Source organism: Dioscorea cayenensis, chromosome 14 (assembly GCF_009730915.1).
Source record: "Dioscorea cayenensis subsp. rotundata cultivar TDr96_F1 chromosome 14, TDr96_F1_v2_PseudoChromosome.rev07_lg8_w22 25.fasta, whole genome shotgun sequence".
Taxonomy (NCBI): Eukaryota; Viridiplantae; Streptophyta; class Magnoliopsida; order Dioscoreales; family Dioscoreaceae; genus Dioscorea; species Dioscorea cayenensis.
Window position 1 is genome coordinate 11,522,431 of NC_052484.1, and position 72,089 is coordinate 11,594,519.

Here is a 72,089-nt window from a genome sequence, read left to right on the forward strand (position 1 = left end):
TTAATTGTGGCAAATATATTAAGAAGAATTAATTTTTTAAGTAGGTACTGAATTTTATCTTTATCTCAGTTTGAGCACTAACTTTCAATTTACATCAAAATGACCACTGAGCTTTGATTTTATTTCACTAATGAGTAATTGGGGATTTCTGGTAAAATTTTGGTGACGTGGACATCGGAATGCTGCTGTGGATGCCCCGGGTCCACATGTGTGCCATGGCAATGACTTATATACTCGGCCTAGAACTTTGCCACGTAAAATGGCGCATCATCTTCTCCTCTTATTTTTTTTTTATTAATTATAGGTCACTTACATTTCCCAAAATTCAAATAAAAAAAAGACTTGTGTTTTTTCAAAAATACAAAAAGTTGAAAGGTTCCATATGGACTTCGTATTTGCTTGTATAACTAGTTTCTTTGAATTATATATACATTTTTTTATTTTAATGGGAAAATAATGGCTAATCTTATGCAGTTACATAAATCATGGAATTTCATTTAATAAATATCAATAAAAAAGTGTTGAAGCAAAAATTCTACTCCCTTTGGTCCTTTCTACTTGTCCATTTTACTTAATTCACATGGATTAAAAAAATCTCTTGAAGTTAGTTGGAAATCTAAATTTTATAAAAAAAATTTCAAGATTACCCTTATTTAAAATATGCTTTAAGAAAATGTGTAGTTAATATAATTTATTGGAAGTTATAGAGATACATTAAGTGTTTATTTGATTGGATTTGAAAGCCAAAGGATTTGAAAATCCTTTGTTTGTTTCAAAGGATTTGATATTCCTTATGCATTTTCAAATCCTAAACTCATGGGATTATGGAATTCGGCCAAAATTACCGAATTCCAAATCCTATCTAGTAAATCCCTCACATGACTTGCACTTGAGAGATTCACAAGATTTCTAACGCCTCTTCCAATCACACTCCTCTTCCATTCCTTTGTTTATTTTTTTTTTTTTGAGATTGTTGAGTGGGAATCATGTCATTGGTGGACGGATCGGCCTTTACGGGTTATTAATTACTCAGATGTTAGGGTTTGGAGATTGTATTTTTTTTTGCCTTTTTTGTTTGATTTTCCAGAATGAAAGATGAGTGGTTTTATTTGCAGAAGCTTGCAAATTGGTTGTTTTTTGTATGAAATGCTGCAGCTCCTCATTTAATCACACTACAACGGTGATTAATCTCACATTCTTCTAATTGTTCTTCTCCTTCTCCATCTTCTTCTTCTTCTCCACTTTTTTTTGGGTGGTTTTTAATTTTCTGAATTTTCTTTTGGTTTTGTGTGATCTTTAGTTTTAGGTTTTGAATGATTTTATGATCAATTGGTTTTTTGGGAAGTTGATGAAGAGGGCATTGTTGGCTGAGCAACAATGGTGAATATTCTAATCTTCTTTTTACTATTCTTCTTCTCTTCCAACATCTTCTTCTCCACTTTTTTTGGGGTGGTGTTTAATTTTTCTGATTTTTTTTGGGTTTTGGGTGATCTTTAATTTTATATTTTGAGTGATTTTAACATCAATTGGCTTTTGGGAAGTTGACAAAGAGTGCGTCGCTGGCCAAGTAGCAACAGTGAGAGCTCTCACCTTCTTCTTGCTCTTCTTCTCCTCCATCTTCTTTTGCTCATATTTTTTTGGGTGGTTTTTATTTTTCCTTATTTTTTGTTTGTTTTGGATGTCTTAATTTCATGTTTTGGATGATCTCTAATGTGAGCTTATGTATTCATTAAGCAAAACCTTGCTTCGTGCATTATGCATCCTCTGGTTTCATTTATCATTTGCTACTATTTGTCATTAGATTGTGAAAAATATTTTGAGGGTTAGTTTTTTTGTCATGTAATTTTTTTTTAACTTGGAATTTAATTGATTTCTTTAGATAATTTAACTTGGATGTTGGATAAATTGGCTTGATATATTGAATATGATTTTATTTGAGTTCTGATAATGGATTCAATTTTGCTTAATTAATAAAAAGGGTAAATCCCATTTACACATCTAAATTTTGTTTGTGTTCACATTTACACATCTATAATGGGAAGGACCATTGCTAGTGTTTATATTGTTTTCAGAGTCTGTTATTGTTGTTAGTTCAATTAATTAAGCTTTCACCTTCCTTAGCCCCATTGTTTCTTCTTTGACGATAGTGTGCTTGTAGTTTTTTACTTGGACCATGAAGGTTCTTAGCTATCCATTATTCCATTTCCCACATGCCTGCTTTATTAGCTTGTATTATTTATTAGAACATTATTGATTAGTAAATAATTATGTTTTACTAAGTAACTGGTTAAGCAAGTACCAATATAATTTGATAGTTTTCTACTAATTATTCTTAATGTTTTATCTTTCTGTTATAGCTTATAGTTAATTATTTTATTATTATTAATTATGTATTAGATGGATCATTTCGAGAAAGAAGATGATGAACTATACCTCATGCAACTAACAGTTTTGGTTACCGCCTACACCTCGTTATCATGGATTCAGAACAAAAGACATAGAATTCTTAGAGAACCATCATGTGAATGATTAGAAATACAGAGAAAATATTTGTCTAGGTTGATAGATAGGAATGATGATATTAGTATTAACATGGTGCAGATGAACAAGTCTACATTTTTTAACCTATGCTCAACATTACATGGAAAGGGACTTGTATGGGATACATTACACATGAGCGTTGAGGAGCAATTACTAATGTTCCTACACACCATAGGGTACAACCAACGCAACCATGTCATTGCACATAATTTTCTGAGGTCCGGTGAGATTGTTGTAGATACTTCAATCACATGTTATTCACAATTGGTGAAATGCAACATGAATACGTACGACCACCAAGTTCTCAAACCCCGCCTTATATTACAACAAGGAGCATATTGTATCCTTACTTCAAGGTATTGTTATGTTAGACTTCAAACAATTGTATTCCAGTAGGATTAATTCTAACGTACAGTATTCAATAATAGGATTGTGTTGGCGCCTTAGATGTGACACATATTCAAACTTTTGTCCCAGCATCTGAAGTTGCAGCCTTTCAAGGAGGAAAACCTTACCCAACACAAAATGTCCTTGTTGTTGTGCATTTTGACCTTTTTTTTTATTTTCATCCTTGCTAGTTGGGAAGGATCTTAGCATGACTCTTTAGTTCTTCGTCATGCACTCGAACGATCCAATGGGTTAAACTTTTCTGAAGGTATCTTAAAGTTTTTTTTTTAACAAAAATGTAGATAATTAATTAAATATAACAATTTAACTCATTAAAATGATTTTTAACTCTTGTAATTAAGAAAATATTATTTGGTTGATTTTGGTTATGCCATACGACCCGATTTTATACCCCCTTTCAGGGGTGTAAGATATCACTTAAAGGAGTTCGGCTCCTGAACACCTGCAAATGCTAAGGAACTGTTAACTTTAACCTATGACATTCATCTATGTGTACCTTCATCAAGAGTGCATTTGGTTCTTTAAAGAACAACTTCAAGATCCTCGTGTCTAGGCCTTTTTCCCATTTAAGATACAGGTGGATCTTGTGTTGGCATGTTGTACCTTACATAACTACATCCTCAGTGGCAGTCATGATGAATTTATTCCTTTGGAGGAAGATTGGATACCACAATGTGTTTCACAAACCACTGCTCGAGACCAAAGAGAAGAAGCACAAGAGTGGGTTGCTTGTCGTGATCAACTTGCAACTGAGATGTGGGCGAACAAGCAGTTATATTGACATGTTCTTACGTTAAATTTTGTATTGTTGTTGAATGGGCACTTTTTTATGTATATTTTTATATTCAATTATCAAATTATGTATGATTGAATATCTTGACTATATGGTCAACTAGAATCCTTGCGGTATTTGTTTTCTTCAATTTGTATGTTTATCATATTATGCATGATTTAAATTATCATAAGTATTGTGTTATATTAATTTAGAATGGAGAGATATAATTCATCTCCAGGCAGTCAGAAATCATCAGTTATGAAGATTACTTCCAAAACAACATGAAATAAGAGATGAACATCATCAGATAGTCGTTACTTTATAAGATTTATGGCAAGCCAAGTTGAACAAAGGTTTAATGTGGATAAAGGCTTTAAACCACAAACAATTCAAGCTGCTATTTGATCTTCAAAAAATACCTTTGGAGTGACAATGATAGAGGCCAATGTAAGTAATCATCTTAGAACAATAAGGAGGAGATGGGTGAGAATAAAAAAATTAAAAGATATGAGTGGTATGAGCTAGGATGATAGCCTCAAAATTATTGTCATTCGTGAGGCTGAATATATAGAGTACATCAAGGTATTTGTTACTTACACATTATTATTTTTGATTTGTACATTATAATTCCAACTAAATCATTTGAATATTTATTTGTTGAAATATAGATCCACAAGGATGACAAACCATATTTGAACAAGCCTATTGAGGATTACGACCTCCTTGAGACTATTTGTGGTAATGATCAGTTATTGGACATCGTGTTGTCACCTCTGGAACTCGTATTGGCAAACAAATGGATTACAACTTCGAGCCAGATGTATTTACTTCAACCCAGAATTATGATAATGTGCCTTTCATGGAAGCAGATGGACCTGGTAATGCCTCGCCATTTACTCATCCCTGTAATTCTAAACTGGTGTCAACAACAAGCCCTACACAAAGAAGGAAAGAGAAAGGCAAATGCAAAGTGACCATTAGTGATGATGCAATACTCTGTTTGGCCACAAGTATTGAAAAAACTTTTGATAAAGTTCAATCTAGTTGTTCAGTGAGCTTTGCAAAAGATGTTGAAAATGAATGCATGAAGCTAACACAACATGGGAATTCCATAGATCAAATTCTTATGGCATACGAGCACTTGATGAGTGATGAAGCATGAGCTCGCATGTTCTTTGGAATGTGTCAAGAACTTCACATGGCTCAGAGAATAAATTCTTTAATTCAGACGATATGCGGTTCTAGTATGCAAATATGGTATAAATTTTCTATATTGACGTATTTATCCCTTTTATTTATTAAAATTTTTCATTTTCCATGGCTTTGCAAATGTTGCTTTTCATTTTTTATGGTCTTTGATTTTATCTTTTTTTTTTTCTTTTTGTATACAGAGATGTGGTGGATGGCCAACTGTTTGTGGGATTATATTTGGAGTTTTATGTGTCTTTTCTTTGGAGTTGTATTTGGAATTTTATCTTTGTTTGGAGTTCTATGTGGAATTTTATGTTTTTATTTGGAGTTTTTGTGTATTTTATGGTTTGGATTGAGTTTGGTGTCTTTCACATGGATGATATTATCTTTGGAACTGGTTATTACTTATGTATAACAAATTCTCATGCTTTAAATTATAGCTCTTTTGTTTTGAATGGTCTAATTGTTTTGAAGAATGTGTAATGGTTTAAGCATTTGAATATACATGTGGAAAGTAGTCATTATATAGTTTAATCATAACATATTTTACATTGGCAGAGCAATTTCATCACATGAAGTTATTTTTGTGTATATGTTATTTTCTCTTTTTCATTAAAGCAAATATAACAAAAAAGTATCAAGTGGTGTCATCCCTATTTTGCTTATACTTAAGTGTATATTAATTTTATAAAACTAGTGAGTATTTTTTAAAATATTAAATAAAATATAATTATAGTGTAATTAATATCAGTAATATGATATATAATTGATATATTATATTATATTAATTATTTTAATATATTATATTTTATTTTAATAAATTAAGTATAGAATAATTATATTAATTACTCATAATATTTGAAATTTGAATTTATATTTATATAAAATAAAATGTATATTTTATAATATATATTAATTATTTATAATACCAGGGTGGGGGTAACCTCACCATGGGTGAGCATAACATGTAATTCATGCAAAAATACATCAAACCAAACACATTTTTTCTAAATCCACATTTACAAATCCCTCCAACAAAATACAAAATCCTATGACTAGCATTACAAATACATCCAACCAAATATTGGATTTGACTCACATGAATTTTCAAATACAAAGATTTGTAAAACAAATCCAATGCATTTTCATTCCCTAAATATAAAGGGTAATTTTTTTTTTAAAAAATAATATTTAATATTTTACAAAATTCTAAATAAATAATTAAAAAATATCACATAGAATCTTTAAAATGGGATAAGTAAAAAAAAAAAAGAGAGAGGAGGGATTATATTAAAAATGTATAACACCAGAATTATTTCCTTTATTTTTCTCTCTTCCCTTTTGGTCTTTCTACTCAGAAACGCGCCCCACTGATCCCTCTATTCTTAAAAATGGTTCTCCTTAGTTTCTTATACTCTCAAATGAGCCAATTAGTGGTTGTATTTTCAAGAGTAGAGGGAGTAGATGGGAAGAGATTAAGAGTAGAGGGACTAAGTTGGACCATTTTCAAGAGTAGAGGGATTAGTGAGACGCATTTATGAGTAGAGGGACCAAAAAGAAATAGAGAGAAAAGTAGAAGGATCATTTCATGTATTATACCTATAAAAAAATGATAATTATTTAATTATATATATATTTCTTTAATTAATTAAATTTGCTTATATATTAAAAAAAAGGACAATTATTAGGGAAACCCCGGGAAGTGTAAACCCTTCAACGGAGGGCTTTACTCGTTGCTGGACGCGGGGGAGCATTGCTTCTCTTCCAACAGAGATTAGGGTTTCTGAGCTGCTGAAATGGCCAGCGGGGAAGAAGAGGCAACAACGTTCCTGAGCCGCGCTGCATCCTCTTTGCCTCCTCCGCATGCTATCCGTGATTTGCTATTCCATGGGGTTCGATCATCACCTCCTTCCCTTTTCCTCAGTTTGTAATGTTTTTTTGTGTTTTTCTCGGTATCTGATAAACTGAAGAAGAAGAAATTTGTGTGAGTTAGGGTTTGTTTGGACTGAAAGTCTCTGACTTTGCTGCTGTCTTAACTGATGAATTGGCCCGGAAATTGGATGAAATAATTTGATCAAGGAGTTTTTAAACATTTGATGGAAGTTGCATTACAGTTTTGTTTTTATTTCTTTTGTTGTATTTTGATTAAGAAGAAAATGCTAGAACATTCTTATATTGTGTTTCCTTCAATTGCTTGCAAATCTCTCTCTCTCCCGTGAGCACAAACTTAATTTTGTTGAAAATAGGAAATCAAAATCAAGTAATGTATGTGTTATGATAAAAAGTTGGACTTTTTCGTTTGCGCTCTTGGATGCAATGGTAACTATTGTTCAACTCAGTTGTCAATGAGCCTTTTTCATCAAAATGCAGTCTAGTGGAATACAGGACTTAGGACAAGACAATAACGCTTTCATATCACGCCTTTGATCTTGTATTGCATCTTTGTGTGACTTGGTACTGATTTATTGTAATAACTAATATGAGATGAATTAACAGGGAAGTTTACTCTTTTGATGTGCCTCATAAGTGTTGTTTCCTCTGACAAGTTCTATAATTTGGTAATTATTTGCCATTAGTGTGACTTGTTTTTAGAGCATAACTACCATTGTTCTGTTGTTCTTGACATTTGAATTTTATCCTCAGCCTATTTTTTTCTTTGTTGGATGAAAATTCTTTTCATACATGGAAAGTTATCTATGATTTTTTTGATGATGATGTGGTAGATTCAAACTGATGACCGTCTTTCAATTGCAGGTATGCGTTCGATGCATTTTCCGCTTGTTTGGGGTCAGTGAATATGATGACTCATGCCCACTTCTGAAAGCTTCAACATTGCTCTCACTTCTTAAAGAGCGAAGGAACATCCCCAATGCTATATCTGAGAATGGTTCAATTGCAAATGGTCTTACCCAGTGCCCATATGATCCACATGCTTCAGGGAATGAACAACCATATTGTAGTGTTTGTTTAGGCATCTTGCAGTTTACTAATGGCCATGATCAAGATTTGAGAACATGTGAGGGTAACTCAGTCAGTGTCCTTACAAGTGCAATCACTGAAATACTCAAGAAAGAGGCTCACCAAATTGATGGGTTTTCAATTGAAATATCCCTACCACCTGTTGTGTCTGCTAATGACCGTGCTGTCTGGTATCATCTTTATCCTTTGGTCATCTATCTATTTATACAGGATTATTAAATTTTTTCTGTACACCAAATATGTCTGATTTATCTAGCAATTCGATGCTTATATGATCTACAGTAGACCAAATGAATGAATTGCATGCATCTTCTATAGGTAGGGAATTGAGGCAAACTGTGCTTTGCTCTTGTTTAATTATTAGGCTCAAGTCCTAACATAAACAGATAATAAGGAAATTCAAAGCTAAATGGAGTATAAATTAGAAATGCACGTCTTGTCTCTGATGATTTTATTTATTTATTTATTTTTAATGGCCACATCCTTGGTAACTTAGCAGCTGAAATTAATGGCAGTGAAGGAGATGGTGGTGTATTTTATGTGCTATAAGATTTCATGAAAGGCTGGCTAGTGTGTCAGCCTCTAATTACCTGGTCTTATTCAAATAGTTAAATGTTACAGCAGCTTTACTCCTAGATAGGGACTATTTTCTTGTTTCTAACTCTAGGCATTGAATTATGAATGGACATCCTTACTGGTCTCTCAAGGTCCTGTATTGAAGATAGTATTAAATGACTTAGTGCATACTGAGTTTTTTACATTAACCAAACTTTTCTGGATATCGATTTCTTTTTCATATGTGTATTGCAAGCTTTCATTGAGAATATCAAGAGCTTGCTTTAGCCTCTATGAGTAAGATTCTTTAAAAATTTCTAGGTTATACATGAAAAGGAGGTATGCTTCTGAAGAGTGGTTCATAGGTAAGTTACTCTCTCAGCAAATTTCTGTGAAGGATGCGTTGAGATCATTGGTGACTACTTCCCTTGAAAGCTGCTTGGTACGCTCATCTTTGTATATATGCTATCTAATTATCTTGTTCTAATATTCAGGAACCATCATTTGTTTTGTTTAAACCCATTTGTTGTAAATTAAACTAATTTGCATTTTTGCAGGGTGTTAAATCCAGTAGCAGCTCTTTTTGTATTCGCTTGACTTACATCCATGAAGAAGCTTCAAGTAAACTTCAATGCTCCATGCAAAAATTTCATGGGTTCAAGATAAGAAAAACAGGTTTAGATTTTATGCTAAAAAATTATATCTATTCAAATTTTGTCATGTTTCATTTTTCAGCAAATTGAAAAGTTAACATATATGTATCGTTGTTGTTAGTGAGAGTAGCTTGTTAAATTCTTTTACTAGAATGGTAGGGCTTATAAAATGATGAAGCAACTCAGTTTTGAGGCCCTATATGTGGAAAAACTTAACCAACCAATTATATTTTCTTTCTTTGTTTGAAGATTTCAAATTGAGTGCTATGCCTTTCGTGAAGAGGTGGAGTAATTGACATGTTCTTGTATTTAATCCCCAAGGCTATGCAAAAATGATGAATGCTTATTTTTGTCCTCTATCCCATGTTGTTTGAAATTTTATTTGAGAAGCCACACAGGAAATGATTCCATGCTCCTATCAATTATTTTTATCATGATACTGGATTAAACCTGTGCAAGACTTGTAAGTTCAGCAAACACTTTACTAGTTTTGTTTTTGGCCAAACCAACAAAACAATGGTATTTCATTTCGGCCCAAAACCTGTGTTGTTTGTCCGGTTTTGCCACTCTTTATATGAAAAAGAGGAAAATAGAAAGAAAATTTACACTCTGTATTCTCTCACTCAACCAGATGGTTGCATTCCCACCTTTTCTTTTGTTCAAGGTAGAAAGCGCCTTAAAGTAGTAGTTAGTTAATGTATTATTGTGCTATGTATGCAGTAGAAGATAGAGAATTTGGATTTCTTGGCGAAAAGGCGAAGAAATAGTTTCATCATCCCATTACAATATGATCTAGAACGAGAGAAAGAACTAATACCCTGTTTTGATATTTCAATTGAAATACCCATAAATGCTATTTTACGTGGAAATAATACCACTCAGGGAATTGGAATAATATACAACCGATATTTTTAGCTATTATCAATGAGGGCAATATAATATATTTTCTATATGCTTATTAGCAGTAGATATCCTGAGTTTTTCCTCCATGAACTTGTGAATCCTCTCCATTAGTCTGTCTTTTATGGCTTACAAAACCTTAACTTCGTCATCGAGTTAAATTTTAATCAACCTTGTAATTTGGCTTGTGGGAGAATTAAATGGAACATTTAACATTGATAGCTTCAATAGAAAGTGCAGATCACTTTCCCATGTTTCCTGCTGCAGTAAATACAGATCAGTTTCGTATGTTACCTGCTGAGTAAGCACTAGTCTTCTTCGGATATCTTTCTCTGCTTAAGATTATAAAACAATAAATATCAAGTAAACATGTCAAGGTAAACATATCAAGGATGAGTAGCTCAAATTTGTGATGTTCTTAATAGAGCATGCTGGTTATCTAAAGATTAATACAGTTGGATTTCTTGTTTTCCTGTGAAATACTCTGGGGTTGTTGATGTATTTTTCAGCTTTTTAAGTGTGTCAAACAGCAATAGACTGCTATTTGTATCAGAGACATACTGCAAGGAACACATGGTTGATGACTTGTGTGGGAAAAATGAAACGATTTCTGGTGAATTCCATAGATGTGACTCTGATGCAGTTGTTCACTGCACACTCAATGCCATGCAAGATGATGCTTTCTCTGAGCTATTCATGCTTCCACCAGAGAAGGTAAATCTTGCAGAGTGGAGGTTTTTTTCCCCGATATTTGGGTGTATAATTTCTCAAGATTCATGTTTTGCAGACCAACAATGGCTGCAAGTTGACAATTAGCTGCTACAGACTGACCGTGTATATTGGTGGCAGGTACTTGAAGGTATTATTTAAACTTCATCTTTAATTGGTTTATTTTAATGTTCAATCATTCTTGTGTAGAATGCTTTTCGTTGCTTGAATTTCTGCTTTATGTTGTAATATATCTCATCGTGTTGGACAGTTGGAGTAGTATATTAGTGTTTTTTTTAGGTAAACAGCCAAATGCCTATTTTGTTACTCGTACTACAGCTGATTAATTGATGACATCTCACAACTATGACTCAACGGGTGCACATCTGCCATTGACTTTGTAGTGAACTAAATCAACATGGTATTATTTAGTTTGCTTCATATGTGATGGAGGTTCTTTAGAGGTGTATACTTGTTGGTGCCATGACTCACATGTGCATTAGATGTGTTAAATTGTTAATTTTAAAGTGGCTGATATGAAATGAACAGCTCTTGCTTTTTGGTATATGGTTAGCGGTAGTTTTTAGTTACAAAATTATACAGGGCATACTAAGAGCTTCTTTATGGTATTTTTATATCATTTAAGATGTGCCAGAATTTAATGGTCCACCAAGTCCTTATTTAATATTGCACTCAATCGGAAAAGGGAGAAGATGGAGACAAGAATTAATATAAGATTGAAGAAGATGATGCTGTAATAACATGTTATCCAATTGTTTTGGGAAAATTAAATGGTTATTCCACAAGCAAAGAATCTAATTTCATCCTATGAAGTGCTTACTTAAAAGTCCATCATGAGCACCAATCCTGGTGCCAATGTGCACTCTCTAGTAATATATGAAATTATGAACATCCAATACAAAAAGGATTAGAATTTAAGTGCTTAAAATGCTTAATCAACTTATTAAAGTTTATACTCATTGAGCTTTATTTCATCTGGAGGCAAAAAGTCCATTATGTATCCAGTCATTTTAACTATCAAGATATCCTCAGATTTGCTCTATTATTTGACTATGCTTACTACTGATACATGTAAGCTGTAGTGAGCATGTTTGTCTTTAATTGATCTATTCATGGTAATCTGCTTCTTTCAAAGATTGTAAAACCTACTCTTAAATGCAATTTAAGACATCCTTTATTATTATTTCCCCACCTTAGACAGTTAGCATTCTCCTGAAAACATTGGACGTCCTGTAGTTGTTTTGTGTACATTGTGATGCCATCTAGTTTGTAATTGGTACTGGCGTGGAACTTGTTTTTACGCTGCACCATAATAAGCAAATCTCATTCTATTGCTCACTTAACTTAAGAGTAGTTCCTATTTTTTTTATTGCATTTTGTTTCCAAGCCTACTAGTGAAAATGCAGAGCATGATAATTTATTCAATCTTTGTATTTATTTTTTCTAACATCATCGGTACGATTTACGGCCCCTGCATTTGAACTTAATGCCACATGATGGACCTGGGTGCTTGTGTACATATTACAATGTAAGGCTTTTTATTACCAAAAACGGAAGAAAAATACAAATTACTTAGCAAATCTAAAAGAAACAGAAATAAGAAGATTGGGATTAAAGAGTGTTGAAAGGGTAAAGTACTAATACCTATCAATATGTCATGTATTTTATGGTTGAGTGTCCTTTAAATATTTATATTAAGGAACCTTAGAAGCTATGGGTTAGAAAATAAAAAGAAAAACCTTATGCAATAAAGGGATCTATTAAAGCCAATATCCCAAACAAGAAATATTATGTAGAAAGCAAAAATAAAATAAAATAAAATAAAATAAAATAAAATCCACAGCACCGAAATGGTTATCTTGGGCTCCAAAAAGAAGGAAGTCCATGTTGGAATGGATAAATGAAGAAGGAATGATCATGATATTCTCACATTGTTTACAAGTCTCTATATATATACATACACTAGAGTAAACAGTAATGTGCTTTATATGTTTAACATCCCCCCTTCAAACTCAAGGTGGATCAGGAGGATTTGAGATAGAGTTTCAGAAGATGGAACCGATGTTCTTAAGTCTTGGCCTTGATGAAGAAATCGGTGACTGGAAGCTTAGACGGCACATATTGAAGAACAATGGTCAATTATTGACAATGTGAACATGTGAAGCACCAATATGCTTAGTCAATTCATGCTTCACGGGTTATTAACAATCTGTATAGCACCTGTGTTGTCACATAGAAGAGTAGGAGTATCACATGAGACACCAAATTTAGTTTGCAACCAACGAAGCCATACAATTTCAGATGTGGTAGTAGCAAGAGCCCGAAGTTTCGCCTCAGTGCTAGATCGTGACACCGCAGTCTGTTTTTTGGACTTTCTTGCAAGAAGAAAAGTGCCAAGAAATATATAATACCTAGTGATGGATTGGTGGTCAACAGGGTCACTTGCCCAGGTGGAATCCGAGTAAGTGTGAAGCAGAAGTGGACTGCAAGGGGCATAGAATAGATGTCGAGATGCTGTCTTCCTCAGATAACATAGCACACGAAGTAAATGGCTGTAGTGAATTAAAGTAAGAGTATTAACGAACTGGCTTAACACATGAAAAACATGAGGCCTGGTGATGGTTAGATAGACAAGAATGCCTACAATATGACGATAGCATGAAGGATCCTCTAGTGGTGTGTCATCCGTGGGACGAAGCTGAGCATGAAGCTCCATAGGTGTAGTGATAGTCCGTGAATCAGTAAGGCCAGAGTGTACAATGAGATCCTGAATATATTAATGCTGAGAAAGTAAACATTATCTGTAGAAGTCACCTCGATTCCCAGAAACTAAGAGGTCCTAAATCAGACATCATAAATTGTTGGCTGAGATGTTGCTTCACAAAAGCAATATACTCCATATCATCACCAGTAATCAACATATCATCAACATAGAGCAGAAGCAAGGTGCGACTACGTTGAGAGATATGGATGAATAATGCAGGATCATGATTGTTGGGCGAAAAACCAGCTGCATGCACCACAGAACTAAACCGCTCAAACCAAGCACGTGGAGCTGACTTGAGACCATAGAGAGCACATCGAAGGTGATAAACATAACCTTCAAATGTCTCAATGCTAGGGGGTGGATGCATATATACCTCTTGTAAATCTCTGTGAAGAAAAGCATTCTTCACATCCATATGAGAGATAGTTCAAGAGAGAACTGCAGCCACAACAATCAGAGTATGAATTGTATTAGATGAGCACAGGAGCTAAAGTCTCATTATAATTATGACCATGTGTCTGCTGAAAACTTGAGCCACAAGATGAGCCTTATAGCATTTCACTGAACCATCATACTTTGTTTTGACCTTATACACCCACTTGCATGTAATAGGAATGACCTGAGCAGGTAGAGGAACAAGATCCCAAGTGCCTGTCTTTTCTAAAGCTGAAAGCTCCTTTGACATAGCTAATTGCCACTCAGGGATATTGGCTGCCTCCTAATAAGTATTGGGCTCATATACAGCACCAGTTAGGGGTGAGCAAAAAAATCCGGATCCGATGATCCGATCCGATATCCGGTTTTTTTACCCAAATTTTTTGGGTACCCGATCCGAAAAAGAGGGTCGGGTACCCGGTCCGAATTTTTAAGGTGAAAACCGGATCGGATACGGGTCGGGAGAAATTAAAAACCGGGTATCCGAATCCGATCCGGTTTTTAATGTATTCATTTATATATATATATATATAATTAGATATAATAAATTTAAATTTTATATGGCTTAAAAAGTAAAAAAGAAAAAAAATCCAAATCCCTCATTTAAACCCTTTAGTTTAAATTTTCCAAATCCCTCATTTAAACCCTCTAAGATGTTTTTTTTTCTTTTTTACTTTTTAGTCCTTGTAAAATTTAAATAATATATTTAAATTTTACAAGGACGTAAGTAGAAAAAAAAAATTAAAATCCCTTGTTTAAATACTTAAAGAGTTACTTATATAGTTACATTATTATATATATATATATACATATTAATAAATTTAAACTCTAATAGGGTTAAAAGTAAAAGGAAAAAAATTTCAAATCTTTATGTCTAAGATCGGTGAAACTCTTTATTATTTTTTTAAATTTTTTTGTGGGGAGAATAATGTAAGGTTTTAATTCTTTTTATAAGTTACAAGTTTCTCATATTTGTTTTTTTTATGAATGTTGATGATATATAAAAAAAAAAATCCATGGAGCAGATGAAACTTAATTTGGATCCGGATATCCGATATCCGATCCGGTTTAAACTGGATACCCGATTTTTAGTATCCGGTTTAAACCGGGTCCGATACGGGTCAAGCTTTTGCTGATCCGAAAAACCGGGTAGCCGATCCGGTTTTAAAAATCGGGTCGGGTACCCGGTTTTGCTCACCCTTAGCACCAGTAATAGAAAAACCATTTCTATTAGGTGCATAAATAGTAGTACGATTACGAAGGTCATATCGAGACGTCCAGGCAGGTTATAAACCATCAGACGCTGCATTAGTGGTACTTGCCGAAGCATCGAAAGGAGCACAAATGGAGAATTGGGGATCATAAGGAACTTTAGGCCGACAATGATAGTACAAAGCATAAGTGTCAATAACTGAGGGTGGAGGTATAATGGAAAGTGGAATTGGTATAACGGAAGGTGGAGCTGGAGGTGGAGTAGGAGGTGAAAAAGGAATAATGAAAGACTCTAGGAATCAATTCCAAAGGAGGAAGTTGAAGAAACAAAATAGACTCTGTGGAAGAAGGAGAGGAAGAGGGAGGTTAAGTAGCATAAGAGTAGAAATAAGGACGATTCTTGTCAAAAGTGACATCATGAGATATGTGAATGCGACATGCTGAAAGGTCATAGCAATGATAGCCCTTATGCTTAAGACTATACCCAAGAAAGACACTTAATCGACTGAGTTGTTAACTTGGTACTTTCATGAGGTACAAGTAAGTCATAATAGACACAACCAAAGACTTGAAGTTGTTCATAATGAGGAGGAGAACTGGACAAGATTTCTCTAGGACATTTACCTTGAAGAGGAGGATGGTTGTATGTTGATATCAACTACCGTTGAAACTGCCTCAACCCAAAAATAAGTTGGTACAAAAGACGAAAAATAGTGGACATATAATCATGTGATGATGCTTATGTTAGTAATCCCATTCTGTTGATGAGCACTAGGACAAGAAAATTAAGGAAGAGTACCCTCAGATGAGAGAAATTGACGAAAAATAGTGGACATATACTCTCATCCGGAATCCAAACGAAAAACACGAATGACGGTAAAAAATTGAGTGTGAAACATGCTAGCAAACGACTGCTAGATAAATAACAACTAAGATCAATGTTTCATGAAATATACATACCATAAGGAGCAGGTCTGCAGGATGAGAGTTGAGAATTATCGAAGATCATGTGAAATGAAGCCCTCGAGTCTAAGATCCATGAGGAAGTAGTAGTACCTAATGCAAACATGAGGTAGCGGATCCAGATGGACGGATCACAAGATCAAAACAAGAAGCACCAGTAACAACTTTATGATGAGATCTAGTGGAGCGCTTGACCCGGAACTCAGCAAGCTGCTCAGGATGTAACTTGAAGAAATTATGAGCACGATGACCTGTCTTCTTCTAGTGGGTACAGACAATAATGTTTACAGAGGAAGGAGCCCTGATCACTCCAGTTTGATGAGGAGCTTCCAAAAAAGTGTGAGATCACTGAAGTGGTAGCAAGAGCACGAAGACGTGTCTCCTCGGCAATCAAAACTGCAAATGCTTTAGCAAAGGTAGGAAAGGGGAATACATTCAAGAAGCTGAATGCGTACTGGCTCCAACTCAGATTGGAGGCGCATCACAAACTGAAACATGAGGTTCTGCTGCTCATGTTTCTCCTTTGCCGCACAGTTCTTGCAGCCGGTGCATCCCTTCGGCACCATACAATCTAACTGACCGAATACACGAGTGAAGACTGTGTAGAATTCTTCCACTGATAGATCTAATTGCTGAAGATTATGTAGGTTTTGTAGCAGGGAGAACTGGAGTGCCTCACTGGTGTGTAGATAGCGCCGTTGAAGATAGTTCCAAATTTCTATGGCAGATAAATGATCAACAAAGCTCATCCTGATTGAAACATCAGTACTCATGCACAAGATGCCCATGACATGATCATTGGCAACCTGCCAAGCCTTGACTATTGCTGTAGCAGTCGTGGCCTCATCAGGTGGATCGCTAATGAAAAGAGGCGAGACGAATTGATCTTAAAAGCATGCATACTATTATGACCATTAAGTCTAATATCCGTGTGAGAAAGAACACCATTGCCAAGAATTGTCACCATTGAAGTAGTCGTGGCCTCATTAAGTATTGTTATCTATCACTGTGTGTAGTCACTGTAGATAACACTATGCACATCATTGTAGACATCATTGTTGACATCACTGTTTGTCTGCCACTTGTCTACACCGTTGACATCACTGTTTGTCTGCCACTTGTTTGCCACATCATTGTAGATGATGGTTTGAGATGACTGAAAAAGATGAGACCGGAAGGTTGATGAGATGATGGGTGGAGAAGATGGGAAGATATGAGATTGTGAGATGACCGGAAAAAATGAGACCGGAAGTTTGATGCGATGATGGTTGGAGAAGATGAGAAGATATGAGATGATGGCCGGAGAAGATAAGACCGGAAGTTTGATGAGATGATGGCTGGAGAAGATGAGTAGATCTAGATCTTTCTTGGAAGTTGAGAAGACGGAAGAGGCCGGAGATTGATAAGATGATGACCGAATGAGATGATCGGAAGATGACTGGAAGATGACTGGAGTTAGGATTTCTTAACCCTCTTTTATACCATGTTAGAATGAATAAATGAAGAAAGAATGATCATGATATTCTCACATTGTTTATAAGTTTATATATATATACACTAGAGTAAATAGTAATGGGCTTTATATGTTTAATAGCCAAATCTAGCCATTTATGGTGCTGCACACAAGGAAAAAAATTAAAAATTAAAATTTTATTAAAAAAAATTATGTTTTCTAATTTGTTTGAATTTTTTTTTTGGTTAATTTGTAATAAGTTACCTTTATGCATGAGACATACATTAAGAGTGGAAAATTGTAACTTAAATGAAACTCTCTTCTCGCATTAAAATGTGTCAAAGCTGTGGATTATGGAGTCCTAGAATAGGAAGTGAATGCATGCATAGGAAATTAAATGATGGTCTATCTTTGGAGTAACTCAAGGTGTGGAGGTATGTGTTGGAGAATGGAGGGGCCTAATTGACTCTTTGGTCGTCCTAATGGATGATTATATGATCATGATCGGCATGGATTTTATGGATAGTGGGAAGACTGACGATCCGCTTCTCTAACACAATGTGTATCTTAAGGAAAGAAATCCTTAATGAGTGTTATAATTTGAAATGGAGCGAACGTTTTGGTGGCCTTAAATGTGTGAAAACATCGCATTATTTGTGAATACTTATGGTGTGTGCCAGTAAGATAATATTGAAACCCCTATCTATTCTAGAGAAGCCTTGAGAGAATATTTGCATAGACTTCATTATATGGCTACCAAAGTCCAAATGGTGCAGAAACATCATGGTTATTGTCACTGTCTCACAATCGACACCACGATCACACTATGCGGCTCTCGATATGCTACTGAGCGACAAGCCAGCCTACCGAAGTTTAGGGTTGAAAAACAACCCTAATACAAATAACATAAATATGCTATCAAGTAAACTTAGCCATACAAGCATTCAAGCATCATAAGAGACATTATAAGAAATCAAGTCTTAGAGAGAACAACGAAACTTTCTATAGAACGAGAAGATTACAACCATGGCCAAGACTTACAACCAAGATATCATCCATCCTTCCTAAACAAAGGGAATAAGAGACCTTTTATACTAAATCCCCTACAAAGGATAGGAATACCAAGACCCAATCCAATAGCTAAGATGGAGTCAGCTGTCTTGTTAAAACAAACACTACTATAGTGCTAAACACTGTTCTAGCTACTACCAGGATCAAGCTATAGTGCCGCCTAACGTCACTGTTCACCTGGCCAGCCAAGTCTCGGTATTACCTAGCCACTACGCACATCCAGCCTCGGTAGCGTCACACGCAAGCCTGGTCACGCCGATGCCTATCGGTATCAGTCTAGCTATCAGCAAAGTCTCTCGGTAACGGCCTATTGTCCCTCTCGGTAACAATATCAGCTCATCAAGCCCGATAAATCTGCTAAGTGTCAGACACCAGCCTTTGTTACAATGCGCCTACCCATGCCATCTCGGTGATGTGCATGCACCCACGGTCACGCGCACACGCTACTCGGTCTCGGTAACATGGTCTAGCAAACTGTCTCGCCTATTCTCAGTCACAATTCTAGGCTACGCGCCCATGCGCGCTGCTTGGTTTGCGTGGTTGTGCACTCGCGTGCATATGCCTCTCTCGGCACCACATGATCACGCCATACCGGCTTTCCCCATCATGCTCCCGCGGCCAAGGCAAGATGTCATCCTGCATGATATAAGCATCATATCGGATATTGACCATATGTAAGGGACCGAACCCTTGCAAACCAGCCCCACTTATTGAACCCAACGTCTTCGTTGGACCCAACTTTGTCAAAAGTCCTGAACTAACTCCTCGAACTGCCAAAGAGTAGTATCGCATTCCCAACTTGCCTCCGAGGTCAGCAAGTCTTTTTGCTCCACAAGAAAGAAAACATGATGATTTTTCTTACTTTGGCCTTCAACCTTGTTGCCTAAGATCCGGTCAGACTTATGAGTGAACTCTGTTTGCACTGTCAGTGGAGTTATACTCGCTTTAGCCCTTGCTGAATCAGTGGGTTCTTCATAGCATGGCTTCAAAAAACTGATATGAAAAGTTAGATGAAGCTTCAGTTGATCGTGGAGATCCAAATGATATACAACATTGGCAACCTTTTGGACAATAAGAAATTAGCCATTATACCGTGCAACCAAGCCCTTACGCACATCTTTCTAATGCAACTTTTTCCACACTTGTAGAGTGAGCTTTAACCAAACCCTGTCTCCAACCTGAAATTCCAAAGGACGTCTCCCTTGGTCTGCATATTTCTTCATGTGGCGAGTTGCCTTGGTGAGGCTATCCCGAGCACTCTCCATCATTTCTTGCCGATGAAGAACAAAGTTATAAGCAGTAGGGCACTTCCCTTCGGTCCTCCTAGCCACTTCCGAAAGGGTAATAGGTTGGTACCCATAAGCAAGCTCAAAAGGGCTTTTCTTCGTCGTAGAAGATCGATGAAGATTGTAGCTGAACTGGGCTACATCAAGTAGGCCCAGCTAGTTTTTCTGTGAGGTAGAGACAGTGTCGATGAAACTCCTCCAACAAAGCATTGATACGTTCTGTCTGTCCATTAATTTGAGGATGATTGGCAGTCGAGAATTTCAACTCTGTACCCAACAATCCAAACAAGGCTGTCCGAAATCGCTCGGTGAAGTGAGCATCCCTGTAGCTCACAATGTCCTCGGTATACCAAAGTGTTTAACCACATGTCTTAGAAACAATTCAGCTGTCTTTTTAGCTGTAAATGTTGCTGGAGTGGGTACAAACACAACATACTTAGTGAATCGATCAACGATCACCATAACAGAAGACATATCATTCATTTTCAAAGAACTAGGAATAAAATCCATAGGCATCGAAGCCCATGGCTGTTTTGGAATCCATAGCTGTTGAAGAAGACCAGCGTCTCGTCTTTTTTCAGACTTGTCTTGTTGGCACACAAAGCATGTTTTCACATATCTTCTATGTCATTGCCCATATCCGGCCAATAAAAATGACGCGAGAGCGGGGCCATCATGCGCTCGCGTGTGGGATGTCTCGCCCATGGAACATCATGATGCTCCTTAAGGAGATCTTGTCGAAGCTGACCACCCTTCGGCGCAAAGAGTCGAGCGCCCTTGGCACAGAGAAGTCCGTCTTCAAGCCAGTATTTGCGCATAACTCCATCTTGAACATCAACCATTAACTTAGTGTATTGACTGTCTTCACTTACCACTTCTTGAATCTGAGTTTGTAGAACATTCTCCACCTGAGAAAGAGCAGCAAGATAATCCACAACCTGCCGGTGTCTCAACGCATCGGCAATTTGATTGTCTCATCCTTGCTTATACTGTCAAAGAAAATCATTTTCCTACATAAACTCTTGCCGTCTAGCTTGTCACGCGGATAGCTTCTTTTGAGTATCAAAGAAAGTATTGAGTACATTATCAGTTTTGACAATGAACTTGGTTCCCAAAACATAAACTCTCTATACCTGCAATCAATGGACAACGACGAGCATCTCCCCTCGTGTGCCTAATACAGTTGCTCCGCATCTTTGAGCTTCCAACTCTCGAAAGCCACTGGATGCCTATTCTGAACTAGAACTTCACCAACAGCTTTATCGGATGCATCAGTGTGAACTTCAAATGGTTCATCAAAGTTAGGAAGAGCTAAGACGGGTTCAGTCGCGATCGTAATCTTAATCTTGTCAAAAGTCTATTGTTGTCGTTTAGCCCAATTACATGGTTGGTCTTTCCTCAATAAACCAGTAAGCGGCACCACTTTTCTCGAATACTCCTTGATAAAACGACAATAATAGTTGGCTAACCCGAGAAAAGAACACAACTCGGTGACCTTGGTTGGCATCGGCCAATCCAAGATTGCCGCTACCTTAGCCTGATCTACTCGGACTTCACTTCGAGAAATAATACGTCCTAGGAACTTGATTTCCTCTTGAGTAAATTGACATTTCTCTAACTTGAGATATAATTGGTGTTGTCGAAGTTTTGATAGCATAAGCTTCAAATGAATGATGTGATCCTCCAAGGATTTACTGAAAACCACTACATCATCCAAATAGACAACTTACAACAATCAATTCCCAACCTAGGCTTCTTGTTTGGAGAGTAGTGGATGTATCGATCCAGCTTGGCAAGTGGCAAAGGAAAACTTATTTGCATGTTGTCACCATCGATGACTTTGAGTTGATTCTCAAGATGGAATTTTTGAAGACCATTAATGCCGCCATTGTCCCTCACCTAGGTGGCTTGCTTATTATAGATAGTAAGTCCCCTTGTTTCGTGACAGGTGCCTCGATTGAGAAGAAGGGAAAGGATGTGATGCTTTTCGCTCATTAGTTGGCTCATGGTTTGAAGAATGGTGAACCAACCTTTGTTGCTTCCTTGTTGGAAATTTCAGACGATTTGGTGTATGATATTCCGCGGGATGTATAAGATGTCTTGGAAGAATTTTCAGACGTTATGCTGGCGTAATTGTCTCGTGAGCTTACTCTACGGGCAATTGATCACCAAATCGAATAGTATCGGGCTGCAAACCCCTGGCCCGAGCTTCTTATCGGATGGCTCCGTTGGAGTTAGCTGAGTTACGGCATCAACTCACCGATCTTTTGGATAACAGCTTCATTCAGCCTTCTAAGGTTCCGTTTGGTGCCCCGGTATTATTCCAATGAAAGCATGATGGCTCTCTTCGGCTGTGTGTGGACTATCGGGGGTTGGACAAGGTCACGGTAAAAACCAAGTACCTAATGCCCCTAATTCAGGACTTGTTCGATTGGTTGGCGAAAGCTGTTTATTTTTCCAAGTTAGACCTCCGTTCGGGCTATTACCAAGTGATGATTGCTGAAGGAGATGAGGCCAAAACAATGTGTCACTCGTTATAGTTCTTTTGAATTTCTTGTAATGCCTTTTGGCTTGACTAATGCCCCTGCGACGTTTTGTCACTCAATGAATCAAGTGCTTTCTTAGTATCTTGATTCTTTTGTGGTTGTTGTCAAGCGATGCACGTGATCACACTGTACGGCGCTTGACAACAACCACAAAAGAATCAAGATACTCAGAAAACACTTGATTTATTCAGTGACAAAACGTCGCAGTGGCATTAGTCAAGCCAAAAGGCATTAGAAGGAATTCAAAAGAACCATAACGAATGACACACGTCATTTTGGCCTCATCTCCTTCAACAATCCTCACTTGCCAATAACCCGAACGAAGGTCTAACTTGGAAAAATAAGCAGCTTTCGCCAGCCAATCGAACAAGTCCTGAATTAGGGGCATTGGCTACTTGTTTTTGACCGTGACCTTGTTCAACCTCCGATAATCCACACACAAAGAGAGCCATCATGCTTTCTTTGGAACAATACCGGGGCACCAAACGGAACCTTAGAAGGCTGAATGAAGCCGTTATCCAAAAGATCGGTGAGTTGATGTTGCAACTCAGCTAACTCCAACGGAGCCATCCGATAAGAAGCTCGGGTCGGGGGTTTGAAGCCCGGTACTATTTGATTTGGTGATCAATTGCTTATAGAGGAGTAAGCTAACGAGATAATTCCGCCGGCATAACTTCTGAAAATTCTTCCAAGACATCCCATACATCCCGCGGAATATCATACACCAAATCATCTGAAATTTCCAACAAGGAAGCAACAAAGGTTGGTTCACCATTCTTCAAACCATGAGCCAACTAATGAGCGGAGAGCATCACATCCTTGCCCTTCTTCTCAATCGAGGCACTTGCCACGAAACAAGGGACTTACCATCCATGATAACCATGCCACCTAGGTGAGGGACAATGGCGGCATTGATGGTCTTCAAAAATTCCATCTCGAGAATCAACTCAAAGTCATCGATGGTGACATGCAAATAAGTTTTCTTTTGCCACTTGCCAAGCTGGATCGATACATCCACTACTCTCCAAGCAACCAGCTTAGGTTGGGAATTGATTGCCTTCAGTCAGCTAAAATGCTTGCCGGTACTCAAGCCCAACTGAGTCTCCGTCCCTTCATTAATGAAGCTATGCGTCGTTCCCATATCCACCATTCCTTGCATGGGCCTGCTATTCAAGGTTAAGTCTACGTAAAAAAGAGAAGTGGAGGAATTACCCTTAATGGACCTCAAAGCACCCAACAATTGTAATAGATTTACTCTTGTCGGGACTTCTGAGTCTCTTCCCGCTTCGGTTATCAGCGCGGCTAACTTCTCACGCTTTGGACAAACTTTGGCTTTGTGTGGTCCGTCACAAATAAAACACCCCGTCGTCTTGGTGTTACTCGGACCACCTGTTGCTTTCCCATTATTCTTGGTTTTGTCATATTTGGCCTGCCCAACATAGGGTTTCCGCTGGAATCACTTTTTGGCCTTCTCCACTAATTTCTTTTCCTTGGACTTAGACTTCCCTTCTCACCATCATTCTCGGGATAAGATCTTAAGTCCACCAACGCTTCAACTGCAATAATCGCTGACGCAAGGTCTTTTGCTCCTTGCCGCCGAATCTTGATTTGAGCCAAGTCTTGCAAGCCCGTGAAAAAGTTAAACAACTTGTCCTTCTCTGACATGTCAGAGGGTTATAAATACCCTTAGAAACTATTTTTGTGAGGGAGAAATTTTTTTTGTAGAGTTTACAATAAGTTTTTCAAGGTTTTTTGATCTTGCTAAATCCTGTTTCTTGTTAAGATAGCAGTATGTCATGGACTTGCTTCTTTTGTCTAGTATTTGATCAATGTTCTTCTCGATTAAGTTAGCCTTTCTCCATTAAGCTAGACAAACTGTTAGCTTGAATAAGAAATAAGCAACTTTGAAAGATGAGGAAGACTTGAACTTTTATTGTACTCTACCAATTTTCTACTTATAAAAGTGGATTCTAAGGATATTTATAACCCTCCACCCAACAAGTGGACAATCAAGGTCAACTTGATCTAATGGCTTAAATTTGCTTGTAACCAATTCCCCAATTAACTCCAATTTCTTTTAACCATCATCTTAGCAAATGTTAGTATTATCCTTGAGAGTGAGTGGGCGTGACATTCTTCCCACCTATTTCAGTGATGTCCTTGTCGCGTTCTCCTTATAAGTTTTAATCGTGTCTTTGTACGTCTATAAAGTAAGTGATGTGGGGCATATTGAGGAGCTAGTCTGTGCCTTTTTGGAAAAATGGGACAGGCCCTAACTGGGGTATTTTGGTAATTTTTCAAGAAGTAGAGTTTTGGTGTTTTGAGGGTCCCACTTGATAGAAAACGGGTCAACAAGCCAAGTCACTAGCTTTGCTTGTGTGCCACGCTAGTTTTTGGCCAAATTCCATCATCTTGGCCCGAAAAACAAGGATTTTGCTGTTTTAGGAAAGATTTGGTTTGATTTTATCTTTGGCTACAAATCTCGGATTTATAAGCCGTTTTGGGCATTAGCTTTATTTTGTTTAGTATTTTATTTTCCTGCTGTAATTTGAAAACTTGCCGTTTTTGTCAAATTTTCGATTTCTCCTTTTTAGGGTTATTTTACCGATTTTCTTTGGTCTATTTATTGTAAGCCCTTGGGCTAAGTTGAGTAATTGATTTTGATGAAATAAAAGTGTTTTTTTTTTTTCCTGGGCATTCTAAACAGGGTTTAAGTTTGTTACTTTGTTGTTGACTTGGGTATTCTCAGATTAAACAAGTCTTCAACCCTATCCCCGCTGCGTCAGTAAACTTATACTTATATAAAGTGGGTAGGTTGGTGGTGTTATACCATCTTATCTTGCTGGCAGAAAAGGTAAGTATTCCTAAATAACTTTTTGTTTTCATGCATTTGATGCAACAACATTCCACTAGTGCCAATACACGTCACACTCCCGGATAACCCGCCTATTTTGAGGCATGACACTATGAAGATTTCTTTGCTCAAGCCTGACTATTTAGGGACATAAACTTGATCTTCCTTGGTAATGAGCAACCTATCCTTTAGCCAAAACTGACAATTCTTCCTATTTCTCATGATGTCCACCAATCTCTCTGCTTGTGGGTCATGCTCAAGTCCTTCCTTGATGTGATTCGCTAAAGGGAAATTCAGACAAGTGTTGGGCGCAAGCTTGCTCTTCTGGTTGAGGGTATTTGTTATTATGTTTGCTTTGCCAAACTTGTACTCCATAAAAAAGTTGAACACAACTAAGATATTTTGTCATTTGGCCTGCTTGGCCGTTGGTTTCTTTTGGGTGAGGAAGTAACTTGTTGCTTTAATATCAGGCTTGACTATGAACTTGGTCGCCAACGAACAATGCCTCTTAAGTTTGGAGATAATGAACCATTGTAGTCATCTTTTCTTGGGCTGTGTATCTTTTCTTTTTTTCATTGAGCTTTTTGCTCTTAAAGGCAATGGAATGTCCCACTTGCATTAATATTACACCAATGCCAAGGTGGAAGCCATTAATGTGCACCTTGTACAAAAATAGTTAATACGGGCTTTTCCATAACGGTTTGTTTTAATGAATTGAATGCTTTTTGACAATTCACATACCATTCCCATGTCATGTTCTTTTTTGACAAGTCAGCGAGAAGAAAAGCATGGAAGAGTAGCCTTAATGGGCTTCCTATAATAGTTCACAAAGCTAAGAAATTTTTGTAGTTCGGATACTTGCCTTGGTGTTTCTCACTTTTGAGTGACTTGAATCTTGGTTGTGTCAATCCTTAGCATGTTTTCTCCTATTACATTTTATAAAATTGTCATCTTCGGCTTCGCAATTTTGCATTTATTTTTCTTGACATAAAACTCATTTTCTCTTAGAGCTTGAAAAACTCTGTGCTAGTGCTGGGCATGTTTGGCCTAAGTTTTAACTATAGGCTATTGTATTGTCCAAATACACTATAACGAACCCATTTAAGAAGGTTTAGAAGACTTGGTTCATGAGAGTGTAAAATGTTACAGAGGCATTAGTGAGACCGAAATACATGACATGGAAGTTAAAAGAGGTATACCTGGTCACATGACGCACTCCTTACGTGTGTGTACCGCAAGTGCATGCGTTGTCGAAGTAATAAAGTACCCAACGGGTAGGTAGTTAAATCCACAAGGAATAGATGTCTAGAAACAAGAAGTATTGCTAATTAGCTAAAGTGAAAGTCAATTGGTGATTGTGATTCAAATTATTAATGAAAATAAAAAGAGGAGAAGAGAGTAAGCAAGAGTAGTCGGAGGAGATAATCAATAGTAAAGTGGGCCGCTCGGACAATGCTCACCATAAGACTATTGTTTCAAGTGTAAGACTAATATTATACTTCTTTAATCAAAGTTTAATGAGTCGTGGAAATCCTAAGACACACGGTCCCAAACCTAAGGTCAACTGTGACTAGCCCTCTACATTATATCCTGGTGGAAAGGGATACTCTCAACACCTTACACTGTGTGGGACTGCTTGAGGTTCTAGGGACTCCAAGTGAGTAACCTATTACTAATTTAGATCGATTCTTGGTCCAGGCGAATGATCCCTAATCACAACTAAGTCCCAGCACTAAGGATATCTCAACACTTCACTTTATCACTCACGCAACTAAGCCCCAACGGAGAAGATCTTTTAGCACTTCACTCTATCATGATCGCAAAAAACTCTTGGAACATGGAGATAGGATAAATCACGTCGGAGGGGAAAAAGGACGTTCCGCTACCTCTCGACTCAGCCTCTCAACCCTCTTCAATCTGGCTAAGTCTAACCTTAATGAAGCTGTCACTCATTCAAAAGGTTATCTAGATGAATTCTCAACCTTAGTGTCACTCTAAGGGAAAATCAAACTAATAAGTACACAAGATTGAAACTCAATTAAAACATCAATTAAAGGAAACATAATATAAGTTAATGAAACAAAATCATCCGAGGGTTTACAAGTCCAAGTACCCACTAGGGGTTTAGCTCTTCATGGAGCAATACAAAATCAAAGATGAAATCAAAAGTGAATGCAAAAACCCCATAAAGATGACCCCTTTGCTTTTCGTGGTGATGGTCTTGAAGAGCCGCTTCTTCTCCAAAGACTCCTCCGTCGAACATAGGGTACATCTCGCCGAATCAATGCCGTTGAAAGCTTCCCCAATTACTGTCCTATGAAGGAAATTGATGTCAAATGACGTAGAAATGCTCCAAAATCCCAGCAAAAACCTCTCCAAACCCTAGCCGCGCTCTCTCCAAAAGATAGGAAAAGGATTCCCAAAATAACTCTTCAAAACGGTATTTAAAAGGCTGAAATCGGGATTTCACACACCGGATTTTCAGGTTCTTTATTTTCTGCACTCCATAAACAGTAACTGGTACAGTAATGCATGAACAGTGTTTTACTAAAGTACTACTACAGTACTCCTGAAATCTTCTTCTTCCATTGAGGCCACATGGTTGGGCACACATCCATGCGGTCGATCATGTTGCATTCTCTCTTTTAAACATGTTGACGAAGCTCTTGAAAATGTTACACAAGTTGGAGCATGTGTGTGTGCTGTCTTTGTGTCCCTTCAATTAGTAGGTTCACTTGCACACTTTTGGAGGTTGGCACACACCCACATGCATATGATCACAACTTGTGCCTTAATCCTTATTCGATGCAAGAGATTTCTCAAAAATGGCGTCCATGATCCATTTTTGCTTCCTTTCTTCACAACTTGTTTCCACAACCCTAAATGCACAAGGAACACAAATACTCATGAGTGAGCCATAAAACCTGATAAAAGTGATGCTCAATGTAAGAAAAGTATACTTAATAATACATATACACAAGCACTTATCATCACACATGTTGTCTTAGACACATTTTCCTCTGTGATTCAGACTTGGTAGTATTTTGATCTTAAGCTAAGCTAGGTACACCCTTTAGCATCCTTGAGCTGACGAAACAACTCCTCAATGTGAGCAATGGGATATTTACTGTTGATTGTGATTTTGTTGTATGCTCGATAATCAATGCACATCCTTAATGATTTGTTATGCTTATTTTAAAAAAGCATAGGAACGCCGTATGGTTCTTTAGAGTATCGGATGTAGCTGTTGTTGAGTCGCTCTTTCAATTGCGTCTTTAACTCTTTAAGCTTTGGAAGTGGCATGTGATAAGGTATTGCTACCGTGGGGGTAGGGTTTTGGAGGAGAGAGGGACATGCTTCTTGCTTTTAGTCAATCTTGCGATCCATCTCTTTTGGATGGAAGCTTTCTTGGCAACTTTGGTGGCATGACATCCTTGAACTCTTTAAAGATTAATGCTAACTCACAAGGCATGCCACATATGGCCTGCTCTACATCTTCCTAAGTATGATGAGATATGCGGGACAAGTTTATTTTAGACCCTTGTGGAGTTGCATGGAGAAGAGTTGCTTGGCTCGAATGCTCGTCCTTTCTCGGTAAATATATTGTGCTTGGACTTTCTTTACAATTCACATTGTGTTAGGGAAAGGGATCGACATGGCCTTTATGTTGTCCATAAAGCTCATGTCGAGCATGATTGATTAATCATCTATTATGATGATAGAGAAGTTAATTTGGCCCCTTCATTCTTTAAGACATACTTATACGTCTTGAGCTACCCAAAGATAGAACGTGGTTCAGAATTCACGGTCTTGAGTCATTCTTGCTCTATTTTTTTGTGAGGGATACCTAATATGTCCGTTTTCTTTACCTCTTGAAAGCCGTTGGAGGCGTTATTGTCAATCAAGGCCTTCACTACTTGGCCTATTAACTTGCCTCCAACAAACAAGCACCCCTTTTGTTCGGACTTCAACATTTCCACTTTGACCTTGATGGCATCCAAGATTTGCAAGAATCTTGTCTTTCCTTCTTTACGTTGCTTATTGGCTTGTTTTTTTCCCTCACTAAGGTAACGAGTTTGCTATTCTTTGGGCGCTTTTTTACTAAGTGTGGCACCTCATAAAGAAAACCTTTCATTGATGGTCGGTCTCTACCCTTGTTTTCTTTACCCGCCTTGTTTCATCACTCGTTCCTCTTGGATCTCCATTCCTAACTTGGATGGTCTTCTCTCTTCGTTTTCTCCCTTGCATCCCTTATCCTTAAAGGATTTGGGTTTCTTTAGCTATTTAGACTCAATTGAAAGTTCAACAATGGAAATGATATGGGCGAGATCTTGGGCATCTTGTTGTTGGACTTTTAGTCATGCCCATTCTTTTAGGTTGTCCATAAAGGCAAAAAAAAAAGCCTCTTAATTCGGGTGGTCGGAGATTTGCAAAAGAATTTCGGAAAATTCTCACATTCTCGCGAACACTTCCTTTATGTGCTAGTTGTCGAAGCTTCATTATTACCTTATTCTCAGCGTTATCGGAATTGAATTGTTTCCTAAGCTCTTTATTAAATTCTTCCTAAGTGTTGATGGTGAACATACCTTTTTCAATATTGTTATGTCACTGTCTCCACCAAACCATCATGGTGTCGGCTAGGTAAAGGATGGCATGGTCGATTTTCATGGTGTCCTCCATACCAAGAGCCTTAAAATATTGCTCTAAACCCTATGAGAAGTTGATCTCGTTGGCATTCCTTGCTTATTAAAGACCTTTGGCTTCGGAACATCTACCTTTGAGGATATTGAGGCAACCATTAGTGCAACAATGATTCTTCCTTGAGCAATCACCTTCTTGCACAACACGAATTCCTCCCGAGGCTTTATTAGCTTACCAATGATCCTTGCGAAATTGCCTCTAAGGGTTTTAACCTTGGGTTAGAGAGCTACCTCCAAGGTTTTGTCATGATCGACAGTCTTTGAAGTGCCAATGTTATGAGCACCTTGCATCTCCTCGAAACTCATCCAACCCACTCTTGAGCCTCCTAATGTGATGCTCTATCTCTTCAAACCTATCTTGCCTTTAGTCTATGTCCAACCCCACCTTTATGAGTTGTGTTCATCTCGGCCACACGTCCTTTGACTTTTCCCTTTTTTCTTGGATTGCTTAGTCTCCTTAACAACATAGGGTGTCTCACTTTGGATCTTGGCATTTTCATTAAGAGAGGTCAGGCGAATACTGACCTCCCAAAACTAGGACTTTGATACCAACTATCATGGACGTGCTTCTCTTGTGCGGCACTTGATCGGCGTCTCTTGATCAAGTTAGTTTTCCTCCACTAAGTTAGGCAAACTGCTAGCAAGAACAAGAACAACAACTTAGACAGATGAGCAAAATTTGTAGAAACTTCTATTAAAATCTATAATTTCTTTTTCTCTTTTATAAGGGTGGAATATAAGGGTATTTATAACTCTCCATTTAAAGAGTATACGGCTAGAATCAAATCGATCCAATGGCTTACATTTGCTCCCAACCAATTCCCCCAACTAACTCCAATCTCTCATAACCACCATCCTAGAAGAAGTCGGTATCGTCCTCCTTGACCTGTAGAGAGTGAGCGGGTTGTGTCAATAAGAAGTTAAGGCATGCATAGGAAATTAACAAACATTAAATGGCCAATTTTTCTTCCTTCTAATGTGTGAATTACAATAAACAAATTTTAGAAGAAAGCATATATTTTCAATCTCAAAGCAGATGATTTCTTTAGATTCTGCCAAGGGAGCCAAGTCACTTTCCTTATTTTAGTTGAATTTTGAATTTAAAAAAAATGTGTATTCATGTTTTTCCATATCGTAATTTAGAACTTTGATTGACCTAATACCATGATTGTATTAAGCATGGTCATTAAAATTCCATTCAAACAAATGTTTGGTTAAATGTGATTTTTTCTGTTTATTGAAAGAACTTAGTTTATGTATTTCACTTGAATCTCAATATATATATTTCCTAATTTTTGCCATTCAGATTAATTTGTTGTCATTTATAATTCTTCTGACTGTATTGGTCTATTTTCATCTCCTTTTAGTATGGTCACTGCTGATCTTACAATCTGGTGTTAAATTGGAATTGAAGATTACTTTGCCTGACTTTAAATTCGTACTCGAGGATTATTCTGTCTGATAAATTCGGAATTGATTTAGTGGTGAAGTAAAAATTCTTTGAAACCATGATCATTCTAATTATTTTTCTTTAACAGTTCTCTAGAAGAGTTAGTCAGTCTCGCTGGATGATTGAGGATGAAAGAATGGGGGAAGCATCTGTTGAGGTATATGCTATATCTTTTCGCTTGAGAACTTTTCTTTCTTTATTTGTTTTCTTGATTATTTGTTTAACTAGTATGTGTTTTAGGAGATCATTGGGAGCAACACTATTCTGGTTTGTGGAGGTGATAGCTACAAGTTCCATGCTGCTGGAAGAGAAGATATTGATGTATTGACATGTTTCTTGGATGCCGGTTTCATTAGTTTTATTGAGTATATTAAACATACTTTTTACTTAGGTGAGAATGTTGGGATCTGGGCGGCCCTTCCTAGTTGAAGTTTCAAATGCTCGTGTAATGCCTTCCATGGCCAACATTCAAGAAATAGCTGACAAGATCAACAATTCCAATGATAAATATGTGAGTTTTAGGTTTTTTTTTAAGTAATTAAATTTCTAATTATTTATACTGCCTCATTTACTTTGTCCACATTATAGGTCGCAGTGAGAAATCTTAAGCTGGTTGGCAGTGAGGCATGGAATTTGTTACGAGAAGGAGAGGCTGAGAAACAGGTTCTGTGCTATTTCACGACATATTGGTTTCTATTTTGATCAAGTCACTGCGCCTTATTCTCCTAGTTGGTATTTTTATATGTAGACCTTGTTCTGTGTTTGTGATTTTGAAAAAATCTAGCAAATTCACTAAAAATCCTTTTATTCATTTATTAACTTTTTTAGAAAAAGATCGACCATTTCCATAGAGATTGCACTTTGATTAACTAGATTGGGTTCTACCTACAAGGCTTCATTTCTAAGTGTCGTTTGGATGTAAGTAAATTTAGTTGCATTATTAGTAGATTGAAATACAAGTAAGAATTACTGCACTTTAAATTGCACGTATGCCTTATTAGTTAGATTGAAGTGGAAATTTTGCTTTTTTTTTTTTTTGTTTGGTTAACGTTCGACTCTAGTTTTTATTTGGCAAACTTGCACATGTATTTGTCTGGTTATTTGGTTGATTTCTCTAAATAGCATGGCCTTTCAAATGACTTAGCCCATACATATTTGTGGCATTTATGAGGACTTTCCTTAAATATAGGCAATGCAAACAAGCAGCATACATATTTAAAAAAAATTAAATATATTTAAAATAAAAAATCCTTGTCTCTACTATTGGACTGAGGACTTATATGCAACATTCTGGAGGTGGGCGGAAGATAGAAACAAGAGTATGGAGATTAATTTTAGGAGCTCAAGCATCATTAAATAGAAAAAATTCTAGTATCAACCTATTATACTTTAGAAGCTAGGTGGTAAGAGAATTTCTTAAGTGTTATATTTAAAATTTTGGAAAATTAGGATTTCACTTTTGAATTTCTTTTGAACTTCAAAGATTTATTCAATTAGCTAATTATAGTCATATTTAGCTGTGAGGAAATTTTGGGTAATGTTACAGGGTTGAGAATGTGGGATGACATGTTTTTAGTTCTCGTGCATCACGAGAGGTCTGGCACCATTGAAGAGGGAGTCCTACTTCTTTAACTTGTCATGAAAGACCTTGGTGAGAACTCAAGAAGTCTAGGAAAATAATGGCATCAGTCTTAAGGGAGAAGTGACCCAAAACAATAAGATACTCATGAAATAAACTTACTAAACATTCCCTAACAAGAACATTAAGCAATCAAAGAAAAAGAAAGCAAATATGACTATAAAATTTCTACTCAAAAATCAAGCTACACATTAGTATTTTGGCATGTATTTTAATCTTTCTTCTATTATTTTCGGATGTACTTGATATTTATCTGCATATTCATGGAGATGACTTTTAGTTAGAGGTGTGTTCAATGGAGCGGACAACTATATATTACAATTATGACTTTACTCCATATCCTATATCTTAAATATCTTGGTTATGCAACATGTCACTAATTTTTGTCCATTTGCTTAACTTAGCTGAGTGATCTTGCAGAAGCAATATGCTGCTGTGGTATGGATTTCTCGTCCAGTGACAGAAGAGGATTTTAACAAAATATCTTCTATTAAGAACTTGGTGAGTTTTTTTTTAACTCTTGTTGAATTTGAAAATTGTAAGTATTATTCTTACTCTCAGTGGTGGAGCCAAAAAATTTATTAAATGGGGTCAATATATAAGTGTAATATTATCATCTATAATGCAAAAAAATCTCTCACACACACACATATATATATAACAATTATAGTTAAAATGGTATATAAATACAAATAAATTAAAAAAAAACCATGGTTAATAACAATGGCTAATGCTAGTATATAGATACAAATATTTGACTTGAACCATAGGGTTACTACCGAGTTTGTGGTTGACTGTAGATGATTTTATATTCCTATTCTACAATTGCTATATGGTTACTGTAAGGGTTTGGACCCTTACACTCATTCATGATCAAGATGATGCTAATATGATTATGAATGACCCTTTTCCTTAGGCGCAAAATGTGCCGTGGTGAGCCGGTGCGGTCTGATAGAGTGGTACCGAGATAGGCCAATGCGTGCAAGCGCACAGCCGTGCAGATGACTGTACGCAGAGACCTAGCGGCATGCGCCCGTGGCCGTGAGTGCGCACGCATGATTGAGAGATGCAAGGGTTGGCGTGTCTGGATGGAGGCTAACACCCAACACCTAGCCGATTTTTGGTATGGATGGGGCTGACATGCTGTTACTGAGAGGTCGCTCGGTTATTACAGAGAGACCTATACTGGTAGTTGTGCTATGATTGAGGGACTCGCGTGTGGCTTGGTTGGCACGCGCGTTGTGTCTACATTAAGTCTAGCTTTGCCGATGTTGCCTCACTAATGAAATTGTGGGTGGCCCTTGTGATCATTATGGCATTGCTCTCTTTACCATTAGTTGTGTGCACATGAAGAAGAGATTAAGAGGAATTATCTGGCATCGTCCTTAGAATCCCTAATAAATATAAGGATTGTTTCTTGATGGGGGGTCTGAATCACTGTCATCTTTAGTAACGAACGAGACCATCTTCTCCCGCTTCCTTCAATTCCACACCCAATGGGACCATCACAAATGAAGCACACGGACACCTTAGCGTTGGCCCACGGAATTACTTGTCCTCGGATTTTGGCTTCTCTTCCTATGAATAAGGCTTCCAGGGAGGTCCTTTCCCCGTTTTGTTTTCATACTTTCTTTTTTGAAACTAGGACTTGGTTTTCTCCATCTAGTGCCAAAGTGGTTTGATAGTCCAGCAAGGCCTCGACTGTCGCTATGGCCGATGGTAAGCCTTTGTCCCTTGTTGTCACACTTTAATTTAAGTACAAGTCTGCAACCTTATGAAAAAGTTGAACAGCTTATCTTCCTTAGACATGTCTCAGATGTCAAGCATCAAGGATGAGAGCTTCTTAATATACTCCGGTATCAAGCTAGTTTGCTTCAACTTCTTCAAGTCTAGCCAAGTGACCCAAGTCGTGTTCCTGGAAGGAATTGTTCCTGCAACTTTTTCAATTCTACTTAGGAGATGAAGGTTAACCGGCCCACTTAAACATTATTAGTTTGTCAGGTCCTTCACTAGAAGTTGGCTTCCCTAGTTAAGTACATCCCCACTAGCAGGATTTGCTCAACCTCAAAGACCTTGCTGGCCGTAAAGTATTGGTTGACATCCTATGGGAAGTTCTAGGGTCTTTGTACTCTGAGAACCATTAATGGGCGTTGGCTCTGGGACCTTAATGTAAGGAGTGCTCTTCGGCCGTTGGAATCAACAAGGTCCGCTTTTTTGAGGAGGTTGACGTCCACGGAAAGTGCTTGAACTTGTGGAGTTAATAATTCCAGCAAATGGTTAAGTTCAAGAACTTGATTGAGAAGGTCCTCAAACTTGTGGTAACTGGGCATAAATGGGGCTTTTTTCTGATTTTGAACCCATAACATCGTTGAGCTATTCCATGACTTGCTGGATCTACTCAACCTACTCCTCAAGATGATTAAGGTTCTCTTTTGTTCCTTCAACCATCTTGATTTTGCCCTTAAGAAGTTCTTAGCTCTGATACCAGTTGTTATGGGTCTAATCACTTCCTTAGCAGCTCGTGCGGTACTTGATTGACAACGTCTCCAATCAAGTCAGCCTTCCGAATGATAACTAAGAGACTAAGCTAAAAATGCAAGTCAAGAATTCTAAGGGCCAATATATAAGAGAAAAAAGATAAACTCTATTGATTTTGTGAAGAGTTTTACAATCAGGCTTTAGGCCTTACTACAATTTAGGTTGCCCTTCCAAATGAAGCCATGAGGATACTAATAAGTACCTTACAAAGGCAAGGTCTTCACCAACTTCTGTCATGGGCGTGTTTCGAGCATGGGGAAGCCATTCCCGTGCATGGCTAAGTGTACTGTGCCATTCCTATGCATGGCTGGACCACGTACAACACCAACTTTAACATTGTTCTTTAACTGCCCATGGCTCGGTCAAGCCACGGGTCACCGGCTCCCACGCCCTTGGTTGTTCCCTAGGTTAGGCTCACACTCGCTATGCACAAGTCCCTCGGCCAAGGCCTCTCGGTTAGGGCGTGACGCCAGCTTGCCACTCCACGCAAGTCCTTAGGCTAGGATCCCTCTTCCCTAGTGCGCGTGCAGCTAGGGCGAGTGCTTGTTGCTCCACGCAAGTCCTTTGGTTAGAGCACACGGCACTAACCTACGCTTCCTTGGTCATGTGTCCCTGCCTAAGGTCTTGGTTGTGTGAGAGAATGCCCCCTCCCCCCCGGGCGTTCATGCCGATCAAGCTAGCCGACTGTGCTTAATCAGGCTTGATCTAGTTGACTAGCCTCTTTCTTAGCCAATTTTGACCATCTTGTTTGGCCTTGCCTGCACAACTGCTTGGTCCTCTTATAATTACCATATATAGTTCAAAGTCCCTACATTTTTTTTTAAATTAAGGCTTGTTTAATGGGTAATCAACTCTTGTTCTTCTTTTTTTTTTTTTTTTTTTTTTTAAAGCAAGTATCAAGGTGTATGCTGTGAAAAACATTAAAGGGCACTAAAAATAGTAAAGATATTATTAATAAGTAACTGTAATACTATATTCTCTTCTTAGTTCAGTTTTATTAGACTAACATTAATTTATGCTAAAATTAATTCAAGACTATTAAACTAATTATTTTATGATGTTGATATTTAAAACATTGTGTGAATGATTAAGAGTAATACTCATAAAAAATTAATGGTGATCATAATTTTGTGTATTGATTGTCTTTAATCGCCACAGTAATTTGAAGTCTTGATTCTAGAAGCAAAATAGTTCATGAAATGTACCGAACTTTTACCAATTTACCAATTCACTTTGGTGATAAAAGGCTTAATTGGTTCGTCTACAGGATGTTTTGCAAAAGACCCCTGTTCGTGTTCTTCATCGCAGAAGTCCTATGGATCGCAAGAAGATCATACATTGGTAGAGATTATTATAATTATTAATGGAATATACTTCCTCAACTTCTGAATTATTTATCAGGTGGCTGATTAAATGGTGTTCTTCTATTATTGGAACCAGGATGATGGTTGACAAAATTGTAGGCACCAGCCAGTATTTTCTCTTGCACCTTTGCACCCAGGTTCGGATTTAATGAAGTACAGCATTTTAAATCATGTCTGATGACTTGAAGATGTCCATTAAAACTGAGGTTGGAATATGATTGAAAAGATTTTGATAGCATGTTGGATGCCATGATATTATATACACTAGAGAAGGTCTGTCAAATGGGATAGTTATGATTCCTTGAATATATATGTTGCATCAAATTATCTCATGAAACTCAATAGGAGCAGCAAATCTCTACAACTTAAATAAGTTACTTGGAAACTATGCCTTACAACATTAATTAACATCACCAAACTTGTCACAATATTTTTTTGTTATTTCTCTTTGAAGACAGAATTTATACTGAACATATGCAGTTTTTCCAAGTGGTTGATTTCACAATTAACTTCCCGTCTTATGTATAGTACTAAAAAGCTAAAAATTGGAGGTTGATGGGTGGAATTGAGTTTAGTGAGATTATTATATATACTAATTACATTTAGAAAATGGGGCATCAATTCTTGAATTTTGTTAAATTTTTTTCCTTCAATTTTGTGCATACTCACCTGCATATTATAGCATATAATTGACTACTCATTAATTGTATCAAGATTGTGCCATTCAATGTGACATGTTAAACAATTTGGAGATGCATATTTCCTTTATGGAATTAAGTGATTCTACACTTGTAGTACCAAAAGCTTAAGAAAAGTGATACATCTATCTTTTAGTAAAACTAACAAATTTTGTTACTACATGAAGGTCAAGCAGGCATCCTTTAATAGAATCTTCACTAATTTTGAGTACTGTAATATGTTTTGTATCTTTGGTTTTATTAAGTTGTTGCTTAAATTATCTTCAGAAACATTTATATAATATTATCAATGCTCCTTTCACTTTTTAAATCATCAGAATCTTGACCATTTGTCCATTTGCCTAAGTGATACCTGGAGAAATCCTACTGCCAGAGGTCTTAAATTGTCAATTATGGAATTTGTGATCTGATTAATGTGCTATATATATGCAGGCTGGAACATATATAAAGGAATTTGTGCATGGAGATCTTGGGCGTACCCATCCTAGGTATGAAAGCAACTTCTTTGTACGTTTTCAATCTACCTTTAATATGCTTTCAAGATGTACAATGCAACGTTTATTTGCAATTTTGTGCTGAATTGCTGTCAGTTGAATCAAGTATGACTTTTCATGCTGCAATTTTTCTATTATGCAACTACAATATGCATTGAAATGACATAAAATGAGAATCTTTATTTGGATATTCATTTTGGACCTAATATTTTTTTAATATTATTAGGATCTGGTCGAGATACTCATTTAGGAGCCTACATGCATATCATGTGCTTGAATAAAAGTTTTGTTTAGTATTTTCTAGTTGGAAACGACAATTAACAAATTAAAATAGAACTTTAACTACCAGAAGAAATCTTGAAGCCGAATGACATCTTCTTCTTGATCTGCATTCATGGTTGATACTTTTTGTACAAAACAGATGTATTATATTATATAGATATATCTTATAATATCCTTCTTTCTCTATTGTGTTGTCTGCTTGGCACACAACTACGATAAAAAAAAATGAGCTAAATATATGATGAGTATATATTGAGTTTGTATAACAAACTAAAAAATTTATTTGTTGAATTCTGAAAGCAAAACAGAGAAGAAATTCATACTATTGACCATTTCTCACTTTTCCCCTGTTGTGGCGGTTGGAAATTTCAATGATGGCTATCTGAAAGTGTGCAAGATCTAAATTGGGTTTCTTATGTAGATTCTTCATCCATGTTCTTGTGATGAACTAGATTCATATGCAACCAACGTAAGGATTCATCTAGGTAGTAAAACATTAATATCGTCCAAGTTGAAACTTTTGTCACTCTGAAACTTATAAAGGTTACAAGCAATCAGTCAGCTGGTGGTGCACATTGTTCTGATGAAGGTCCTTGTTTATCTCTTTGGAAGTGTCCCATAACTTGCAGATGAACTCATTTTATAGGTCTCTAATGACCTGGACAGTGTTGCTTAATTGAGATTCGAAATAATGGAATATGGGTTGTATGAATATCTTTATGAGCAGGATATTTGGGGTTTTAGTCAGACAACTCTTTATTATCTCATGAAAAATTTTCATTTATCGGAGACATGACTTAGAATTTGGCATTTTTTTGTTAATGAAAGAACTTTCCTTGCACAAAGAGCCAAATGATCAAATGCCATTGTTGTGAGTATATGCAAGCTTATCCATCAAACCTCAATGTCTTTTCTAGCTGAAAATATCATGTATTTAGCTGTAGAACTTAGGAAAAATGAACAAAATTTCCAATTGAAGAATGCAACTAAAGCACCTAATTTGAATTATTTGACCACCTTTGTGGTTGAGAGGTAGTTGTAGTGGTCTTTAGTGTTGTATGGTTGGCTTTCTGGCTTTCTGCTAGATGAAACTTGTGAAATTTTTCAAGAAGCATCATCATTTTGTAGTTATAAATTGCTTTCATCATGTTCCTTGAGATTTGTAGTTTTATTTATTTGAGAATTTTTGAAATTTCATATTTCTGATTATCCTGGTCATTTTTAACATGTGATGATTAAAATTCATGTCTTCAGCTGCATTCTGCGCATATTATTAGATAAACACTTTTTAGTAGAATGCAACAATTGTTAAAAAACAAAAAAAAAAAAATGAAAATTTTACTGTAATACATATCCATGCCACCATCGTCATCTCACTAACTTTGCAGGCACAGCTTCTATTATACGTTTGTATGTCATTGAACAACAAGTTCACTTTTTGTGATTTGAACTTATCAGGCTTTTCTTGGCTGTGTCCTTCGCTGCAGGACGTGGTGGTTATGTTAATGAGATGTTTGCATTGAGGATGTAGGATTATATTTATATTAGAATTTCTAGGACTTCATCCTCAAGCAGAACATAAAATGGCAAACTAAAGTGTTTTCTATTTTTGCTTGGTTTACTAAACTTTTTGTTTGTTGTTTCCGGTTGTTGCCTTCGACTAATTCTTGGTGCAACTACTTCTTTTGTGTTTCTTGTAGCCTTGGTTCCATCCTTGGATGCAGAGCCGAGATTTTGCAGCTTGATGTTACTGATGTGAAGATGGATTGCTTCGACTGAATGACTATAAACCGAAGACCTTCCCCGTAAAAGAATACGTCTGTCAAATGCAGCACCCAGTTGCCCATGCAGCTGTTCAATTTTGCTCCATTTTATTGACGGGTTGTCAATGGCAGTATTTTTTTTTTTTTTGACATAATGAGCTGTCAATTTTACTTGTTAAAATACATTGCTGTCTATTTGATCTATTCGCTTTGGTTCTGCAATTGCCATTAGTTTTGAGAGAGTGCCTAATTTGGATTCTCATGTGTTTGTAGAAGGTGGTTTCACCATTGTCAAATCATAAGCAAAATTAACTTTGTACAAAATTTTATGGGAGCAATCTCAGTTGGGTATCATGTTATGTTTCAATTTGTAATTATTTTTGGCCATTCTTAATTAATTTGTTATCAATGAGGGGATACTTGGGATTCCGGCCATCCTTGACAGGTCATCGCTGACTTGGCATGAACGCTGCTTGGACAAGACATGTCGTTTTGTAATCCACATCAGTGGCAACATATTGTTGGCGTAACCAAAGTTTAAAACCCTTTCTCCACTTGAACCAGTGGCGGATCCAAGGGGGCGAGCGGGGGCTTCAGCCTCCCCTTGGCCCCGGAAAAATCACTATGAAGCTTGCCTCGCCGGAGTTTGCCGGAGAAGGAAGCCCCCTCCCCCTTGCTCAACAGACAAGTCAATTATCAATAGGTCAAAAGTTTTCTCCTCTTGCTGCCTTGCAGCCCTTGCTAGTTGCTATCAAGCTTCAACAAATAAGATCTTGAGTGATTTCCTTCTCCTGCGTCTTCCGAGCGATTTCCTTCTCCTGCGTCTTCTCCCCTCCCCCCTTGCCATGGCAAGTGGGGGAAAATCCTCCTCCACCTTCTTGGGCCGAGATTGCTGCCGCTGCCAGGAATAGTCCACCCAATCACTCCCCTCTGGTAGATGGTCCTGTGTTGCGCAAGCTGAAAGCCACAACTTCTGAATTTATCAGGTTCGACGGCGATGCCATGGCGAGAGCCCGTCTTCGCTTTCAACACTCTCTAATCGGAAAATTCTTCGGAAAACCTCCTCATTTCGAATAGATCAAAACCATTCTCCTTTCACGTTGGAGCGATCTCGGAGAAATAACCATTTCCGACCTCCCCAATGGTTACCTTCTATTTCGCTGCGAATCCTTTGCAGTTACTCAAGAACTCCTGTTTGAAGGTCCCTGGGGAGTCAATGGAGCTGTCCTTCAACTGGCTCCTTGGAAACCCTTCTTTGAACCCGCTTTTGCCAAGCTTTCCACAGCCGTTGCTTGGGTGCAACTGCACAATCTACCAGTGGAGTTTTGGGATGGGGAGTCTCTTGAATCCATCTCTGCCTCCCTTGGGCGTTTATTGAAAATTGATGATTATACTTCCTCTCTATCGAGGTCCGAATTCGCACGTATTTGCGTGGAGATCGATCTGGCCAGACCGTTAAAGCAGGGTTTCTGGATCGGAGACGATGAACACCGGGTCTTTGTCGTAGTTCTGTACGAGAAGCTTCCCACGTTTTGCTATATCTGTGGTTTGGTTGGGCACGGGTCGAAATCAGTGCAGCCGCCGGAGCTCTGTGGATCATAGCAGCTGTAATAGCCTGAACCTTTGGATAATTACTGGAAAAATATATTTAGGGTAATACTACAGTTGTAGTAAGATTTTTGTACAGAGTAATTTTGGTGATAAACCCAAGTGGAAAGAACAAGGACTTAAATGTAAAAGTTTTTAAAAGATTTTGGGTTAAAGAATAAATGAAAAGGATGGACATGAAATGTTTATGGAATCCGAGGACTGAAAGGTAAGATGGAAGGGATCTTTTTAAAATGTTGTGTTATAACCTGGGGACCGTTGGGTAATTTGAAAGGACCTTTTGAGAATACTATTTCATAATTCAGGGATCATTGGTGAGTTTTTCAGGGACTGTTTTGTAAGAAAATATATTTTGAGGGAGTAAATGTAAATTTCGGCTGAATCATAAGATTGGAGAAAAATCCAGAATTGTTCATCTTCTTCTCCTTCATCCTTCCCATGCTACAGTAACCCGAGGAAAAAAATGAAGAAATGAGAGAAATTAGAGGTTTTTAAAGAGAAAAACTTGGAGATCGTCGGAGGGAGCTCGCCGGAGGGATGACTTGGCTTGGTAAGAGGCTTCCTTGTATTATTTTTTTGCATGGATGTATATATGCATGTATATATGTATATATTGGTTATTTGATGAAGAAAATGATATATTTGAGTAGAAATAATCATGGTTTGTTGTTGATGGATGATGAATGCTTGAAGTTATTTGGAAAAATACTTGTATTTGTGATGAATCTAGCTTGAATAGAGGATGAGATTTTCGGTTTTACTGTAGCAATTACTGTAGTACCGAGATTAGGGTTTGGTTTAGTTAATTAAGTTGATGATTATGATGATTAAGGTGTTAATGATAATGGTTAGATTGAAATGGGTTGAGTTAGCCAAGTTGATTTAGTTGGATCAAACCAAGTTGGAATTGAATTGGTTGAATTGAATTGATCTGGTCTGGGTTTGATCAAATCAAGTTGAGTATGGTTGGACTTGAATGGTTTGGTTGAATTAAATTGGTTGAAGTTGATTTGGGTTTGGTTTGGATGTTGGACTAAGGGTTTTGGGCCGAACCAAGTTGGTTCAACAGAATTTGTATAAGAATTAAGTTGGTTCAAGGCTAGTGGGTTTAATTAAACTTGATTCAGTGAATTTGAGTTTGGTTCAGTGGAATTAAGATTGGTTCAGATTTGTTTAGCTGTGTTTAGTCTAAACTGAGTTGGTTTAAATACAACTGAAAGCCAATTGAACTATGCGAGGTCGGGTTTTAACCGATTGGAGTGAGTGGGCCCAATAGAGAGTTGATTATTATTTTTTTTTGTATTTTCTTTTGAGTTTAAATATGTTATTTATTTTTATTATATTATTCTATTAGGTGTTGTTCAGTCTTGGGAGGGAGTTCCAGGTCTAGCAAAGAACCCAAGGACACCAGGTGAGTTGGTAGTGGCTATTATTTTAAATAAATAAATTATTATTATTATTTTGAAATAATTGTTTAATGGCTAGTATTTTGGAAATAGATGTTTAAGTATTCCATTTTATCATGTTTAATTGCGTATAAGTTCAAAATATACTTATATTTATTTTCCTACGATGTGCCATGATAACCGTATTGATACATCAGTTTTGTATAATTATACATATTTGTGAATAGTGGAAAATACATGTATATGTGATTTAGTTATTCAATTCATGTATTTATTTTTGGATGGGTACATATGCTGCTTTGATTTGGAATGATTTGTGAAATCATGTGCGCGTATTAAAATGTTTTTACCGACAATATTTGTGGAACTGGTTTTCATTCCTGGTATAGGAATGGTATTATGGATCTTTACTGGTATTATGCATTGTTATACTTTTGGCATTGGCTTTGTGGAAAAATAACGTTTATTTCCGTGATGTGAATACTTGTCCTGGAAAAGGATCCTGTGTTATGATTTATACGAGATGGTATTATTCTCGTATTTACTTGATGGTTTTTGATGGTGACGGGTTAATGCCCGACTCATGCGATGAGTGGGTCCCCACGAGCCGACCTTTAGAGGTGGCGTGGTGGACTGAGTATTGATTTCTACGAGGGCCGATTCGGTGGGAGGCGGAGAGCCACGATCGGATATTCATCGGGTGGCCGGGGTCACCGACCGGTGAACCCGATGGGTCAGCGTTAAGGACATGAGTTCCTTGACGGCTCTGAACCTAGCCGCGGCCACGGCGAAAGTTTAGAGAGTTTTCTAGACCATGTTATGCTGGGTGAGTGTTGGGTATTGCTTTATTTTGAATTTGAAATTTATGTTATATTTTTTTGAATTGTGATGAGGGCAGTCTCTCACAAAATTTGTGTTTTCTGAGAAAATCAAATTGATGTTGATCTATGTTGAATTTATGTTTCAAAAGTTCTTTAAAAATGTATTTTGCTAGAATTCTGGTATTTTGGAAAAGTTGGAAAAATTATTTGAGAAGTTGGTATTTATATACTTTATATATACTGTATTTAAGTATTTGAAATTATTAAGCCACTACCGACCAACTGAATGTGCTGTAGCTGCAGGAGCAGGACCCTAGATTGCCTGATCGAGTATAGAGCTAGTCAGGGTTGAGTCCAGGACTGCAGTGGGTCCCCCCTTTTCTTTATTTCTTGTCATTGGTGTTGTGATCTTGTAGCGGTTGTACCCGCAAATTTGAGTTATTGTATTCATGATATTTATGTATTTGAACCTGTAGTTGGAGTGAAGCTGTAAATTGTGATTTGTAGGTCTGATTTTGTTTAAAACAGGGTGTCAGTTTCCAGTTAAAAGGGATTTTTAACTGATGGGTGCCACATTTACCTCGGTGGAAGGGGTGGGTGTGACAGCAGCTACTCGCCTCCCCCTTTTCATGTTCCTCGTGAACAAAAGGAGAAGGAGGTGATTGAGGCTATGGATACACAGGATGAAGGTCTGGAGGCGCGATTCGAGCAGTTGCCCTCTACCGATGCAGATGACCGTACAGATCGAGGTGCGACGAACTACGGTCCTTGGATGATAGTATCTCGGCGTAAAGGAAGGGGCGGTGGTCGCGGCGGCGCCGGTGGTGGTACTGGGAGACCAGTATCACGTGCGGGGCATGCGAGCACCGCAGTGCCTCCCAACGTCTCTTCTGATTCACTGATACGTCCTGGGACAGCTCAATCTCCACGTGGCGGGGCCTCATTCCGTGGCAGAGGTGGTCACTTTGGAGAACGTTCTCGTGTCCCTTCCCATCCCACTATGCAGACGGCTTTGCCTGTTGGTAACCTGCCCCTCTTACCTTCCCAAGCCATGGAGATCCCATGTGGTTTGGATCCCACTACCTTGGTTATCTCGTCTGATGTGCCTCGACTTCCTAGCCCTGACCCCCCTCCGAATAATTACATCTCTGAGAGTTCCAAGGGCAAATCTCCTATTTCCAAGCAACCTTTAGCCCCTCCTCCTATCCTTAGGGTTTCTGATGGACAGGGAGTAGGTCCGATTCCCTTATCCTCCTCCTCTTCTCATGAACTAGCCGTTGTTCACGTCTCAGGAGCTCTGAACCCCTCTTCCTCTGCTTTGAACCAGGATCATTCGATGAGTGAATCTGGGGAAGACGATTCTGATGAAGAGGATGGCGACAGCGAAATGTCAGATTATGATGACACTATTGAACCAGAGGACTCCATGACGCTTGATCAGTACCAGTCTGGTTTGCGGAAGGAGACCCTTGTTCGACGGGTTCAACAATCTGCTGATTCCTCCCATAAAAAAGGGAGGTTGGATCAGGGAAACGAAGGCGTTCTGGGCTCTGGCCCTTCGATCTGAGATGATCTTTCATCCGTTTCTTCTTATCTGTTCTCGGTCTTTTCAGTTTTTAGTTTTTTTACTCTTACAATATTTCTTATGATAGAAGATAAATCTAACTTAATTTGCTGGAATTGTAGGGGCTTTTCTAATCGCGATACCTCGTCTCGTATCAAGTTTCTGATGAAGAAAATTAAGCCTCTTATTTTCTGTTTGGTGGAAACCCGTGCAGACAATGGTAGGCTAGATAAATTTTGTTGTAAGTTGAGTAACCATTGGGCTTGGGCAGCCATCGTAGCCGATGGCTATTCAGGTGGTATCCTCGTCTTCTGGCAAAAACATTTGGGTAAAGTTACACCCCTGGTCAAGTCAAGGTATGTCTTACATTTAGTTATTACTAATAGCAAGAATGAGTCTTGGGTCCTTTCTACGGTTTACAATTCTTCGCATATTCGGGTTCAATCTTCTGTTTGGCTTGAACTTTCTGGTATTGCCTCTACTAACCTCCCTGCGATTATCATTGGGGACTTTAATGTTGTAGCTTCTTTGAATGAGTTTCAGGGGGGTGCTTATAATTACTATCGCCGCAAGGCTCGCTTATTCTCTGACTTCATTTTCTGTAATAACCTGCTCGAAGCTAGATACTCTGGGTCCAGTTTCACTTGGTGCAACAACCAAAGTGGTACTGCACGTAAGTGGGCAAGGTTAGACAAGTGTTTGCTTAATTTTAAATGCTTATCTTTTATAGATTCTTATTTAATTAAGCACTTTCCCCGCACCTTTTCTGATCATGCTCCTCTTCTTCTCACTCTCACACCCTGCATTCATCTTAAAAAAAAACTTTTTCGCTTCGAAAATTAATGGCTTGATTATATTAGCTGCCATGATGCTGTCAGAGAAGCCTGGAATTTTAAACCCCATTCTAATCCTATGCATGCATTTTCTCATTTAATTTCTCGAGCCAGATCTAATCTCATTTCTTGGAAGAACAGGGGATTGTGCTCAATTGTTTCTAATATTAGTAGGCTTGAGATGGATATCTTAGATGCTGAATCCATGGATGCTGTGTACGGTAATGATTATAATGCTGTTGAATTGCTTTATCCTCTCTATAATAAACTTGCTGCTCTTCAACGGCAAAACTCTATCAAGTGGGCTCAGCGGGCCAGGCTTATGTGGGTTCTTTGTGGAGATCAAAACACCAGCTTGTTTCACAACTCAATTCGCTCTCGCAATCATCAAAACTCTATTCCTTTTATCACTGATTCCAATGGTATCGGTTTACTGAATTCCAAAGATATTGAGAATGCTTTCTGTGATTTCTATACTAACCTTTGGTCAGATCAGTCCGCTCTTTCTGTGGAGGAAGTTTATCTGGCGCTTCCCAATGACCTTCCTACGATCTCTGCCGGGGAAGGTGATTTTTTAACCCGGGAGGTCTCCAAGAAAGAGGTATATGATGCTCTTAAGTCGCTCCCATCTGGTAAAAGCCCTGGCCCTGACGGTTTCAATACTGAATTTTTCTGTTTCTTCTGGAATGAAATCGGTGATTTCTCTTTTTGATGCTGTTTCCCATTTTTTTAATAATTCTGTCTTGCCTAATTCTTGGGGTCGCACCTATATCACCTTAGTGCCTAAAAAACCCAATCCAAATACTGTTGTTGATTTCCGGCCCATTTCCTTATGCAATGTGTGTTATAAAATTATCTCTAAACTCTTAACCAATCGTCTTAAGGATGTTTTGCCGAAGGTCATCGGCCGTGAACAATGTGGGTTTGTTTCTAATCGCAGCCCTTTTGATAACATCATTGCCCTTCAAGAGGTGGTGCATTCTATGGATAGAGATACTAAAAACCCCCCTAGGATGTTAGTTAAGTTGGACATTGAAAAGGCCTATGATACTTTGAGTTGGAATGCAACTCTTGCCACTCTTCTCCGAATGAACTTTCCTAGTAAATGGATTTCTTGTGTTCAAGCCTGTATTAGCTCTGCCTCTTTTTCTCTTCTTATCAACAAACAACCATCTTCCTGGTTTAAATCCACTAGAGGCCTCCGACAAGGGGATCCTTTATCCTCTTATCTTTTTATTATTGTAGCTCAAAATCTGACCAATCTTCTGAATTTTGCTAAAAGACTTTCCATGATTCCGGGCTTTAATCCTGATCTTAACTACAACTTTAACCATCTCATGTATGCGGACGACTTAATTCTTATCACTCATGCCTCTAGGAAAACTGCTCGTAATATTAATCTGTGTCTTTCAATGTATGAGCGGATTACTGGTCAAAAAGCTAATAAGTCTAAGTCTGAACTTTTTTTCCCCTCTCGGTTCAATTGCCATCTCAAAAAAAGCATTTGCAATATTCTGCATTTTAACTCTGGCTCCTTTCCTTTTAAATATCTAGGGATTTTCGTCTCTCCTAAACGCCTTGCTCTATCTAATTTTTCCCATATGTTAGACAAAACTGAGCGAGCTCTATCTTTTTGGAAGCTCTCTAACATTTCCAAGGCTGGAAAATCTGTCCTCATTAATTCTGTAATAATGTCCATCCCTATGTACTATTTGTCAGTTTACCCTGTCCCTGACTCGTTCTTGGACAGAATTGCTAAAGCTGCTAGATTGTTCTTCTGGTCTAAGAGTGGCAATAGAAAGGGCATGAACTCAGTTAGTTGGATAGATATTACTTCGCATTATACTGAGGGGGGTCTCTCTATCCGTAATTTGCGTGCTGCGAAGATTTCTCTTATGGCTAAAAATGTTCTAGGTTATTTAAATCACCGGGATGCTATTTGGGTTGATATTCTTCATCACAAATATGGTCAAGTGAATTTTTGGACTGATTCTATCCCTGCCAATTGCTCTTGGTTTTTTAGAGGTCTTTGGTATAATGCTAATATTATTAAACCTCATCTCTGGATGCATCATTTTGACGTTAATCGTACTGATTTCATGTTAGATCCCTGGTACTTTGATATTCCTTTGGCCTTCAAACCCACCTACATCAACATGAACTATGATCAGGACTCTTTGAGCATGACTAATCTTTTTTTGGATAATGCTTGGAATTTCAACTTTCTTTTGGAAGTGTTTGGTGACAACCTGAATTTTGAGTATCTGATAAATGACAAAGCTATCAACTGTTACAACAATGTGAATAGATGGGTGTGGTTTCCAAAATCTGGGAAACACTTGCTCACCTCAATGGTATACGCATTCTTCAATAACTCTGCAGGTAATCTTAATCCCTGGAATGGCTGGGGTAATATTTGGCACCTCAATATAGCCCCAAGAACTAAGCATTTCATCTGGCTACTCTTGCACAATGGCGTCAAAATGTATGAATATTTATATCGGTTGAACCTCGGTCCTCAAACTTTATGTAAACTGTGTAACCTTGATGTTGAAAACTCGGATCACCTCTTCAATACCTGTCCCAAGGCTCAATTGGTCTGGAATCTGGTTAGCAATTTTATCGGTAAACATATCTGCTTCCCTGAGGGATTCTCCTCTGGGAATTGGATCCTTCCTGCTAATTCTGGTTACACGAAGTTCGATCAATCAGTGATTGCGGTTGTCTCTTGGTTTATCTGGAAATCAAGGTGCAACCTGATATTTCGGAACGAAACCCCGGACCTCAACTCTATTCCTATCAGAGCAATTAGTCATGTCAGGGAGTACTCGCTGTCCTCATCTACTCAGCTTGGAAAACAATTGATTTTTACCAATTTTACCCTCACTGATAATCCTTTTCTCTTTGTTTCTTCAGTTGGAAGCAGTGAGAAGGGGGTCTTTGGTGCAGGTTTTTGCCTCATAAATGCTAATTCTCAACTATTATGTGCAGGTTGCTGCTGCAACTCTGCTGAGTCTGTTCTGGAAGCTGAAGCCTTGTCTCTACTTTCTGCCCTGGGAAGCATGTTCGCCTCAAACTCTCAGATCAACACAATCCTTATCGCCAGTGTAGAGCTTCTCAGCATTATCAAATCCGGGGATTCTCAATACGGTTGGAGATTCTCTCCTCTAATCGCGAGCATTACTGACTTTCTGCTGTGCTTAGGTCTTCCTCAACTTCACCTTGTTCCTAAAGACTGGCTTTCTATTGCCAACAGCCTTGCTCTTCATGGAGTTAACTCTCATGCCTTTACCTTATATCACCAGGGAAGGGACCTTCCTTACTGGTTAATGAAGCAATTCATCAGATCTGGCTTCTCTTTGTAGCTTTGTTTTGTCTTTTTTAGTTTAATTTTCAGATTTGTAGCCGTGTTTCTTCTTTTGTTTAGTTTTGTTTGTAGCTTGTTTGGTTTGGTTTGTTATCTGGATCTTTTTGTACCTTTTTTTTATCTCAATAAAATAGCTCTGAGAGCTCCTTCCTTAAAAAAAAAAATAAGATCTTGAGTCTTGAATCCTTGCTTCTTGATTTCTTGTTGTTTTTACAATCTCTAAAGTGTAAATATTATGTGTCAAGTGTATAATTTTTTTAGTTTTTTGTTTGAATTGAATTTTATAGTTGTGAATCTTTTAATCATCATTCATCATATTCATGATTCATGAATCAACATTATTTTTTTTTAATTTTTTTTTTCCCAGAAAATCTCATATCCAAAGAATTTTGCTTTAACTCTTAAAGGATTGAATTTGAACCTTGATTACTTGAGGGCCATTTTTGTAAGTATTTATTCTTTTATTGAATTATTGCTGGAGCTTATAACTTTTGTTGTTGTTAATTGTTATCTTGTTGACATGTACTTAATTGTTTGTGTCTGTGTGTGTGTGTTTGTGTGGGTGTATAAATCATGCATTGGCCTGACTTAACTATCACTAATTTTATCACAATTCACAAACATCAGTTCACTTAATTTGGAAAGAGATTAAAAATCAAATTTTATCTATATATATGGTTCTTGTTGTTAGGAAATTAGTTATCCATATTACCTGCCAACATGAAAAAGAAAACATTACTTTGATTAATTTTTATAATAAATAAGATAGCTGGCTATATTAATAAGCAATAGCTTTTGCTGAGATGTTATCCAGTTAAACATCATAGGGTAATTGGGCCTAATTACTTATATTAATCATTGAATTTTTTGTGATAATACAACTAATGGTAGTCTAATATCATAGTGTAGGCTAACAAGTAACAATCATGTAGTATCAATTGAACTACAGATTTTCAGTCCATAAAAATTTTTCATTTGATAATATCTGAGCTGCTGAGAACAAAATATATTTGTCTTAGAATATTTATGTCTAATGTTTATTTAGCCCATCATGCTAATTTGTTTTCAATATTATGTTTTTATTGAATGTGGTCATCATAATTAATTATAAATTGTATTTATACATGTTTATTTTGGTCTTTGGATAGCATTATACATTTTTATAGCCAATTAGACATGGATAAATTTTTAATTAAACGACCACGGAGTGGAGAGTCATCCAATTGTCCAAATGCACCTCCGAGCTTCAGATCAAGAGAGAAAAATACCGATGTGATTTTCAATTCAAATGACATTGTTAGTGATCCGGGACTACAAAAGCCGATTAAAGACTTTGATATTGGGATTAGAGATCAAGTAGGGAATATTTAACTAGAGACCCATGTCAACCAAATGGCCACAATTTTCCCCAAAAGGAGTACGGCAAACAAAGGAGGAGTTTTCAGGATGTATGATTTAAACAATATCCATGGTTGGAGTACAGTGTAACCAAAGATGCATCATTTTGTTTTTGGTGTTACCTTTTCACACCAAGTAGAGGAAATCGAATAAGAGAAGATACATTCACTAAAAAAGGATTCAATAATTGGAAAAAAAGCATTAGAAAAATTTGTAGAGCATGTTGGTGCTGTGTACAGTGTGCATATTGATGCAAGAATACAATTTCAGAGTTTCCAAAATCAGAGACAGAGGGTGTCACACAAATTGGCTACACATTCACAAGAAATGGAGGTTGAATACCGTATGCATTTAACGGCTGTTTTAGATCTGACGCGCTTTCTATTGAAGCAAGGTTTGCCTTTCCGTGGACATGATGAGTCGTTGAGCTCATTGAACAAGGGCAATTTTCTTGAGTTGCTCGAGTGGTATAGCCTATGGAATGTAAGGTTTTCAGAGCGGTCAATCAAAATGCTCCTGCAAATAATAAAATGACTTCCTCGAAGATTCAGAAGGAGTTAGCAAATGCTTGTGCAGCAGAGATTACATGTGCTATTGTTGATGATATTGGAGATAAGTATTTTTCTCTTATGATTGATGAAGCTCGGGATGTGTCAGTGAAGGAGCAAATGGGAGTTGTTCTGCAATATGTAAATAATAATGGGTATGTGATAGAGTTGTTTCTTGCTATGGTTCATGTGCCGGATTCATCAGCTATTTCATTGAAGAATGCCATTGATTGTCTATTTGCCAAACATGGGTTATCTCTTTCAAGACTGAGGAGACAAGGATATGATGAGGCTTCAAATATGCGAGGAGAATTTAATGGTTTGAAGGCACTTGTCCTAAAAGAAAATCCATATGCAAGGTACATCTATTGTTTTGCTCATCAACTCCAATTAGTGATTGTTGCTGTTGCTAAAGACAATCGAATTATGAGTGATTTTTTTTCCAATATGTTACTATGATTGTTAATGTGGCGGGAGCATCATGCAAAAGGAAAGACCAACTTCGGCAACATCACCATGATAGGTTGGTTGAGCAATTGAAGAAAGTAGAGAGAGTCAGTGGAAGAGGAAAAAAAAAATCAAGAATTCAGCTTAGCATGACCAAATGATACTCGTTGGGGATCGCATTACACTACCATTCTCCAGCTAATCTCAATGTGGACTTCAGTGTTAGATGCCCTCCAAAATGTGCATGATAATGGTGCTTCTAATGATAATAGAGGCATAGAGGCAAGTTTGATTGAAAAAATAGAGAATTATCAATTTGTGTTTGTGATGTATTTGATGAGGCATTTATTGGGAATAACATATGAGTTATCATTTGCCTTACAACAAAAGGGTCAAAATATTGTTCAAGCAATGCGTTTGATTGAAGTTGTAAAGGCTCGGCTTCAAGACTTAAGGGAGATGTGATGAGAGACATTTTTGGAGGAAGTTAGCTCTTATTGTGAAGAGAACTCATTCCCGATGCCTAATATGGAGGAAAGTATGCGAATCCGTGGTCGTTCTAGACGGGAAGGTCAAGTCATTACTCATTTTCACCATTATCGTGTTGAAAGTTTTTTGTGAGGTTAGTATTCTTTATATTTATTATGTTTTTGTAAATATCATTAATTTAGTTTCTTAGAAATATTTGTAATTTTAACATTGTTGCAATGTTAAGTCATTGATTTGATTGCACAAGAAATGCAAAACCGCTTCCCAGAAACTAGCACAGAATTACTTCTTTTTAAGTCATGCCTTGATCCAAGGGACTCATTCTCCAAATTCAACATCCACAAGCTAATTCGTCTTGCATAACTTTATCCTGAAGATTTCACAATGACTGAGTGCATGATACTTGAGGATCAACTTGCTACTCTTATTTATGATGTGTGGCATGATGCAAATTTTATAAATGTTGGGACTTGGGAGGTTTTGCTAGGAAGATGGTTGAGACAGACAAACATATTATTTTTCCACTCATTTATCGGCTTATCGAGTTGGCATTGATTTTACCAGTTGCGACAGCTAGTGTTGAGAGGGTGTTTTTGGCGATGAATATTATGAAAACTGATTTATGCAATAAAATGTGAGATGAGTGGATGATTGATAGCCTGATTGTCTATATTGAGCTGGAGGTTTTTGCAACTATAGACAATGAAGTGATTCTACAACGTTTTTAGAAAATGCAAACTCGGCGGATGCAGTTACCTCCTCTTAGTCGTAGCCACATGCCTCACATTTCTGGCACTAACACTGGCATTGGTTATAGTTCAAGCGTGCATAAATAGGTATTGTATGCTTTTTCCCAAGTATGTATTGAAAACGTGGTTGTTTTAATCAAAAGTTTTATTATCTCATTACTTACATCTAGGATAAATGCTTATTTACATGTATATATATATATATATATATTTTTTTTTTTTTTGAATTAGCCCCCTACTAATAAATCCTGGTTCCGCCACTGACTTGAGCACTGTGTTGATGTGGATGATGTGCCACTTTTAATCCACGTCAGCACCAAGGCATAGTCTACATCATCAGAGTTTAAAACCCTTTCTTCACCCAGTGCTGTGTTGATATGGACTGTGCGTGTCTAGTACAAGTAAATGGCATTGGTGCTAAGTCAGTGATGATGAGTTAAACCCAACCTACATAATATCCACTTGGTGATAACAAATTAATTTTGATTATTTAAAAAAAAAAATACAAATTGAAGTTTGATGATTTGATCATAATATAATATGGTACTCAACTAAGATTACTTATCACTACTTTTCACAAAACAATCCAATCACGTCGTCTCAGTTTTGTTTATATATTTCACTTCTACACTTATCCTGTTTGATGAAAACATGTATTGAAATATTCAAGTTTGATATTGAAATTTTGAAGTGCGGAAAATAAACAACTAAGCCTCTTCAATCTCCATGATTGGTCAAACTTATAAGATGTTTTTTCAAGTTTTATGAGAGCATTTAGGATTTTTGTTCAATGTTGGAACCATTTTGTAATTGTTCAAATCTATATAAATAGTATGTTAAAACTGTAAGTCCTCAAATTATTTTGACTATAAATCAAATTCACCAAAGTGTTCGAGCTCAATATCATATGCAAATCCTTTTAATACTCAAACAAATGCACACAAATAATAATAATAATAATAATAATAATAATAATAATAATAATAATAATAATAATTATTATTATTATTATTATATATATATACTTCATCTTAATCCTATCCTCCAAAATTCACTATTCATTCAAGTTTTTTTTGAGTGGACATTTGGCATGCTGTTATTGGTAAATAAATTTTTTTTTTTTTAATTGATTGATGGTTGCTCTTCTAATCCTAAAAGTCACTATGATTGGACAGATAAATGTCATAAAATGTATATATTCGTGCTGGTACAAGTTAACATAAATCTGTTCTTTTGGAGTTGTTGACAAATGTGATAGTACACGTTACCGAATGTTGCCCGTGAGTGAGCATATCATTGGCTTAAATTATTTTTTTTCCTCCACTAACCCTAGATCTTATCTTGAAGTTGCCGGTCTTCTCTACTAACCCCTCAATAATACCAACCCTCCCCGGCGACAACCGGACTTGCCTTTCCTTGCCTCTTTCCATCCCGGTGACATCGCGGTCGTCCTTGACCTCATGGATGCCAGATCCCTATGATCCCAATGCTTGAAACTTTTTCGAAGAGTAGCTGCTGCACACAAGGTTTAAAAGCACTTGGGTTCCTACCTCCAAAAGCCGGGAACGGCAGCGACAACTCACTGTTCTTCAACAACAACGCCAACTATACCCAAGCGGTCAAAGATTGCGTTTGGTGAGGATCCCGAACTTGAAAAGGCTGAGAAGAAACACATTGCCAGTGAAGGTGGAGCGAAAGGCGATTCCTCCCCGTTGGAAGAGCTGATCAATTATATTTTTTTTTCTCTCTTTTTAATTTTAATTTTGTGTTTTTTTGGGGTTTTTTCTAAAAAAAAAAAAGAGGTTTGATTTGATTTGATTTGAAGGTCTCTAAAGGGGCAGAACTTCATCAGCATTACGATGACTCCAAAATTTTCAAAAGCTGTAAGTGCATGGAGGTCTTCTTTGTTTATGTCGATTTTTGGTGGCGAAGTGGATAGCATGCAGAAGAGGACTCCTACTTCAGATTGTATTGGTTGGAGCATTGAAGAAGTTATGACTCTCCATAATGTCCCATTTTCAGAACATTTTCGTGTATGCTTATCTCATTTTGCTTTCAGCTCTGTTATAATGTTTTATTGGTTATATACTATTCTTATTCTTCTTCAATTTTTGGGGTTAGTTTATATTTATTTGGTTTTTTTTTAGATCCACTTGAGATACCAAATTTGGACCAGTGGCATTGCGAAGTATCTGTTGGTGTCTTACGGACGAAGAAGAACAAATTCCATAAAAGGATCACCAAGAATATATGTGATAAATTATGTCATAGGTCTCAAGAAATTTTTGAAGTTGCTGAGGATGAATTACTTTCTGCAAAAGCACAGGAGCATGTGACCTAGAACCAGAGGTATATTACAGCATATTAGTTCCATTAATGTTCTAGAATTTGCATGTGAAGATCCATTCAAATACAAGTGTAGGCATAGTTGCTACAACTAATGTTGTTCCATTAGTTAGTATTCATCATGTGTCATTTGTCAAATTTTTTTTCTTTAAATGGATAAACCATCAAATTCATTAAAGATGATAGTATATTTTTCTGATGCAGAAAGTTGTCTGCTTGTAGTGAAAGTAGTGACAGTTCAAATTTGAAAGAAATTAACCAGTTAGCAATTATCTCTTAATCATACTTTAGATTTAAGTAGGTCGTTTTGGATTGCAAAATTTATTAGAAGGTTGTGCATACACTAAGATTAATGTAAAATGGAATGTAGGATGGGTCTTCTTGGTCTACTCATGAAATAGATGGGACATAGGAAAATAGAAGGAAAAGCACTCGCTTTCATGTTTGGTCTAAATTTTAGCCTTAACTCACAACACTGATCGTCCACCAACCAATTGGTATAGAATTACTTTTTGGGTATGTTTGCTTTCAGAGTAATCCTTCTGATAATAAATGTACTTCGTTTGCTCCATAAAATTCAATAATTTAGAGAATGTCGAATTAGCTCAAATCAGTGTGATATTAGTATTTCTCTAAAATATTCTGAATCAAAGTCCATGGTTCATGAGAATAAATTATGAATTCGTCCAATTTGCACATACATTGAATTGTGAGAGATCTGATGGAAGTGATAATTCATTGGTTTAACACTGCTGAATTTTTTTTTTTCTCTACTGAATGCAGGATGTGGGACATTCCATTGTGATTAGTGGATGTATATGACAAATAATTGCATATGACTGTAGTTGCCAAGAGGTTGATATGTAAGTATAAAATGCATGTGGTCTAGACATGTGAAGAAAAAGGAAAAAATTAAAAATGTTTGATGTGATTTTCTGGGAGATTTACCAGCCACTATTGTTGATATTTTAAGCTGTTGTACATAGTTGGGTGCAAATTAGGTTTTGTGTCAGTGATATTTTTTTTTTTTTAACTTTTTACAGTTGTATACAGTAAAACAAGAAATAAAAAAACCTATCATCCCCTATATAAAGCTGTCATTGCATTATAACATTCATATACACACTTAATCTTAAGCTCGAAGGATTGAGGCTATTCTTCATTAAAAAAAAATCAGGTAAATTTTATACTTACAATTTATTTTTGATGTCCATTTTATTAATCTATTTGTCCATTTCATTATCAACCTCAATATGAGTAGATACATTGCTCAAAGATTGGAAGGTTTATAAAGTTTGAATTTAAGATTTTATACCGTGGTAGTTATTTCTCATATTAAATTTTTTTTGATATATATTTATTCTTACTCACATACTAACAACAATTACAGTTGAACTAGTTGGTTTTTAATTGAGTTATTTGTAGGTTATGCCTTCAAATTTTTATAAGAAAGAAGACAATTACATGGGGAGTCACGCTTACCACCGAACCGTACCCTCACCTTGCGCGAGATGAGGATCGAACTCGGGGAGCCACCCTCGACACTCGATGCAAACATCCTATGCAAGGGACCCGATGCCAATAGACCAAATGGTCATTGGCGTCTTCAAATCTTTTGAAACAATGTAAACATTATTGAAATGAATATTATTATTAAATTTGAAGATCTAAAAATTGCTTGCCGGACTTACCTAACTCAACTTATTAAAATAATAAATAATCACAAAGCTGGACTAAAGGGCATGTGTTATCTGTTTTTTTTAAGTGATATTATTTAATTTTCAATTAACCAAATAAAAAGTATAATAATAGTTGTCTTTGTTTGGATGTACCACCCTCACTTTTCTCTAAAAGAATCACATAGGTTCAAATTTCTTGATAGACTTAACCTAATCCAACTTATTAAAATAATAAATACTTACAAAGGTGGACTTAAAGGGCATGTGTTTTTCTTTGTTTTATAATTGATGGTTTTTTTAATCATATTTACTTTCAAAACGTTAAACTCTTTCATTCATAAAATCATAATTTATCAAAATTATATCAAAATACAATAAAGCTAGATTCATCCGAAAAATTTTATGGTTTGAAAAAAATTAAAATTTCATTATGATAATTGTGTGGATTAATAATATATTAAAGTTAATTTCTGTCAATCATTTATTATTTGATAGTATTTTAAATTATGAAATTAATTTGTGAAGATGTGGAGTTCATTATTATTATTTAGATTTTAATGAAATAACTTTCAAAATATATATCTAGATTCTCTTAGCTTATCATATATTACATTTTAAATTTGTTAATAAGTTTTTTATTTAATAATATTTAACATCCAAGATTAATATATTTTTAAATAATATTTTGAAATAGAAATAGCCATTGATAATATATATTAAAGTTAATTTTTACCCGTATTCCAATATTAGTTGGTATTACTATAGTTTTGAAAGTATTATTAACTATAGAGTAGTTTAAATTATTTTATGATATATTAAAGTTAATTTCTGTCAATCATTTATTATTTCATAGTGAATTAAATTCTGAAATTGATGTTTTCAAGATGTGGAGATCATCATCATCATCTTATTATTATTTACAAATAACTTCCAAAATATATATATAGATTCTCTTATCTTACCCTCATACATTACATTTTAAATTTGTCAATAACTATTTATTTAATAGTATTTAATTTCTGAAATTAATATATTTCCAAATAATTTTTTGAAATAGAAATAACTCATAAAGTTTAGCTCATTTTAAAATTTTATATTGATAGTATATGCTAAAATAATTGCGAAATTTTGGAAGATTAAATATTAAGATAATAGAATCTATTGATAAATTCTTTTTAACTCATTTTTTTAATTATTTTTTTATGTTATATTAATTAGCTTGATATAGAATCAGGCTATGAAAAATCTGTTCCATCTATTAAATCGTTCATAAAATTTTAGCTTATTGAAATATATATATATATATATATATATATATTTGCTATGTTTGTAAGATTAATTTATTAATTGAAACTTTTACCTGTTTTTTAATACATTATAATAGGTGAGAAAATGGAAGTTGCTGGGCATGTTGTTGTTGTACAATTAAAGGTGATACTTAAGAAAGTTTTAGAAAAATTAGGATTACCAGCAGCAATTTATACATGCGAATGCCATGGTCCGGACCACACACCACATTTTGTATGGAAAATCAGATTTGAAGATGGTTGTGGAATTCATGAAGATCTCGATCTGAAAACAAACAAACAAACAAACAAACAACAATTGAAAATAATGCTGCTTTACGTGCTATTAAGCATCTTAAAAATATTTATAGTATTACTATTAAAGATGTGAATGGGAAGGAATTATCTGATGTCAAAAATGAATTAGGATATTTAAAGGATATTAACGAAATATTATTGGAAAGCCTTGCGATGATTACCAATGAGTTAGATGAGTTGAAGGACAGAATAAGACTAAATGAAGCTGAACAATCTGAAAGTAATATAAATTGGCAGAAAAGAAGATTTGCTTCAATAGATGATTCCTCTCCTGGAATTGTCCAAAAAAACCAGTTTCTTAGCTTTTAAAATAAATCTTAAGTTAGTATAAATATTATGTGTTTAATATTTTAATGCAAGTCTAATAATAGTCAATATGTAATAAAAGTTGTGTTTTGTATTTCTTTGCCTTTTATATGCATAACATTATTATATATGTTATTATTAGATATGCTACTATTATATTTCTTTGCCTTTTATGCATAACATTATTATTATATATGTTATTATATATATATATATAGATATATGTTAATCATGTAAACATAAAGGTAAATTATATCAAAATATTATGTTATTCAATATTTAGAGCGCATGTTAGGTTGTTATTAAAAATTTCCCTCTGCAAAACATATATTAAAAACTAGTGGAAATTGCCAAAATAACCCCCTAAGTTTCTAATATTTCCAAAAACACCCCATTAATTTGGGAATCCCTAAAAACCCCTTCTTTTTAAATACAATGAATTTGAAACCCCTCAAGCATTTAATGGAGTTAGTTTTAAATTTTTTGGATGAAATTATCCCTTGCACGGGAAGTTGTGGCAAGTGAGACGTGGTTTGACCATAACGCCCTTTGCTGCAATAATTTTTTCTCTTTAAGAGGAATCCGTTTTTTTTTTGTTAATCCCCATAAAACACCATTATTGGTGCTGGTTTCTTTTTTCTCTCTTCATCTCTTCATCTCTTCAGCTTTTTCTTTTTCAAAGTTGTCGTTACCTGAACATCTTCTGTAGGATTGGACCACTGCCTCGAAGAAGAACTCCCACTCAACTCTTTGGCATTTCATTAGTTTGCGCTCCAAGGTATTGAGGCGAGGTGGATGATGTTGAAGATGTTGTGCAGTTTCCTTTTGTTTTGATATTCTGTGGGTTTCTTTTTAGTTTGATTTCTAAAGTATTCTATTAGAAAGAGAAATTTTTCGGTTTCATGGTGTGATTATTGGATGATCTTGTAGTTTGTAGGAAGATTTTTCGGCAAGAGTTTTGTTTGTTTTTCATTTTCGTTTGTGTACATAATCAAAAACGATAATATTGTGTTGAAGGAGATTTTTTGATTGTTTAGCAATTTCATTGTGATGTCTGACTCGATCCACATTTGTCTAGGACGGCCATGTTTAATTTTGAATGTAAATATTATTATTTCTGTTTAACTATTGATTGTTCTATTTAAGTTTCAAAATTTATGTTTAAATATCAATGTTTCTGTTTAACTACGATAGTTTCTATTTAAATTTCATCATTTCTTTTTAAATTTGCATTTATTTACGAAAACGATTTTCATAAATAACAAGCAAATTGTATAATAATATGCGATAGTTTGTGGCAAACATATGTAACGAATATAAGTAATTATTTATGCTTAGTTGGCGATAGTTCTTTGCAAGATCTACGATTGTGTTCACACTCGTGATAGTGAAATGAGTTTTTTAAATGATTAGCGCCTACAAAACGTTATCCAACATGCAATGACAAAACTTCAAAATGATCTAACGTGTAACGAAGGCCTACTAAATCGTCAGGGTGGCCTTGAGGTGGGACGGATACGCTCGTAGAATACGAATACCTACTAAAATCATTTCTGTTTAAACTGAAACTGGATATATTTAAACACAGACATAACATTTTAAATAGAGACTTGATAAATTTAAACGGAAACATTTATGCTTAAACAAAAAACTGTATAATTTTAAACGGAAACAAGGACATGACAATAATAGTTGAGAAAAAACATAAGTTTTAAGCGGAAACTGGGATAATTAATCAATAATTAACTTGTACAACTATGTTTATGTTTAAATATCATTGTTTCATTTTAAATTTGCGTTTGTTTACGAAAAACGATTTTTCATAAATAACGAGCAAAATGTACAATAATATCGCGATAGTTTGTGGCAAAACATATGTAACGAATATGAGTTATCATTTATGCTTAGTTGGCGATAGTTTCTTTTGCAAGATCTACGATTGTGTCCGCACTCGTGGTAGTGAAGTGGGTTTTTTTAAATGGTTAGTGCCTACAAAAGCGTTGTCCGACATGCAATGACAAAAACTTCAAAAATGATCTAACGAGTAAGGAAGGCCTACTAAACCGTCACGGTGGCCACGAGGGTGAGCGGATACGCTCGTAGAATCCGAATACCTACTAAAAATCATTTCATTTTAAACTGGAAACTGGATATATTTAAAGCAGAGACATAACATTTTTAAACAGAGACTTGATAAATTTAAAGCGAAAAACATTTATGCGTAAACAAAAAAAGCTGTATAATTTTAAAGCGGAAACAAGGACATGACAATAATAGTTGAGAAAAAAACATAAGTTTTTAAGCGGAAAGCCGAGATAATTAATCAATAATTAACTTGTACAACTATGTTTATGTTTAAATATCATTGTTTCATTTTTAAATTTTGCGTTTGTTTATGAAAAACGATTTTTCATAAATAACGAGCAAAATGTACAAAAAAATATCACGATAGTTTGTGGCAAAACATATGTAATGAATATAAGTTATCATTTATGCTTAGTTGGCCATAATTTCTTTGCAAGATCTACGATTGTGTCTGCACTCGTGGTAGTGAAGTGGGTTTTTTAAATGATTAACTTGTACAACTATGTTTATGTTTAAATATCATTGTTTCATTTTAAATTTGCGTTTGTTTATGAAAACGATTTTCATAAATAACGAGCAAAATGTACAAAAATATGCGATAGTTTGTGGCAAACATATGTAATGAATATAAGTTATCATTTATGCTTAGTTGGCGATAATTTCTTTGCAAGATCTACGATTGTGTCTGCACTCGTGGTAGTGAAGTGGGTTTTTTAAATGATTAGCGCCTACAAAACGTTGTCCGACATGCAATGACAAAACTTCAAAATGATCTAACGAGTAAGAAAGGCCTACTAAATCGTCAGGGTGGCCTTGAGGTGGGACGGATACGCTCATAGAATACGAATACCTACTAAAATCATTTCTGTTTAAACTGAAACTGGATATATTTAAACAGAGACATAACATTTTAAACAGAGACTTGATAAATTTAAACGAAAACATTTATGCGTAAACAAAAAACTGTATAATTTTAAACGGAAACAAGGACATGACAATAATAGTTGAGAAAAAACATAAGTTTTAAGCGGAAACTGAGATAATTAATCAATAATTAACTTGTACAACTATGTTTATGTTTAAATATCATTGTTTCATTTTAAATTTGCGTTTGTTTATGAAAACGATTTTCATAAATAACGAGCAAAATGTACAATAATATGCGATAGTTTGTGGCAAATATATGTAACGAATATGAGTTATCATTTATGCTTAGTTGGCGATAATTTCTTTGCAAGATCTACGATTGTGTCCGCACTCGTGGTAGTGAAGTAAGTTTTTTAAATGGTTAGCGCCTACATAACGTTGTCCGACATGCATTGACAAAACTTCAAAATGATCTAACGAGTAAGGAAGGCCTACTAAATCTGACCGTGAGGTGGGACAGATACGCTCGTAGAATTCGAATACCTACTAAAATCATTTCTGTTTAAACTTAAACCGGATATATTTAAACAGAAACTTGATAATTTTAAACGGAAACATTTATGTTTAAACAAAAAACTGTATAATTTTAAACGGAAACAGGGACAGGACAAGGATAAAAGTCTTTCAAAGTTTGTTTCAGAAAATAAAAAAGAAATGTAAAAAATGTTAGACATGATGTGATTGGACGTTTTTTTTCCCACCATTTTTAAGGGCAATGATGGAATTTCACAACATGGACCCAATCCAAGTGACCTACAAGGGGTAAAAAGGAAGTAAAATGATAAAGGAAGGGTTGTCTGCGGTATTCATAACTTGCAGGGGTTATTTGGGAAATTTTAAACAGTGTAGGGGGTAAATAGTAATTTTCCCTAAAAACTATTATATGATTACATATTACAGAATTATGATATACATATATATATATATTGTTTTAAAATACAAACATATTATTTTTTAATGATGGATTCAACTTATAAATTTAATAATGATAAATATACCATACTAAAGAAAATAAATTTATATTTTTACAAAATAAATATTTGATATCCAAAAAAATTAATATCATTTATAATATATATGTATATATTGTAGTAATAAACATAAATGTAATTTTCTGTCAAAATATTATTAGAAAAAATGTTATTATTTTGAAATTGTATTTTACATTCTATTGTTTCATATGGTTTAAAAAACAGAGATGAGCTGATTCAAGTATTTATCATATTTGTTTGAGGTAAGTACATTTTTTTTTCCTTTCATATCTATATTATCTTTATGTTTAAGTTATAATGTCTAAATGACATTTATATGATAGATTCTTATTTTTTAAAAAAAAATATTTTATTTAATTTATTGAATAACCGGATTTATATATATATATATTCAACTTTTTTAGCATCTAGATTATTATCATGCAGATCATTATTTGATTATTTTAATAATTTATTTTTTTCGCTTCACTTCTTCCAAATTTATTTATTTATTTATTATTCTTAAAATATTAATAAATCCGATTTCTTGAACCATAACGAACTTTTGGATAAATTTATTTATTTATCATTATCTCTTTTTTTATTCATATCATAATTAAAATAAAAATTAGGATTAGAAAAATCTATATAAACATCATTATGGGTTTTTAATTGAATACTGATTTAATAAAGAAAGTTAATAATTAATAGAAATTTCAAATTTCCTATGTAGTTATATACATTAAATTTAATAAAATATGAACTTCATGAATATATAAATATCCTATAGTATTTATGATTGAGCAATAATATATAATAAATATTCCTTATACAACGATTAAATTAATGAATGATTATCATATAATTCATCTCAATATATTTAATAATGTGACAAATAATTATAATTTTGTGATATGTAGGTTATCTATAAAAACCATCCTTTTAAATATAAATAATGCCATAACACAAACCCTATTTGAAATATGCTATATAATAAGTGATTGTAAACTATAATGTAAATCAAATAAATAAAAGAGAAAAAGATAAGGGTTGATAAATTACCTATGTTAACTCATTTATACTATTGTATTTACATTGCAAATTTGATGATTTATTTATAAATATAATCATGCTATGTAGATTAAAAATCTTGACTAGAAGCGGTAAGCTGATTTGAATGTTTCCAAACTTCTTTCGAGGTAAAGATTTTCTTATATATTTTATAATTATATTATATTTTTACTGTGTGAAGTTAGTATCTTACGGCAAATATTTTATTTTATTTCTGATCATCTTATTCCAATTATGTTGCAAAAGATTCATGCAATATTCAAAAAATGACTAAACCCCATCATATTAAAAAGACTGATTTGTTACCTGAAGTAAATAAATCAGGAGCTACATGTAACAGAATAAGACGAATGGATATTATAAAGGCCAAATAATGCATATTAGAAATAATAAAGGAATTGAAAGTGTGCTCAGAGGTGGTAACAAGCCAATAACCAGACATCTTCGATCGCATTGTCATATTGATGCTGATGATGAAATCGATGTTGAATCTACATTACAATTAGACTCACATGAACCTGATAGTGGTTTTAGTGCTCAAACAAGCAAAAATCCATTTGCTAATAGAAATAAGCCCTGTCCTAGCGCCGACGCTTCAGCAAGTAGATTAGAATATGTATTTGGACTCTTAGAATATGATCTACTAATGACTAACAATGAAGATGATTCTATTGATCATGAAATCGATCTTTTGCCCAACCATATTAATACAAATGATTCTGGTGCTATTTTCAACAATCGGCATAAAAGTAAGCTTTCTCCTTCTTTAGTTATTATCCATATCCCTATTATCATTTTTTTTTAATAACCACATCTATATCCTAAGTATTCTTATTTTTTTCAAAATTTACAATCACAAATGTCTCACATATACGATTGTGTAGATCATTCTTCTCTTAATGATTGTAACATGAATGATGTTTCAACCTTCATATTTTGGTGGGCCAACTTTTAAATGCCTATTTTGCAATGCATCCATGTGGTGTGATGAAAGAATTGACCTATCAAAATCTACTTCAAATCCAAAATTTAATATGTGTTGCAAGCAAGGGCTTATTTCTCTCCCACCACAAAAACCAACACCATCTTTTTTACGCCGATTATTTGATGGTAATGGTGGAGTAAGAAATTCAAAATTTAAAGAGCAGATTAGAATATACAACTCACTTATTCAATTTACTTCACTTGGTGGTGTTGTTGATAATAGTCTTAATCAAAGATCTGGCCCTTACGTATTCAAGTTATCAGGGCAAAATTATCACAGAATGGGATCTTTGCTTTCAATTGCTGGGCAAATAGCTAAATCTGCGTAGTTGTATATGATTGAATCAGATGTTGAATAAGATTGGAGAATGACATGCTTTCCATTTGATAATAGTGTTCAAGGATTGGACAGTGATATCATATGTGGATTGAGAAATATGCTAGATGAGCACAATGAGATTGTCAAAGTATTTCGGAGTGCAAGATAAGTTCACATGCAATTTAGAGAATTGCCAATTAGGATAAAGTTTATTTCAAATCGAAATAATAAAGACCATAATTATTCTACACCATCAGTTCCAGAAATTGTTGTTTTAATTGTTGGTGATATTGGTATTAATGACCAAGGGAGAGATATTATAATAGAACACAAACAAGAAGGTTAAAAAAAAATTAGTGACCTCCAACCGCTGTTCATGCTACTTCAATATCCATTACTCTTTCCTTATGGAGAAGATTGCTTTCATCTAAATATACATTATGAAGAATCTCCAATACTAAGTAAATTAGGCAAGGAGTGTTTAACTATGAGAGAATATTATGCTTACTTGATTCAACAAAGAAATATTGAGAATAATACCCTGTTAAGAGGAGGTCGACTTTTCCAACAATTTATAGTTGACTGTTATGCTATAATTGAAGATACTAGATTAAGATATATTAGACAACATCAAACATCATTGAGGACTGAAATGTACAAGACTGTTAGAGATGCAAACAGTCAATAAGATCTACAGTTCAATAGTATTGTAAAGCGCGTTATTTTACTTGTAAGTTTTATACCAGGGCGTAGGTATATGTTTGAAAAATATCAAGACGCAATGGCAATTTGCATATTTTTTGGAATTCTAACCTATTCATTACATTTACTTGCAATCCTTGATGGCCAGAAATAACATATGCATTGAGTGCTATTATAGGCCAACAACCTGAAGATAGGTTGGACATAGTTTCAAGGGTTTTCCGTATAAAACTAAGCCATTTGATGAATGATCTAATTAAAAAACCATCACTTTGGACCTGTTAAAGTAGGTAAATTACATAGAGTCCCTTTTTTTTAAAAACAAATAGTTTTGATGATTACAAACTTAATGATATTTGTCCTTCTTTTTTAGATACACTACAACATTATTGTGTTTTAGCGGCATTTTATTGGCGGCATTTTTCATAAACACCGGCATATCTATGGCGTTTTCATCATAAAATGCCACAAAAGCTCTTGCTAGTATTGAAGAATTAGACATTTACGGCATTTTAAGTTAAAACACCGGCGTTGGTTTTCCATTCACGGTGTTTATGATTGAAACGCAGGAAATATGCATGCGCACGAATGCTGGAAACAGATGGCGCAAAGAATTTGAGAACATCAACGGGGTTTTATCTAAAACGGTAGGAGATATGTCGAGCAATGTATTGTTTTGGCAGCGTTTATGTTATAAAATGCTGGGAGTTTACGCATGATTTGGTGGCATTTTTGTATAAAACACCGGGAAGTTACGCTTGATTTGGTGGCGTTTGTGTAGAAAACGCCGCCAATTTGTCTTGTTTTGCTCTAATGTAGGTCATCTTCTTCATTGTATTGCTGCCCGGCCGCCATATTCCAAATTCCTGCTCCTGCATCGCCACCTCCAAGTCTCCATTGCCGCCGCACCCAATCGTGCATCCTCCATTTCCACCAGTCTCCATTGCCTAGTCTTGGTCATCTTCTCCATCGTGCATCTTCTCCTGTCAATCACCCCATCCAAATCCCCATTGTTGTGGATCCTCTTGTTAGTTCACGGGCGCATGCCGCTCAATCCCGTCGTATCTCCATTCTCCATAGTCCAAAGATATTACTCTTCTATTCTTTGTATTTTGATCTTTATAACGTTGTGGGATCAAAAATACGCGTCTGACATAAAGAAGAAGACACCAGACGATATATCGAAACACAAATATCATTTTTAGTTTTGTGGGTTCCTCCATTCTTAGTAGAGGCAAGCATCTATTATTAATTACCCCAGATTAGAATCTTAGGAACCTCCGATTAAGGGAAAAAGTACAAGTAAAAGAATAATAAGATTTGCAAATTATAAATTTTATTATTTCAATACATCATTATATGTCAACATATAACTTATATATATATATATATTATTGCCGCTGCTTGTGCCTTGTTACCGTGTTGCCTGCCTGATTGCCATCTTAAAATAAATATATCTCATAACATTTTTTGCTACCGTCTTGAAATGAATAAGTCACCACTGCCTATGCCTTATCATCGCATTGCAATATATATCTCATTGCTGCCTTGATATATATATATATATATATATATATATATATCATTTTCATCTTCCATATATTTTCTAAAATTTGCCATTCCCTTGAATTGAACATTCTTCTTATTGCTTCAAGTAATCTTGTCATTGCTTTTTTTTTATTTGCTATATACCCCTTAGTCCTCTTCATAATTGGTATCATTGTAGTCAGCATCACTAGCCTCCTCACCATTGCTAAAACTTATGCCAGTTGATACGCTGAAGCTCTAACAAGGATTATTTTGAGTTTCTATACCTCGACACGTCTTTTGTTGATCCCTCATTGTTATCCCTGTTGTCCTTTAAAGAAGGTGTAAGTACATAAACCTCATCAATAAACTCTGGTAGAATGTTCCTGATGCATATCTCGCCATATGTAACTCCATTAACTTTGAGGGTGTCTAAGACTTGTCTCACAGATTGGACATCTCGGTAACGGCTTCCGTATTTGGAATGTTGTAGTGCTTTATTGAATGATTCGGCCATTTTTATCTCAGGATCCTTGGATGATACAAGAAGGTGGTTTTGGGCTCCTTCCAAAATCTCCATTGCTCCACAATCCATCAACACCTTAGCATATTTAGGAACCTAAATCATGTATGGGTTTCTAAAAAATGCATGTATGCCTCTCATTCAATGTGCATGGTAAGTTATTTATTTATTTATTTTTATTTATTTATTTTTTGTCTTGAGATAACTCCATGTTTATCATCATCATTCTCGTCCCATGTACAAAGATGGACCCTTTTTTTATTTTTTATTTTTTATTTTATGCTTTCCATCATTTTTCCATTCCCATGCACGTATGCATGCTCTCTATATTTATTTATTTATTATTTTTTTTATTTTTTTTTATTTTTATTTTTATTTTTATTCTTTTATGCACTTATGCATTATTGGAAAAATGGAAATGGTTTTAGCTCCATGTATTTTCATGCATGTGGGTATGCTTTCTCAATTTTTTTTTAATATTATTATTTTTATTTATTTATTTATTTATTTTATGCATGTCATGAGACTATAGCATGCCATGAGACTAGCATGCATATCGGCATGCACATTTCTCATTCAATATATATATATGTATATTTTATTTCTTTTGCCACTATGCATGCTTCTTTTATTTATTTACTTTTTGTCATGCATATATGCATGCTTCATCATCATTTATATATATATATATATATGCATATAATAATAATAATCTTTTTTATATATATATCCCCATGCATATCTCCTCACAGTGGGCTCCTCACAGTAGGCACTTTTTTTTTATTATTATTGTATATATATATATTTTTTATGCATGTGAATATGCATGCTTCTCATTCACTTGCATGCGGGTTTTTTTATAGTGGGCTTGACGCATGCTTCTCATCATCCATTTTTATTATTATATTATGTTTTTTTTTTGGGCCATGCACATATGCATGCCTTTCATTTTGGAAACTCCACATACACGCTAAATAGCTATTTCTTTTTAAGAGCAACCAAATCCTAATAAAGTAGTTCAAAGAGCACAAGTCCATCATAGAACCCCAAGATACTGTCAAATATATTACATTTTATCAGTGCAGACTCTCACAAAAGAATCATGCAAACATTTGGAGAACTCTTGTGGATCATCTCGTTCTCCCACTTCTCAGTTTCTTCAGGTTATACCTCTTATGCTCCTTGGGTGGTCTCTTGATAGATTTCACTCGAATGGCTGCATGCACTGTAAGGTTTGTAAAATTTCTTTTTTCTTCATCTTTGACTGGTTGGCTGAGCTGTTGGTGAGCGGGCCCCCATTGTTTGTCTCTTTGCCCTTAAAAACCGGATCTTGATGAGTGAATTATTGGCTTGTGGTGTTTTGTTTAGTTTTAAGGGGAGCAGCTTGCTTGCTTGCTGATTGGCATCTTCAGGAGGCCGAAATTCCAGCTTTTTCTTCTCTTAAAGCTTGGAGTTGGAGGGAGATTCTCTTCACCGGCGGATCCTCGGAGAGATTAAAGGTAGGTAATCCTTGTGGTTGTTTGTTTAATAGGCCTTGCTCCTATAGAAATCCTGGATTCATGCCTAAGCCTTACAACCTTAGTTCTTATTTACTCTTCCATTTTTGAGCTTGATCCTTGTGTTGTGAAATCTTTGTTTAATTCTTTGAAAATGTTGAGTCCGAGAATTTGTCCGAGTTGTCCTTCTTGTGATGGAATGTGTTTTTATCATCATGGGTTATTATGTGTAACATGCCTTTGTAATTTAAGTTATTAGCTCTATGTGTGTATCTTTGTGACATTGAGCTTGATGTGAACCTAGCAACCTTGTTATGTTATGATTCTATTTATCTTTCTTGTTTTTTTGTAAGTTTGAGCTTATAACCTTTTTAGTTAGCCTATATTTGTGTTCTAAAGCACTGTAAGCATGAGATTTTTAGAAGTGTGCTAAGAGCTTAATAATTTTTAAGATCTGATTTTTCTAAAAATTTTTCTACACTTTAATTGCTTTTATCATGTTATTATTTTTTTATATCAACATGACATCCGGACTTAGTTTATACATACAACTGTGTAAGCATGTTTGGTTTAGTGGATAATGAATTTCTTTAGAATGCATTATCTGTATATTTTTTCTTGCTATTAATTTATATGAAACCAAAAGAATTTCTTTAGTTTAGTTATGATATTTTTTTATATGCATCATGTAAACTTGGACACAGTAAACTAACATTCATGCTCTAAATTATTTTTAGAGATACGTTTTCATGTTAATAAACTTGAAAGTGTGAGTGTGCAGACCATGTTATAAGTTAATTGTTATTTATTAACATTTTTGTTATATAAGCATGGTATTGTCTTTAATCATTCATGTTATTGTTATTTTCATATGTGAATACTTTTTATACTCATGGTTGTTCGATCATGGCTTGAAATATGGTTATTATTTATCCCTTGGTGATTAGAAGTTTGTTGTTTAATTCCTATTATGTAAAGCTTGGGCAATAGTTAAGTTAGGCCCGACCCGAGAATTATTCCCGAGTGTAGGTTATTTTTGTTGGGTTAGATTATTGTAGCGAGTCTTAGCTCATGGGACTTGAGTGAACCCTAACTCAGTAGCTCGGAGCCGGGTAGGCTCTCGACCCTGAGTATTCCGTATTTCGGCAATAATTATTATTTAATTATTGCATTGTTTGATAATTTTTATTTATTTGCGTGGTATTTATGTTTATTTATTTATTTTTCTTATTTGCATTATTTATTCGATGAATTCCTCCGTCCGTATTCAGTATTTTTCTGCGGTTTTTAGTACATCTCCATTTCGGCTCGCCCGACTAGGAGGAGTAAGTCCTAGCCATGTGCACATGTTTTTACGTAGTAGCGCTACCCCCGATCGCGGTCGAAGATCCGGCTACAGCTGTTGATATTACGTTACGCTACGCTCCGATTTCATAGTCGAAGATCCGACCTCGTCTTTGTTGATTTCGTTATTAGCCATGGAGATGTATTTCTACGTGTTTTTTTCGTGTTTTTGGATTATTCCGATGATTACGCATATTTTTACGTGATTCAGTATGAAGCATGAGCTATTATTCTGCAATATCTGCTATACTTGTTGTTTTTTTGCGATCCTACTGGGCCCTTGTGGCTCATGCACTCTGTGTATTCTGTTTTCGCAGGAGAAGATCAAGTTTAGGTCCAGGGGGTGTCGAGAGTCGTATTGTCTGCAGTTATCGATATCTTGTTATTACACCTTGAGAGTGTAAGACTTGTATTCCATCGTATTTGTAATTTGCAAACTGTTGGATTGTATTTGTATTCTGTAGGGCTGCTAAAGCCCGTACTTGTAGTATGTCAGTTTTCAGTACCCTATTTGTGCTTTTATGTTCTATTCATATTTGCTTGTTAGGGTTGACTCTGACCAGGTTTTTAGCTGAGGCCTTGCACCCAGTGGGGCCCAGTCCCATTGGATGCGGTCGATCTGTCCGCGGGCCCGGCTGTGGGGCTGGGACGTGACATGCACCTTTTTGTACATCTACTCTATCTCATCAGCCTCGAATTCTTTCTTTAGGTAGGCGCTAAAGTGTGACT

At 35.8% G+C, this 72,089-nt stretch overlaps 4 protein-coding genes and 1 long non-coding RNA gene across 6 annotated transcripts in view; 4 read left to right on the forward strand and 1 right to left on the reverse strand.

Annotated features, from left to right (window-relative positions):
* Nucleotides 1-6,617: 6,617 nt before the first annotated feature.
* On the forward strand, nucleotides 6,618-40,600 carry LOC120275669 (tRNA pseudouridine synthase Pus10). 2 transcript variants are annotated; one of them, XM_039282329.1, is made up of 15 exons: nucleotides 6,618-6,807; nucleotides 7,670-8,064; nucleotides 8,771-8,891; nucleotides 9,007-9,124; nucleotides 10,556-10,716; nucleotides 10,790-10,861; nucleotides 31,557-31,625; nucleotides 31,709-31,789; nucleotides 31,860-31,979; nucleotides 32,057-32,131; nucleotides 33,528-33,608; nucleotides 36,913-36,986; nucleotides 37,086-37,146; nucleotides 38,140-38,195; nucleotides 40,184-40,600. In XM_039282329.1, exons 1-15 carry the CDS (start codon nucleotides 6,712-6,714, stop codon nucleotides 40,260-40,262), a joined length of 1,659 nt encoding a protein of 552 aa, XP_039138263.1. In that variant the 5' UTR covers nucleotides 6,618-6,711; the 3' UTR covers nucleotides 40,263-40,600. The 2 variants fall into 2 exon arrangements, with proteins under 2 accessions (XP_039138263.1, XP_039138264.1); XM_039282330.1 differs by lacking the exons at nucleotides 36,913-36,986; nucleotides 38,140-38,195; nucleotides 40,184-40,600 and having other exon boundaries at nucleotides 37,047-37,130.
* Nucleotides 40,601-45,810: 5,210 nt separating this feature from the next.
* LOC120276131 lies at nucleotides 45,811-49,843 on the forward strand. The gene is made up of 4 exons (XM_039282860.1): nucleotides 45,811-46,331; nucleotides 46,506-47,044; nucleotides 47,118-49,427; nucleotides 49,470-49,843. Exons 1-4 carry the CDS (start codon nucleotides 45,811-45,813, stop codon nucleotides 49,841-49,843), a joined length of 3,744 nt encoding a protein of 1,247 aa, XP_039138794.1.
* A 1,876-nt stretch (nucleotides 49,844-51,719) lies between these two features.
* Nucleotides 51,720-52,250, forward strand: LOC120276132 (zinc finger MYM-type protein 1-like). Its single transcript, XM_039282861.1, has one exon. The coding sequence runs from the start codon at nucleotides 51,720-51,722 to the stop codon at nucleotides 52,248-52,250; it is 531 nt and encodes a 176-aa protein (XP_039138795.1).
* A 2,582-nt stretch (nucleotides 52,251-54,832) lies between these two features.
* Nucleotides 54,833-56,720, forward strand: LOC120276285. Its single transcript, XR_005541206.1, has 4 exons — nucleotides 54,833-55,162; nucleotides 55,302-55,509; nucleotides 55,624-55,825; nucleotides 56,606-56,720. It is a non-coding gene; the product is annotated as an uncharacterized LOC120276285 (long non-coding RNA).
* Nucleotides 56,721-72,033: 15,313 nt separating this feature from the next.
* LOC120276133 (60S ribosomal protein L5-like) overlaps nucleotides 72,034-72,089 on the reverse strand; it is a 702-nt gene continuing 646 nt past the window's right edge. The window contains exon 1 of the mRNA XM_039282862.1: nucleotides 72,034-72,089. This exon is cut by the window's right edge and continues 646 nt beyond it. Within this exon, the coding sequence (XP_039138796.1) occupies nucleotides 72,034-72,089 (56 nt within the window).

Coding starts and splice junctions, on each gene's coding strand:
- LOC120275669 (XM_039282329.1), top strand. CDS start 6,712: ATGGCCAGCGGGGAAGAAGAGGCAACAACGTTCCTGAGCCGCGCTGCA. Junction 9,125..10,555: donor GTTCAAGATAAGAAAAACAG/GTTTAGATTTTA, acceptor TATTTGTATCAG/AGACATACTGCAAGGAACAC. Junction 37,147..38,139: donor TCTTGCACCTTTGCACCCAG/GTTCGGATTTAA, acceptor ATATATATGCAG/GCTGGAACATATATAAAGGA.
- LOC120276131 (XM_039282860.1), top strand. CDS start 45,811: ATGAAGAAAATTAAGCCTCTTATTTTCTGTTTGGTGGAAACCCGTGCA. Junction 46,332..46,505: donor ACTGCACGTAAGTGGGCAAG/GTTAGACAAGTG, acceptor TGATTATATTAG/CTGCCATGATGCTGTCAGAG. Junction 47,045..47,117: donor TACGATCTCTGCCGGGGAAG/GTGATTTTTTAA, acceptor ATCTGGTAAAAG/CCCTGGCCCTGACGGTTTCA.
- LOC120276132 (XM_039282861.1), top strand. CDS start 51,720: ATGGAATGTAAGGTTTTCAGAGCGGTCAATCAAAATGCTCCTGCAAAT.